Source organism: Lithobates pipiens, unplaced genomic scaffold (genome assembly GCF_037356315.1).
Source record: "Lithobates pipiens isolate NorthernLeopardFrog02 unplaced genomic scaffold, aLitPip1_a1.2 Scaffold_28, whole genome shotgun sequence".
Taxonomy (NCBI): domain Eukaryota; kingdom Metazoa; phylum Chordata; class Amphibia; order Anura; family Ranidae; genus Lithobates; species Lithobates pipiens.
This window is the reverse complement of record NW_027507789.1, coordinates 713,235-784,736: the sequence shown is the minus strand read 5'-3', so window position 1 is coordinate 784,736 and position 71,502 is coordinate 713,235. Positions and strand designations below refer to the sequence as shown.

At 48.7% G+C, this 71,502-nt stretch overlaps 1 protein-coding gene across 2 annotated transcripts; it reads left to right on the top strand.

The window, feature by feature from the left end:
• The first annotated feature begins 28,494 nt into the window (after positions 1–28,494).
• On the top strand, positions 28,495–63,682 carry LOC143934985 (leucine-rich repeat and fibronectin type III domain-containing protein 1-like protein). Of its 2 annotated transcripts, none has more exons than XM_077458534.1 (2): positions 28,495–28,701; positions 60,545–63,682. In XM_077458534.1, the coding sequence occupies exons 1-2, from the start codon at positions 28,659–28,661 to the stop codon at positions 62,002–62,004; spliced, it is 1,503 nt and encodes a 500-aa protein (XP_077314660.1). In that variant the 5' UTR covers positions 28,495–28,658; the 3' UTR covers positions 62,005–63,682. The 2 variants fall into 2 exon arrangements, with proteins under 2 accessions (XP_077314660.1, XP_077314661.1); XM_077458535.1 differs by having other exon boundaries at positions 28,502–28,798.
• Positions 63,683–71,502: the final 7,820 nt, after the last annotated feature.

The following is a 71,502-nucleotide window of genomic DNA, read 5'->3' as shown; positions in this document are numbered from 1 at the left end:
TGTTCCACCTGCAGTGGGACCAGGCTCGAGGTACAAGAGAGGCCAACCTCATCATTTCAGTCTCTGATCAGAGTGTAACCCGTCTCCTGGCTTCAGGGATTCTAGCTGAATAGCCCCCCAGCTCTGCCACAGCTGGGCCCTCAATGGGAGCAAGTAGAATTTTCAGCAAGGCCATCCAAGAGGGCAGCAGCCCTTCAGACTGGGAACTTCTCCTCCTGGACAAGAACAGGGCAGCTCCAGGCCAAAAACTATTTATGCTTACTCCCAGCCACCATCTGGGCACAACAAAGATCTTAATCTGCTGGTTTGCTTCATTTAGACCACTACATTCTAGAATCCCTCACAGGGCAGGGGGAGCAATCAATACAAGACAAGACCAGACCAGTTCTGCACAAGGACAGAGAGCATAGCTGTGGGAGGGGCCCGGCAGGCTCCACCCACTACAGAAAACTACAGGAGGGGCGGAAACAAGACAACTCACCCGGCACAAGGAGAGAGAGCAGAGCTGTCTGAGGAGCCCAGCAGGCTCCACCCGCTACAGAAAACGACAGGAGGGGCAGAGACAAAACCAGTCGCCCAGCACAAGGAGAGAGAGCAGAGCTGTGGGAGGGGCCCAGAAGGCTCCACCCACTACAGAAAACTACAGGAGGGAGTGGAGACAAGGCCGGTCCCCAAGGAGAGAGAGCAGAGTGTTTCCTATTTGCTGACCCCCAGGAGGGTGGGTGGGGTTGGGGGCAGTCAGGTGGGGGAGGGGTCTCAGTTCTGATGTAAGCAGTGGGCTGGCTGTTGGGTGGAGTTAAGTGAAAAAAACCTTCATTGGAGGGTGTCAGTCTGGTGGAGTGGGCGTTCCAAGCATGCACACCAGCTTAGGTAACGTCCACATGGGACGCTGAGATGCCATGATTAAAAGAACTGAAATCCAGCAAATGAAAGGGACGGACCAAGGACAGTTGGGCGGGGAGGTAACAGCCAGGAAATGAGGGCGGGGCTCTTTCTGACTTGCTGCAGTTTCTAATGCACATTGTGAGAAGCTCGCAGTGTGCGGGGAAATCAGAGGAAGGCATTTCAGTCCAGGAGAGTTCCAAGACTGGAGTTCAGCTTTGAAGTCCAGACGAAGCGCGACGTCACTTCTAAAACCCGCCAAACATTCCCTGAATGAGCCGTCCAGGTTCCATTTTATTGTAGCCGAAAGTATTCACACCGCGGGAGGCGACCATCGAACACCTCTAACAAGAAGCTCCGCGAAAATTCCTGCCCAGATTTTTAATTGCGTTGAAGGATGTTGGTTGAGTCTCCCGTCTTCACATATGTTTTTTTTTTGTTGGCAATTAGATCCGATTGATTGAACCCGACTTCTCGGTGGGGGTCTATCTTATTATTTTCCCAATTATCTCCCATTTTCTACTCTTCACGGTAAATGCAGACGAGGTGCGCTCCACGAATGCGCGGGATTTATCCTTCCGAAATCTGCAATTAGTCCCGCATGATTAATCTTTAATTACTTTATTTACACAGAAAGTTGGGGAAAACTTTTTCTCTCTTCTGATTGGTGCCGCCGGCTTGTGAGAACATCACCGAAAGTTGGGCAAAGTCTGTGCAGCCGTTACCCAGAAGTCTCTTCTCCTTCCAGACGGAGATTGTTGGAGGCCCCTGAGACCCGTTTTCTCACAATCCCTCCTCTGCTATCAGCCGATATCCTCAGTCCACCCAAAACGCATCGGTGACAGCCGCGTCTCGTGTCTGTGCCATCGCGGGGTGTCTGTGATATGACTTTCAGAAGCTCCGAACCCTCATAGGGGCTTTGGGGGCCCCGTGACTGGACTGTTCTCTAGTAATGCTCCTGTAACCTAATGGGGTCTTCCGTCCCCTTGATCTGTGGATCTCCCCCACCGGGCCACGGCCTCAGCGCCTCCCCTCTACCAGCTGCTGGCCCATTACCCTTCCACAGTGCCGACCAACCCCACCCCACCCCCAACCTCCCAGAGAGACACCCCACCCCCAACCTCCCACAGAGACACCCCACCCCCAACCTCCCACAGAGACACCCCACCCCCAACCTCCCACAGAGACAACCCACCCCACCCCCAACCTCCCACATAGACACCCCACCCCACCCCCAACCTCCCACAGAGACACCCCACCCCACCCCCAACCTCCCACAGAGACACCCCACCCCCAACTTCCCACAGAGACACCCCACCCCACCCCCAACCTCCAACAGAGACACCCCACCCCCAACCTCCCACAGAGACACCCCACCCCACCCCCAACCTCCAACAGAGACACCCCACCCCACCCCCAACCTCCCAGAGAGACACCCCACCCCACCCCCAACCTCCCACAGAGACACCCCACCCCCAACCTCCCACAGAGACACCCCACCCCACCCCCAACCTCCCACATAGACACCCCACCCCACCCCCAACCTCCCACAGAGACACCCCACCCCACCCCCAACCTCCAACAGGGACACCCCACCACCAACCTCCCACAGAGACACCCCACCCCCAACTTCCCACAGAGACACCCCACCCCACCCCCAACCTCCAACAGAGACACCCCACCCCCAACCTCCCACATAGACACCCCACCCCACCCCCAACCTCCCACAGAGACACCCCACCCCCAACCTCCCACAGAGACACCCCACCCCACCCCCAACCTCCAACAGAGACATCCCACCCCACCCCCAACCTCCAACAGGGACACCCCACCCCACCCCCAACCTCCAACAGAGACATCCCACCCCCAACCTCCAACAGGGACACCCCACCCCACCCCCAACCTCCAACAGAGACACCCCACCCCACCCCCAACCTCCCACAGAGACACCCCACCCCCAACCTCCCACAGAGACACCCCACCCCACCCCCAACCTCCAACAGAGACACCCCACCCCACCCCCAACCTCCCAGAGAGACACCCCACCCCACCCCCAACCTCCCACAGAGACACCCCACCCCCAACCTCCCACAGAGACACCCCACCCCACCCCCAACCTCCCACATAGACACCCCACCCCACCCCCAACCTCCCACAGAGACACCCCACCCCACCCCCAACCTCCAACAGGGACACCCCACCACCAACCTCCCACAGAGACACCCCACCCCCAACTTCCCACAGAGACACCCCACCCCACCCCCAACCTCCAACAGAGACACCCCACCCCCAACCTCCCACATAGACACCCCACCCCACCCCCAACCTCCCACAGAGACACCCCACCCCCAACCTCCCACAGAGACACCCCACCCCACCCCCAACCTCCAACAGAGACATCCCACCCCACCCCCAACCTCCAACAGGGACACCCCACCCCACCCCCAACCTCCAACAGAGACATCCCACCCCCAACCTCCAACAGGGACACCCCACCCCACCCCCAACCTCCAACAGAGACACCCCACCCCACCCCCAACCTCCCACAGAGACACCCCACCCCCAACCTCCCACAGAGACACCCTACCCCCAACCTCCAACAGAGACACCCCACCCCACCCCCAACCTCCAACAGAGACATCCCACCCCACCCCCAACCTCCAACAGGGACACCCCACCCCACCCCCAACCTCCAACAGAGACATCCCACCCCACCCCCAACCTCCCACAGAGACACCCCACCCCCAACCTCCCACAGAGACACCCTACCCCACCTCCAACCTCCAACAGAGACACCCCACCCCCAACCTCCAACAGAGACACCCCACCCCACCCCCAACCTCCCACAGAGACACCCCACCCCCAACCTCCCACAGAGACACCCTACCCCCAACCTCCAACAGAGACACCCCACCCCCAACCTCCAACAGAGACATCCCACCCCACCCCCAACCTCCAACAGAGACATCCCACCCTACCCCCAACCTCCAACAGGGACACCCCACCCCACCCCCAACCTCCAACAGAGACATCCCACCCCACCCCCAACCTCCCACAGAGACACCCCACCCCACCTCCAACCTCCCACAGAGACACCCCACCCCCAACCTCCCACAGAGACACCCCACCCCCAACCTCCCACAGAGACACCCCACCCCACCCCCAACCTCCAACAGAGACACCCCACCCCACCCCCAACCTCCAACAGAGACATCCCACCCCACCCCCAACCTCCCACAGAGACACCCCACCCCACCCCCAACCTCCAACAGAGACACCCCACCCCACCCCCAACCTCCAACAGAGACATCCCACCCCACCCCCAACCTCCAACAGAGACACCCCACCCCACCCCACCCCCAACCTCCAACAGAGACATCCCACCCCACCCCCAACCTCCAACAGAGACACCCCACCCCACCCCCAACCTCCAACAGAGACATCCCACCCCACCCCCAACCTCCAACAGAGACACCCCACCCCACCCCCAACCTCCAACAGGGACACCCCACCCCACCCCCAACCTCCAACATAGACACCCCACCCCACCCCCAACCTCCAACAGGGACACCCCACCCCACCTCCAACCTCCAACAGAGACATCCCACCCCACCCCCAACCTCCAACAGAGACACCCCACCCCACCCCCAACCTCCAACAGAGACACCCCACCCCACCCCAAACCTCCAACAGAGACATCCCACCCCACCCCCGACCTCCAACAGAGACATCCCACCCCACCCGCAACCTCCAACAGAGACACCCCACCCCACCCCCAACCTCCAACAGGGACACCCCACCCCACCCCCAACCTCCAACAGGGACACCCCACCCCACCTCCAACCTCCAACAGAGACACCCCACCCCACCTCCAACCTCCAACAGAGACATCGCACCCCACCCCCAACCTCCAACAGGGACATCCCACCCCACCCGCAACCTCCAACAGAGACACCCCACCCCACCCCCAACCTCCAACAGGGACACCCCACCCCACCCCCAACCTCCAACAGGGACACCCCACCCCACCTCCAACCTCCAACAGAGACACCCCACCCCACCTCCAACCTCCAACAGAGACATCGCACCCCACCCCCAACCTCCAACAGAGACACCCCACCCCACCCCCAACCTCCAACAGGGACACCCCACCCCACCTCCAACCTCCAACAGAGACATCCCACCCCACCCGCAACCTCCAACAGAGACACCCCACCCCACCCCCAACCTCCAACAGGGACACCCCACCCCACCCCCAACCTCCAACAGGGACACCCCACCCCACCTCCAACCTCCAACAGAGACACCCCACCCCACCCCCAACCTCCCACAGGGACACCCCACCCCACCTCCAACCTCCAACAGAGACACCCCACCCCACCTCCAACCTCCAACAGAGACATCGCACCCCACCCCCAACCTCCAACAGGGACACCCCACCCCACCCCCAACCTCCAACAGGGACACCCCACCCCACCTCCAACCTCCAACAGAGACATCCCACCCCACCCCCAACCTCCAACAGAGACACCCCACCCCACCCCCAACCTCCAACAGCAAAGGAGGAGAGGAGAGGAAAGAGAGGGGAGAGAAGAGGAATACGAGGGTGGGAGGGAGGGGGAGAAGAAGAGAGGAAAGGAAGAAGACAGAAGAGGAGAGGAAGAAAGACGGAGAGAGGGAAGGAGAGGAGAGAGAAGGAAGAAGAAGTGGAGAGCAGAAGAGAGGAGAGGAGAGAGAAGGAAGAAGAGCATAGGGAAGGAGAGGAGAGGAGAGGTGAGAGAAGGAAGAAGAGGAGGAGAGCAGAGGAGTGGAGAGGAGAGAGAAGGAAGAAGAAGAGGAGAGCAGAAGAGAGGAGAGGAGAGAGAAGGAAGAAAAAGAGGAGAGAGAAGGAGAGGAGAGGCGAGAGAAGGAAGAAGAAGAGGATAGGGAAGGAGATGAGAGAAGGAAGAAGAGGAGGGCAGAAGAGAGGAGAGAGAAGGAAGAAGAGGATAGGGAAGGACAGGAGAGAGAAGGAAGAAGAAGAGGAGATCAACAGAAAGGAGAGGAGATAGAAGGAAGAAAAAGAGGAGAGCAGAAGAGAGGAGAGAAAAGGAATAAGAAGAGGAGAGTAGAGGAGAGGAGAGAGAGGAAGAAGAAGAGGAGAGAGAAGGAGAGGAGAGGCGAGAGAAGGAAGAAGGAGGGGATAGGGAAGGAGATGAGAGTAGAGAGAAGGAAGAAGAAGAGGAGAGCAGAGGAGAGGAGAGAGAAGGAAGAAGGAGAGGAGAGAGAAGGAAGAAGAAGAGGAGAGGAGAGGAGAGGAGAGGAGAGAGAAGGAAGAAGAGCATAGGGAAGGAGAGGAGAGGAGAGGTGAGAGAAGGAAGAAGAGGAGGAGAGCAGAGGAGTGGAGAGGAGAGAGAAGGAAGAAGAAGAGGAGAGCAGAAGAGAGGAGAGGAGAGAGAAGGAAGAAAAAGAGGAGAGAGAAGGAGAGGAGAGGCGAGAGAAGGAAGAAGAAGAGGATAGGGAAGGAGATGAGAGAAGGAAGAAGAGGAGGGCAGAAGAGAGGAGAGAGAAGGAAGAAGAGGATAGGGAAGGACAGGAGAGAGAAGGAAGAAGAAGAGGAGATCAACAGAAAGGAGAGGAGAGAGAAGGAAGAAAAAGAGGAGAGCAGAAGAGAGGAGAGAGAAGGAATAAGAAGAGGAGAGTAGAGGAGAGGAGAGAGAGGAAGAAGAAGAGGAGAGAGAAGGAGAGGAGATGCGAGAGAAGGAAGAAGGAGGGGATAGGGAAGGAGATGAGAGTAGAGAGAAGGAAGAAGAAGAGGAGAGCAGAGGAGAGGAGAGGAGAGGAGAAAGAAGGAAGAAGAAGAGGAGAGGAGAGAGAAGGAAGAAGAGGCGAGGGGTGGAGAGGAGAGAGAAGGAAGAAGAAGAGGAGAGCAGAGGAGAGGAGAGGAGAGGAGAGAGAAGGAAGAAGAAGAGGAGAGGAGAGAGAAGGAAGAAGAGGCGAGGGGTGGAGAGGAGAGAGAAGGAAGAAGAAGAGGAGAGCAGAGGAGAGGAGAGGAGAGAGAAGGAAGAAGAAGAGGGGAGGAGAGAGAAGGAAGAAGAGGCGAGGGGTGGAGAGGAGAGAGAAGGAAGAAGAAGAGGAGAGGAGCGGGAAGGAGAGGAGAAGTAGCAGGCACTCTGTCCTGTGATAGGAGAACACTAGGACTTTTGTTAGACATCCAATAAGACAGGAAGTCGTTCTCTGGAGGTCATTTTGGCAGTTGAGGGTTTTGCTGGCAGGATGTAGATCAGAGACACTTAGAAGGTGGACTGATTTTTAGGGTAGATATGAAGGAGATGCCATCGCTGAGCTCCAGAGTTCTCATTCACCTCTCATCAATTGTTTTAGTTTTTGTTTCATTATAGGTGTCTGTGCAGTTCTTGGCTGTGTTCACAAATGTCTGACACAGATCAGACTCTGCTGCAGCCTCTCACCATGTGACTTGTTACAAAGTTACAATGTTGCAGTCTGATCCTGGGGGAGGGGAGACTAGGGAAGTGTTTCTTTCTGCCTGCAGCAGACTGATGACATCATCTCAGCCTAGGCAAAGTCACTGTTTGGAGCTAAGGGGTGGCTTTTTAATGATAAAAGGGGGCGTTTTCCCCAAAATGAGGGAAATGATTGCCGTATATTGTCAGATCCAGAAAGGAATCATTGGGAGGCATTGATTGGACTTATTTAAATGTTCAGATGGAAGGAGGTTTTCAAATACACTTGCTGGCTCTGGTAAGGCAACTCTTTATAGACAGGCCTCTCTGTACCCAGAAGCTACTCAAATATCATATATAATATTATATATATACAGAAATAGGCACCAAAACAGTCCGAGATGCTTTACATTGTTCATAATTGAATAATTTAATCACATAAAAGCAGCCAATGTCTATTAGCCAGGCTGTAATATCAACGCACAGTCACAATATACTGCGGGTTTTATGGTTCTTTTTATGCATTTTTATCTGCAATTTTTTATTTTTATTTTTTTATAAGACCATAACACACATGCAGCTTTCCACAGCAGTTTTATTGGTAGTATTAGGATTTTTTCCAAAGCATTTTCAGCTGCAATGTGTTCTTTTATATTTTTATTATGATTCTTTTATTGCAAGTTTATCTGCAATTTATTATTTATTATATGTATTATGATTCTTTTAATACGTTTTATCCGAATTTTTTTTTTTTTTATATACGTAATATGATCATTTTAATGCATTTTATCTGCATTTTATTATTTTATACACTTATTATGACTTTTAAATGCATGTGTATGTGCAATTCATTCTTTTATATACAGTATATATTATGATACATTTTAACATATTTTATACGTAATTTATTATTTTACATATGTATTTTGTTTTTTACGTACGTGTATGTACAGTTGTTTCTTTTATATAAGCATTATGATTATTTGAATGTATTTTTATTTGCAATTTATTATTTTATGTATGTGTTATGATTCTTTGATTGCATTTTTACATGCAATTTATTATTTATTACATTATCTCATTCCAAGTGCCAATCTATTCAATGTTATAGTATAACATATTATAATATCATATGCGTTGATCATATTACATATTTTTATTTTTTGTAACTTATTCTTAAATGTATGAATTTTGTATGCATTTTTATCTGCAATTTATTATTTTATATATTTAATATGATTCTCTAATTGCTTGTTTATGTACAATTTATTATTTTATATACAGTATGTATTATAATACTTTTAACATATTATTGTTTGGATTCAATTTTTATATACTTTTTTTATGCTTTTTTTTCTGTAATTTATTCTTTTATATGTGTATTATGACACTTTTAATGTATTTTGCAATTTCTTTCTTTCTATATGCTCTATGATTCTGTTATTGCATTATCTGCAATGTATTCTTTTGTATACCTTATTTCATTCCACGTGCTAATTTATTCATGTTATAATATAATATGGGTTCACTATATGTATTACACTCATACTGTACGTGCATGGACACAAGTTTATTTTATCCTCTATTATTATGATTATATATGTCTGCGTTGTAGCTCCGATCAAGGGGGAAGTTTTGTTGCTGCCGAAACGCGTTGAATTTCTTTTTAATGAGATGAAATTAGAAACAGTTAAAAGCATCTTTGAGTCCTTCACCTTTTGGTTTGATGCCTGTTTGTGCATATATATATATATATATATATATATATATATATATATATATATATATATATATATATATATATATATATATATTTAAATTATAAATTAAATAATAATGAAATATATATACTGTGTAGTTTGGGAATTATTCAGATATATCGTCCCGGATTTATTAATGCAGATTTGTAAAGTTGCTGACAGATCCACTTTAAATGATTTAGTCTTGAATTTACAAGTTTACATGTAGCCCTGATGAAGGAGTTTTGTTGCTGCTGAAACGCGTTTTGATTTCGATGAGATGAAATTGCAAACAGTTATCTTGGATTCTTTCATCTATTGATTTTTGTTTATATATATATATATATATATATATATATATATTTAAATATATTATTTATATTAGAGTAATAAAACTATATATACAGTGCCTTGTGAAAGTATTCGGCCCCCTTGAACTTTTCAACCTTTTGCCACATTTCAGGCTTCAAACATAAAGATATAAAATTTAAATTTTTTGTGAAGAATCACCAACAAGTGGGACACAATTGTGAAGTGGAACGAAATCTATTGGATATTTTAAACTTTTTATGTTCAAAAATTTTTTATTAACAAAGAAAGCATAAAGTACATAGACATCAGCATTTCGACTTGTACATAAAACAGGAAGACAGAAACAAAATGTACTCCAAAATAAGGCAGATTACAATAAGATTGTCAAGATAGCAATATAAATACAATTGGTCGGAACCTATGAAACACAAGCCTAGAGGTCAAAACTTATAGACAAATACACGCAACATGTAAACAGTCTAGGACAGTATAACGCAGGGAAGTGCGAAAAACTTTAGTTCTATGCATACCAAAAGCTTCAGAACATTTGCTATATAACTAGTGATATCCAGAATCACCTTCAAGGTGAACGAATTTCACAATCGAATGCCTTAAGAAGGTGGATAATGAGGTACAAGACTAAGAAGCAGAAGAGAGGAAGAAGTAAAAGAAAGAAAAGATGGGGAGACTAGAGAAAGGGGTAGTAAGAAAAAACAGGAAGGAGAGAGAAGAAAGTAAAGAGGGGAAGGGAGAAGAGAAGAACAGATAAACGAAGATTTCGGTCGGTCGACTCTCACTGGGTAACTTAAAAACATCTTTTAATCATTAAGACAGAGAAAAATTTTGTCACGGATCTAATAAATGGTGGTCGAAATGTGGAGGTAGGTAGTGTTCAGCCCAAGGTCGCCAAATTTTAGAGTGTCGAGGGACAGTATCCTGAATGGTCGCCTCAATTTTGCTATGTATCATTGCCTGCGTAACTCTGTTTTTAGTTTCGGTCAGTCGTAGGGTGGGAGTTTTCCAGGCTTTAGCTATTGTTTGTTTGGCTGCTGTAGTGACCTGCAGAGCAAGACGTATCTTTGCCTTGGTATATGAGCTTGGATAAAAATTAAGGAGGGCCAAAGCTGGGTCAGGATCTATTGTGATATCAAACAGGGTGGATAAGATCAGAAAGACTTCAGACCAGAAGCGTTTCACCACAGGGCATGTCCACCAGATGTGTAGATGTGTACCCCTCTCGGCACAGCCGCGAAAGCAGTTTGGGGAGTAGGAGGGTAGAAATTTTGCTATTCTATCTGGCACAAGATACCAACGCATGAGAACTTTATAACTCGCTTCCAGGGCCACAATATTTTGCGAGGAGATCTTAGTATGTAGCCAGATATCAGGCCAGTCGTGCTCCTCCAAGTGCAGGTCGAGGTCCCTGGACCAACACTGTGCATATGTTGGGAGCGCCGAGGGTTGGGATGTAAGATGTGCGTACAGTTGTGATATGATGCCTAGGGCATGCGGGTCGGAGTTACATATATTTTCAAAAATTGTGTACGTACCCCTTCCTCCTGCCAGGCCAATAGTCTGTTTTACAAAATGTGAAATTTGAAGGTATCGAAAATATTCACTGTTTGGTAATTGTTTTTGGGCCTGCAGGGAGGGGAACGATTTGATTGAGCCACCCGCCACCAGGTCGCATATGCGAGTTAGATCTGACTGTATCCACACTCGGAATGAGAAAGAAGAAGCGCAAGCAGGATGAAATTTAGGGTGACCAATATAAGATAGTAAGGGGGAGTGTGGGGAGATCAGCCGAAATGTCTTGCATAACCTATCCCACAACTTGATAGAGTGAAAGGTGAGGGGATTGGAGACGGGGCCTCGAACTGCGGGGGGGAGCCAGAGAAGATTAGTTAGGGATATAGGGTGAAGATCTACCGCCTCTAGGCTCACCCAGATGGGAACTTCAACCGTGGCATGGTAAAGTGCCAACTGGGCGAGCTGGGCCGCGTGATAATAATGTTGGAAATGAGGTATGCCTAAACCTCCGGCCCTATAGTGGCGGAGCAAAGTGGACCTTGAGATCCTAGGTTTTATGGGGCCCCATATATAAGTAAAAACCCGGCTTTGGATTATACGATGAAAGTAAGAAGGTATTGGAATGGGGAGAACTCTATATAAATAGAGCAGCTTGGGGAGCAAGGACATCTTGACAGCTGTAATACGTCCCATCCACGAAATGCAGAGAGGACGCCAGTCCTGGAGCAAAGACGAGAGGTGCTTCAACATTGGGAGGTAATTAGCGCGAAATAAGTCTGCGGGGTCACTAGTAAGTTTTATGCCTAAGTAGGGAATAGAAAGGCTGGACCATTGGAATGGAAAATTAGTCTTAAGAAGTGCCATGGTGTCGCGCGGTAGTGTTACGTTAAGGGCCCTGGACTTTGCTTGGTTAACTTCGAGGCCGGATACTTTAGAAAATGTATCAAGGAGATCAAGCAAGTTGGGGAGAGTAATATGTGGGGAAGTAACAAACAGTAGAGCATCATCTGCGAAAAGGCACAATTTCTGGGTGGTAGAGGCTATTTCTAAGCCCTTAATATCCGGGTGAGCTCTAATAAGCGCGGCCAGGGGTTCAATAGCTAAGGCAAAGAGTTGCGGTGACAAGGGGCAGCCCTGGCGCGTCCCTCTACGTATTGGAAAGTTTTGGGAGCTAAATCCCGAGTACCTCACTGAAGCCTGGGGATCAGCGTATAGGGACATAATCCATTGAAGGAAATGGGGGCCAAAACCCCAGCGTTTCAAAATGAAGTGCAGATAAGGCCAGGAGACCGTATCAAATGCCTTTCTGATATCTAGGGATAAGAGGTGCATAGGAATCGAACGTGTTTTCGCAAGGTGTTGCAATAGGATGACTCTGCGTATGTTGTCACTAGCTTGTCTACGGGGGATAAACCCTACCTGATCTTTATGAATCAATTTGCCTATAATCAGATTGAGGCGCAGGGCAAGGACTTTGGCTAGGATTTTGATGTCTACATTGAGTAGGGATATGGGGCGAAAATTAGACCATAGAGTGTTGTCAGAGTTGGGCTTGGGGATCATAGCTATCGTGGCCATCAGGGAGTCTCTACCTAGGACCTGCTGCTTTAATAGTGCATTAAATGAGTTTGTAAGTAGGGGGGCTAATACGTCAGAGAATTTTTTATAGTAGTTACCGGGTAAACCGTCAGGGCTAGGACGTTTATGGGGTTTGAGCGACTTTATAGCCAATAGGACTTCCTCCGATGTAATCGGAGCATCAATGGAGTCCCTATCTGAAAGGGATAGTTCAGGTATAGACAGATTTTGAAATAGGGATTCAGCTTGGTGTTGGGAGAACTGGGTTTTATTTGAGTATAAGTCAGCCAGTTTTTCACGAAATTCAGCTAGTATCTTAACAGGGTTGCTAGTATAAGAATTTTTGGTGACTTTGAGTCTAATCGGTTTATGAATCTTGTCAGGTTGACGAAGACGTAGGGCCAGGAAGGTATCAGGTTTATTCGCCTTGGTGTATAACGTGTGGTTAGCCCTACGAAGGACTTTGTCTGCCGACTCGGCTAGTAGAAGGTCTAGTTCTAGTTTGGTTTTTTCTAGGGTAAGTCTATGGGGTTCCGTGGGTGAGTCTTGGAACTGAAGGAAGTGTTGGTGGTATTCCTCTTCCAACTGTTGCTGCCTACGTTGGCGGTCTCTTTTTATGTGTGTGGCTAGAGAAATGCAACTGCCCCGAATTACCGGCTTATGTGCTTCCCAGAGGAGAACCGGGGATATGCCTATAGTAGCGTTGTGGCGTAGGTAATCAGTCATAGCAACACGGATATCAAGACAGAAAGTTTGATTAGTAAGATGTGCCTCATTCATACACCAAGACCCATTCTGGATTCTGGGAACCAATGAGGTAATAGTAGTGATAACGGCGCAGTGGTCAGTCCAGGGGATCGGGCGTATACTGGATTGGAGCACGACTGGGAAGGAGGCCACTGGAGTTAGAATGTGGTCAATCCTAGAAAAAGATTTGTGAGGGTGCGAATAGAATGTATAATTCCTCTTCAAGGGATTGCATTCCCTCCAAGTGTCTAGGAGGGTTGCCGCATGGAACTGCTTCCTAAGCTGAGCCGAGAGGGAGTGACTTTCTGGTGTGTATGGTGATTTGTCTAGGTGGGGATGTAGGGTTAGGTTGGAATCGCCACAGACAAAAAGCGTGCCTTTGCAGTGAGTTTGAATAACCTGTAGGAGATGTGAAAAAAAAGGGTTAGGGTTGCCATTTGGGGCATAGTAAGAGACTAACGTGACTTCAGTGTCCTGGAGTAGACCAACTAAAATGATGTAACGGCCTTCAGGGTCCTTAATTTCCGTGATGGGTGTGAAAGGCGAAGAGCGGTGGAACGCTATCAGTACACCCCTATGTTTGGTAGATGCCGAAGCTGTAAAGACTTGAGGGTAGTAGGGGCTAAAATATTTGGGGGTTTGGGATAATGCAAAATGCGTTTCTTGGAGGGCTACTATCCCAGCGTTCAGGGAGTGGAAATTTCGGAAAGCCTTAACCCGTTTGTTAGGGATGTTAAGACCCTTAACGTTTAATGATAATATGTTCAGGGGGGCCATTTGCAGATAGGGTGTGAGATATCATAGGATAGTGTATAGGGTGTAGGAGTCGACCGACTGAAAGGAAATAAAAGAAAGGAGATAGAAGAGATAGAAGGGGGAAAAAAGGAGAAGAAAGAAAAAAACTTGTCTGCAGGGCAAACCTTAAAAAGGCAAAAGCCGTCGAATACCAAGGCGGTTTGCTCGGCAAGGTAATGCCCAAACCCCGGGGCCCCAAACATGTTGCCCGGGAGAGAGTGCATTAAATAGGGGGGGAGCAGTGACCGCTCTCCGCCGCCGCAAGGGTGACAAAAATGCGTGAACAAAACAATTAGCTAAACCAAGCAGATATTGAAATAAGAACAAACTAATACAAAGGAAACAATGATAAAACATAAGGACCTAGCCCAGATAACGGTATCACAGGGAGCGCTAGGGATATATTCAGGTTAAAGAATTATACCTTTACAAGACCATATCACAAAGGTTTTCAAGCAATAGGGAGGATAAGGGTGGGGTAGGTAAGGATAGGGAGGAGGGTAAATCAGGGTAGAAGTGGGGGAGAGGAGGTAAAATCTAAGGAAAGGAACAAGGGAAAAGGGGAGGAGATGGGGGATAGGGAGGGACAGGGTTGCATATGGGAGGTCAGTAAGAAAACTGTCATCATTCCGTACTAATTGAAGGTAAATCATGTAGACTTAAAAAAAAAAAAGAAAAAAACACACAGAAACATTTACCAAGTTATAACAGGCGACCATGAAGCAAGTTCAAAGTTTCAGCGCCTCATTACAAATCAGGGGCCACCTGCATCAAAAAAATCTGGGAAAAAAAGATACTGAGAAAAATCAATGGAAGAAAAAAGAAATTACATACGGAACAGCCCACAAGTAGGATTCGGTGGAAGATGGCCTCCGGTACAGAGGTCAGTTGTCATCTTCCGCACAGTTGTCCAAATCCTAAAAGATCTCACAAGGGGAAATGGAAAAAAAAAAAAACTTTTAGAAAAGTAGCATGAGAAAGATCAGGGGCACCTGATTAGCCAGTTCAGCGTGGAGGGCGAGATTTAGGAGTGGAGGCTATACCATCCGACAGCCTGGCAGGGGTTCCTTTACGAACTGATACAGGACCTGGTAAGTTGCGATGCGGTGTGGTCGAATAAGGGTGAGCCGCCGAACGAGCCGGTGTACGAGGCAGATTCGTCTCAGTGGGCGGGTCCGGGTGAGAAAGATGGAGGCCTTCCAGGAGACGCTGTAAGGACTCCGGGGATGAACAGGTGTGCTGCTGACCTTGATAGGAGAACTGAATAGCGAACGGGAATCTCCAGGTGTATTTCAGTTGATGGTGGAGCAGAATCTGTATTTGAGGTTTCATGGCTCGGCGTTTGGCAATAGTGAGGGGAGCCAAGTCTGAAAACAATTGATACATGTGCCCTTGGAATTGTAGGGAATCTTTGTTGCGGGCAGCATTGAGAAGCTGTTCTTTTGTGCGAAAAAAATGTAGCCGAACAATAATGTCCCTAGGTGGACCGTCTGCCTGCCGTCGAGTGAGGGCTCTATGAACCCTATCAAATTCTAAGCGTTCAATGGGTATGCCCGGGGCTAGTTCTTGGAACATGGCCGTCACAAAGGACTGGACATCATCTACTGTTTCAGGTATGCCCCTTACCCTCAAATTGGCTCTGCGGGAGCGATTCTCAGCATCCTCCCAGCGTGAGAGGAGGGTGACATTTTCTTCTCGGAGAGCTATTTGTTCCTGGGCTTGTTCCTGCAAGGCAAATTCGATGTCGTCTACCCTGGATTCTAAGGCCGCAGTGCGTTGGCCTATGTCGCGTATCTCTCTGGAGAGCCGGTCTGTAATTTGCTCCGATGTGGCGTTCAGGGCCTTCTGCAGCATGGTCTCCATGTGTTGAAGGAAATCACTGGGTATCATTCCGGACGGTAGCGGGGGTGCTTCTGAGGGGTTGTGTGTGCTCACCTCCCGGTCTTCATCACTGTCCGAAGTTTCTCGGCTGGGAGCGGAGGACACCTGCTGAGCAGCGAGGGCCTTCGCCGCCATTTTAGACGAGGCGCGGGCGAGGGCTTCCTTGATGGGTTTGGGTTTATTCTTCCCTCTATGGCCCGTCAGCACCATTCCACAGGATGCCAGGGCTGGCGGGGGTGAGGCACGATGCAGTGGGTTGAGGATTGCGAGCCTGGTTCAGCGGTAAGGTCCCGAAGCGGCGGCGGAGAGTGCGGAGCCTTAGCAAGACACGTCCGCCATGCTAGCTATTTTAAACTTTTTTAGCAAATAAAAAACTGAAAAGTGGTGCGTGCAAAATTATTCGGCCCCTTTACTTTCAGTGCAGCAAACTGACTCCAGAAGTTCAGCGAGGATCTCTGAATGATCCAATGTTGTCCTAAATGACTGATGGTGATAAATAGAATCCACCTGTGTGTAATCAAGTCTCTGTATAAATGCACCTGCTCTGTGATAGTCTCAGGGTTCTGTTGAAAGTGCAGAGAGCATCATGAAGACCAAGGAACACACCAGGCAGGTCCGTAATACTGTTGTGGAGAAGTTTAAAGCCGGATTTGGATACAAAAAGATTTCCCAAGCTTTAAACCTCCCAAGGAGCACTGTGCAAGCGATCATTTTGAAATGGAAGGAGTATCAGACCACTGCAAATCTACCAAGACCTGGCCGTCCCTCTAAACTTTCAGCTCAGACAAGGAGAAGACAGATCAGAGATGCAGCCAAGAGGCCCATGATCACTCTGGATGAACTGCAGAGAACTACAGCTGAGGTGGGAGAGTCTGTCCATAGGACAACAATCAGTCGTACACTGCACAAATCTGGCCTTTATGGAAGAGTGGCAAGAAGAAAGCCATTTCTCAAAGATATCCATAAAAAGTCTCGTCTAAAGTTTGTCACAAGCCACCTGGGAGACACACCAAACATGTGGAAGAAGGTGCTCTGGTCACATGAAACCAAAATCCAACTTTTTGCCCACAATGCAAAACGATATGTTTGGTGTAAAAGCAACACAGCTCATCACCATCAACACACCATCCCCACTGTCACACATGGTGGTGGCAGCATCATGGTTTGGGCCTGCTTTTCTTCAGCAGGGACAGGGAAGATGGTTAAAATTGAGGGGAAGATGGATGCAGCCAAATACAGGACCATTTTGGAGGAAAACCTGTTGGAGTCTGCAAAAGACCTGAAACTGGGACGGAGATTTATCTTCCAACAAGACAATGATCCCAAACATACAGCAAAATCTACAAAGGAATGGTTCACAAATAAACGTATCCAGGTGTTAGAATGGCCAAGTCAAAGTCCAGACCTGAATCCAATCGAGAATCTGTGGAAAGAGCTGAAAACTGCTGTTCACAAACGCTCTCCATCCAACCTCACTGAGCTCCAGCTGTTTTGCAAGGAAGAATGGGCAAGAATTTCAGTCTCTCGATGTGCAAAACTGATAGAGACATACCCCAAGCGACTTGCAGCTGTAATCGCAGCAAAAGGTGGCTCTACAAAGTATTAACGCAAGGGGGCCGAATACTTTTGCACGCCCCACTTTTCATTTTTTTATTAGTTAAAAAAGTTTAAAATATCCAATAGATTTCGTTCCACTTCACAATTGTGTCCCACTTGTTGGTGATTCTTCACAAAAAATAAACATTTTATATCTTTATGTTTGAAGCCTGAAATGTGGCAAAAGGTTGAAAAGTTCAAGGGGGTGAATACTTTCGCAAGGCACTGTATACCATGTATATTGTGAATTTTTCAGGCATAGTGTCCTAAATCTATTCATATTTATAAATGTGTGTGTATATAGTATATATATATATATATATATATATATATATATATATATATATATATATATATTATAAATAATCAATGAATAAATAAAATATTATTGAATATATATGTTGTGTATATTGTGAATTTTTCAGCCATATTGTCTCTGATTTATTAATGCAGATTTGTAAAGTTGCTGACAGATCCACTTTAAATGATTTAGTCTTAAATTTACACATTTATTTTATCATCTAATATTTAGATTTTTTGTCTGTGTTGTAGTCCTCAGTATTGTTGCTGCCGAAACGCGTTAAATGTATTTTTATTGAGATGAAATTACAAACAGTTAAAAGCATGTTTGAGTCTTTCACCTTTTGGTTTGGTGCCGTTTGTATATATATATATATAGATAGAGATAGGGGTGCATATTAAAATGTCTTATATATAATAGAGTAATAAAAAAAATGTTAAATATTTATACCAAGTGTATTGTGAATTTTTCAGGTATAGTGTCTCTTCGTATCTGTAAATATTTGTATATATATATATATTATAAATAATTGATGAATAATAAATTAATTATTGAATATGTTGTGTATATTGTGAATTTTTCAGGCATATTGTCCCGGATTTATTCATGCAGATTTGTGAAGTTGCTGACAGATCCACGTTAAATGAACTAGTCTTGAATTTACACATTTATTTTATCATCTAATATTTTGTTTTTTGTCTGTTTTGTAGCCCTGATGAAGGGGGGAAGTTTTGTTGCTGCCGAAACGCGTTGAATTTCTTTTTAATGAGATGAAATTACAAACAGTTAAAAGCATCTTTGAGTCCTTCACCTTTTGCTTCGGTGCCTGTTTGTACATATATGTGGATTTTTCTGGCATATTGTCCCGCATTTTTTCCTGCAGATTTGTGACCGCTCCACTTTGAACGGTTTCGTTTGGAATTTCCGGTGGAGAAGGGGCGGGCCCCGTGCGGTTTTCGGGAACGGACGCGGGAAGGGTTAAGCGCGGCGGAGAGTCCTCGGCGCACTTCGCTGTCCCAGGAATCTGTTTGCAGCCAAATTCCGGCTCATTAAGAACTTTAATAATATGCATTTTTTTTTTAATAGGCACAATGTTTGCAACCGCGCTGAAAACCCATCGGGATTAAGAAGCTTTCATTAGCGAGAGATTGGATGCAACAAGCAAACGGCGCAGCTTTCTGTCGCCATAGAAACCGCCTGAGTTTTGGGGGGGGGGGGGGAGACAGTTTGGGAGGCAGAATTAGGAAGGATTGTGAAAACGTCTAATTGAAAAGCAGAACTTGTAGTACGGTGCAGAAAGGAAAAGCCGGATTTGGGGACGGGGATCACCTGGAGATGTGATAATATCGGACTTCCCCTTTAATTGGAGCCGCACCTGCACTGCCTGTTCCTGCAGCTGGCGGCTCAGTTCCTGTAGGAAGCAGATGAAGGGTGATGTGTTGGAGTTGCATTGTGTGTCATGGCTAGACAAAGCTAATTCTTTTCTAGTTACCCCTCCCCCCCAAACCTTTTCAATCCATGTTTTAAATAAAATTGTGTTGCTGATCTCCTGCAACCTATTAGCATCAATTCCCTGTTTGCATTGCATCAATTCTTTGCTCCCCCCCCCCCCCCCCCACACACACACAGAGTTGCAGAATGTCGGCCACCCGCACAACAATTCATTGTGACACAAAAAGTAAAGGTGTAAACCAAGCGGGGAATCCACCATAGAAATCATCAAATAAACGCAAACACATGAAAAGTCCAAATGTGACGATCCCAACGATCCCAACGCCAGAGAAATAAATGGATTCTTCTGATTGGAGAATCCTTCAAAGACTTCCCCGCGAGTGAAGATCGATGGAAACTCACCGGAGGTGACCACTTATTACTGATCCGAAATGCGATTTGTTACATAAGCCAGCGAGATCCTGAATGAGACAACAAAAATGGGTGTGGTGCCCCTCCCCCATCCCCTCCCCCCATAATCAATAACGGACCCTGATCCTCCGAGCGTGCAGCCTGGCAGGTCAGGAAAGGGAGGTGATGAGCGAGCGCCCCCCCACCCCCTCCCCCGCTGTGCTGTCATTGATGAGGATAAGGGCCTTTCCCCACAACCCCGGCCAGTGGTTTTAGGGGTCTGCGGGTGGGGGGGCTTATCGGAATCTGGGGGGGGGGCCATATCCCGCTTCCCCCATGTGAATGAGTATATATAATACCTCTACCCATTCACCAAAAAAAGTTTAAAAAGTGAATAAAGACACTACACCGGGTTTTTTACAAGTTTTTTACATTAAAAAAAAAAAATGGCGCCCCGCGATCCCTCGACACTCCGCCGGACCTGAAAAAAGAAGAAGAAAAGCCGAACTTTAATGCCGGTGTCTTTGGTGCCCGAGTCCCCGTAGGATGTTCGGTGTCTTTAGTGCCCGAGTCCCCGTAGGATGTTCGGTGTCTTTGGTTCCCGAGTCCCCGTAGGATGTTCGGTGTCTTTGATGCCCGAGTCCCCGTAGGATGTTCGGTGTCTTTGGTTCCCGAGTCCCCGTAGGATGTTCGGTGTCTTTGGTTCCCGAGTCCCCGTAGGATGTTCGGTGTCTTTGGTGCCCGAGTCCCCGTAGGATGTTCGGTGTCTTTGGTTCCCGAGTCCCCGTAGGATGTTCGGTGTCTTTGGTGCCCGAGTCCCCATAGGATGTTCGTGTCTTTGGTTCCCGAGTCCCCGTAGGATGTTCATGTCTTTGGTTCCCGAGTCCCCGTAGGATGTTCGGTGTCTTTGGTTCCCGAGTCCCCGTAGGATGTTCGGTGTCTTTGGTTCCCGAGTCCCCGTAGGATGTTCGGTGTCTTTGATGCCCGAGTCCCTGTAGGATGTTCGGTGTCTTTGGTTCCCGAGTCCCCGTAGGATGTTCGGTGTCTTTGATGCCCGAGTCCCCGTAGGATGTTCGGTGTCTTTGGTTCCCGAGTCCCCGTAGGATGTTCGGTGTCTTTGGTTCCCGAGTCCCCGTAGGATGTTCGGTGTCTTTGGTGCCCGAGTCCCCGTAGGATGTTCGGTGTCTTTGGTTCCCGAGTCCCCGTAGGATGTTCGGTGTCTTTGGTGCCCGAGTCCCCATAGGATGTTCGTGTCTTTGGTTCCCGAGTCCCCGTAGGATGTTCATGTCTTTGGTTCCCGAGTCCCCGTAGGATGTTCGGTGTCTTTGGTTCCCGAGTCCCCGTAGGATGTTCGGTGTCTTTGGTGCCCGAGTCCCCGTAGGATGTTCGGTGTCTTTGGTTCCCGAGTCCGGATGTTCGGTGTCTTTGGTTCCCGAGTCCCCCTAAGATGTTCGGTGTCTTTGGTGCCCGAGTCCCCGTAGGATGTTCGGTGTCTTTGGTGCCCGAGTCCCCGTAGGATGTTCGGTGTCTTTGGTTCCCGAGTCCCCGTAGGATGTTCGGTGTCTTTGGTGCCCGAGTCCCCGTAGGATGTTCGGTGTCTTTGGTTCCCGAGTCCCCGTAGGATGTTCGGTGTCTTTGGTGCCCGAGTCCCCGTAGGATGTTCGGTGTCTTTGGTTCCCGAGTCCCCGTAGGATGTTCGGTGTCTTTGGTGCCCGAGTCCCCGTAGGATGTTCGGTGTCTTTGGTTCCCGAGTCCAGATGCTTGGTGTCTTTGGTTCCCGAGTCCCCGTAGGAAGTTCAGTGTCTTTGGTTCCCGAGTCCTCGTAGGATGTTCGTGTCTTTGGTGCCCGAGTCCCCGTAGGATGTTTGGTGTCTTTGGTTCCCAAGTCCCCGTAGGATGTTCGTGTCTTTGGTTCCCGAGTCCCCGTAGGATGTTCGGTGTCTTTGGTTCCCGAGTCCCCGTAGGATGTTCGGTGTCTTTGGTGCCCAAGTCCCCATAGGATGTTCGGTGTCTTTGGCGCCCGAGTCCCCGTAGGATGTTCGGTGTCTTTGGTGCCCGCTTCCCCGTAGGATGTTCGGTGTTTTTGGTTCCCAAGTCCCTGTAGGATGTTCGGTGTCTTTGGTTCCCGAGTCCCCGTAGGATGTTCGGTGTCTTTGGTTCCCGAGTCCCCGTAGGATGTTCGGTGTCTTTGGTGCCCGAGTCCCCGTAGGATGTTCGGTGTCTTTGGTTCCCGAGTCCCTGTAGGATGTTCGGTGTCTTTGGTGCCCGAGTCCCCGTAGGATGTTCGGTGTCTTTGGTGCCCGAGTCCCCGTAGGATGTTCGGTGTCTTTGCTTCCCGAGTCCGGATGTTTGGTGTCTTTGGTTCCCGAGTCCCCGTAAGATGTTCGGTGTCTTTGGTGCCCGAGTCCCCGTAAGATGTTCGGTGTCTTTGGTGCCCGAGTCCCCGTAGGATGTTCAGTGTCTTTGGTTCCCGAGTCCCCGTAGGATGTTTGTGTTGTGTCTTTGGTTCCCGAGTCCCCGTAGGATGTTCGGTGTCTTTGGTTCCCGAGTCCCCGTAGGATGTTCGGTGTCTTTGGTTCCCGAGTCCCCGTAAGATGTTCGGTGTCTTTGGTGCTCGAGTCCCCGTAGGATGTTCGGTGTCTTTGGTGCCCAAGTCCCCGTAGGATGTTCGGTGTCTTTGGTTCCCGAGTCCGGATGTTCGGTGTCTTTGGTTCCCGAGTCCCCCTAAGATGTTCGGTGTCTTTGGTGCCCGAGTCCCCGTAGGATGTTCGGTGTCTTTGGTGCCCGAGTCCCCGTAGGATGTTCGGTGTCTTTGGTTCCCGAGTCCCCGTAGGATGTTCGGTGTCTTTGGTGCCCGAGTCCCCGTAGGATGTTCGGTGTCTTTGGTTCCCGAGTCCCCGTAGGATGTTCGGTGTCTTTGGTGCCCGAGTCCCCGTAGGATGTTCGGTGTCTTTGGTTCCCGAGTCCCCGTAGGATGTTCGGTGTCTTTGGTGCCCGAGTCCCCGTAGGATGTTCGGTGTCTTTGGTTCCCGAGTCCAGATGCTTGGTGTCTTTGGTTCCCGAGTCCCCGTAGGAAGTTCAGTGTCTTTGGTTCCCGAGTCCGGATGTTTGGTGTCTTTGGTTCCCGAGTCCCCGTAAGATGTTCGGTGTCTTTGGTGCCCGAGTCCCCGTAAGATGTTCGGTGTCTTTGGTGCCCGAGTCCCCGTAGGATGTTCAGTGTCTTTGGTTCCCGAGTCCCCGTAGGATGTTTGTGTCTTTGGTTCCCGAGTCCCCGTAGGATGTTCGTGTCTTTGGTTCCCGAGTCCCCGTAGGATGTTTGTGTCTTTGGTTCCCGAGTCCCCGTAGGATGTTCGGTGTCTTTGGTTCCCGAGTCCCCGTAGGATGTTCGGTGTCTTTGGTTCCCGAGTCCCCGTAGGATGTTCGGTGTCTTTGGTTCCCGAGTCCCCGTAGGATGTTTGTGTCTTTGGTTCCCGAGTCCCCGTAGGATGTTTGTGTCTTTGGTTCCCGAGTCCCCGTAGGATGTTTGTGTCTTTGGTTCCCGAGTCCCCGTAGGATGTTCGTGTCTTTGGTTCCCGAGTCCCCGTAGGATGTTCGGTGTCTTTGGTTCCCGAGTCCCTGTAGGATGTTCGGTGTCTTTGGTTCCCGAGTCCCCGTAGGATGTTCGGTGTCTTTGGTTCCCGAGTCCCCGTAGGATGTTCGGTGTCTTTGATTCCCGAGTCCCCGTAGGATGTTTGTGTCTTTGGTTCCCGAGTCCCCGTAGGATGTTCGGTGTCTTTGGTTCCCGAGTCCCCGTAGGATGTTCGTGTCTTTGGTTCCCGAGTCCCCGTAGGATGTTCATGTCTTTGGTTCCCGAGTCCCCGTAGGATGTTCGGTGTCTTTGGTTCCCGAGTCCCGTAGGATGTTCGGTGTCTTTGGTGCCCAAATCCCTGTAAGATGTTCGGTGTCTTTGGTGCCCGAGTCCCCGTAGGATGTTCGGTGTCTTTGGTGCCCGAGTCCCCGTAGGATGTTCGGTGTCTTTGGTTCCCGAGTCCCCGTAGGATGTTCGGTGTCTTTGATGCCCGAGTCCCCGTAGGATGTTCGGTGTCTTTGGTTCCCGAGTCCCCGTAGGATGTTCGGTGTCTTTGGTTCCCGAGTCCCCGTAGGATGTTCGGTGTCTTTGGTGCCCGAGTCCCCGTAGGATGTTCGGTGTCTTTGGTTCCCGAGTCCCCGTAGGATGTTCGGTGTCTTTGGTGCCCGAGTCCCCATAGGATGTTCGTGTCTTTGGTTCCCGAGTCCCCGTAGGATGTTCATGTCTTTGGTTCCCGAGTCCCCGTAGGATGTTCGGTGTCTTTGGTTCCCGAGTCCCCGTAGGATGTTCGGTGTCTTTGGTTCCCGAGTCCCCGTAGGATGTTCGGTGTCTTTGGTTCCCGAGTCCCCGTAGGATGTTCGGTGTCTTTGGTGCTCGAGTCCCCGTAGGATGTTCGGTGTCGTTGGTTCCCGAGTCCCCGTAGGATGTTCGGTGTCTTTGGTTCCCGAGTCCCCGTAGGATGTTCGGTGTCTTTGGTTCCCGAGTCCCCGTAAGATATTCGGTGTCTTTGGTGCTCGAGTCCCCGTAGGATGTTCGGTGTCTTTGGTTCCCGAGTCCCCGTAGGATGTTCGGTGTCTTTGGTTCCCAAGTCCCCGTAGGATGTTCGGTGTCTTTGTTTCCCGAGTCCCCGTAAGATGTTCGGTGTCTTTGGTGCTCGAGTCCCCGTAGGATGTTCGGTGTCTTTGGTGCCCGAGTCCCCGTAGGATGTTCGGTGTCTTTGGTTCCCGAGTCCGGATGTTCGGTGTCTTTGGTTCCCGAGTCCCCCTAAGATGTTCGGTGTCTTTGGTGCCCGAGTCCCCGTAGGATGTTCGGTGTCTTTGGTGCCCGAGTCCCCGTAGGATGTTCGGTGTCTTTGGTTCCCGAGTCCCCGTAGGATGTTCGGTGTCTTTGGTGCCCGAGTCCCCGTAGGATGTTCGGTGTCTTTGGTTCCCGAGTCCCCGTAGGATGTTCGGTGTCTTTGGTGCCCGAGTCCCCGTAGGATGTTCGGTGTCTTTGGTTCCCGAGTCCCCGTAGGATGTTCGGTGTCTTTGGTGCCCGAGTCCCCGTAGGATGTTCGGTGTCTTTGGTTCCCGAGTCCAGATGCTTGGTGTCTTTGGTTCCCGAGTCCCCGTAGGAAGTTCAGTGTCTTTGGTTCCCGAGTCCTCGTAGGATGTTCGTGTCTTTGGTGCCCGAGTCCCCGTAGGATGTTTGGTGTCTTTGGTTCCCAAGTCCCCGTAGGATGTTCGTGTCTTTGGTTCCCGAGTCCCCGTAGGATGTTCGGTGTCTTTGGTTCCCGAGTCCCCGTAGGATGTTCGGTGTCTTTGGTGCCCAAGTCCCCATAGGATGTTCGGTGTCTTTGGCGCCCGAGTCCCCGTAGGATGTTCGGTGTCTTTGGTGCCCGCTTCCCCGTAGGATGTTCGGTGTTTTTGGTTCCCAAGTCCCTGTAGGATGTTCGGAGTCTTTGGTTCCCGAGTCCCCGTAGGATGTTCGGTGTCTTTGGTTCCCGAGTCCCCGTAGGATGTTCGGTGTCTTTGGTGCCCGAGTCCCCGTAGGATGTTCGGTGTCTTTGGTTCCCGAGTCCCTGTAGGATGTTCGGTGTCTTTGGTGCCCGAGTCCCCGTAGGATGTTCGGTGTCTTTGGTGCCCGAGTCCCCGTAGGATGTTCGGTGTCTTTGCTTCCCGAGTCCGGATGTTTGGTGTCTTTGGTTCCCGAGTCCCCGTAAGATGTTCGGTGTCTTTGGTGCCCGAGTCCCCGTAAGATGTTCGGTGTCTTTGGTGCCCGAGTCCCCGTAGGATGTTCAGTGTCTTTGGTTCCCGAGTCCCCGTAGGATGTTTGTGTCTTTGGTTCCCGAGTCCCCGTAGGATGTTCGGTGTCTTTGGTTCCCGAGTCCCCGTAGGATGTTCGGTGTCTTTGGTTCCCGAGTCCCCGTAAGATGTTCGGTGTCTTTGGTGCTCGAGTCCCCGTAGGATGTTCGGTGTCTTTGGTGCCCGAGTCCCCGTAGGATGTTCGGTGTCTTTGGTTCCCGAGTCCGGATGTTCGGTGTCTTTGGTTCCCGAGTCCCCCTAAGATGTTCGGTGTCTTTGGTGCCCGAGTCCCCGTAGGATGTTCGGTGTCTTTGGTGCCCGAGTCCCCGTAGGATGTTCGGTGTCTTTGGTTCCCGAGTCCCCGTAGGATGTTCGGTGTCTTTGGTGCCCGAGTCCCCGTAGGATGTTCGGTGTCTTTGGTTCCCGAGTCCCCGTAGGATGTTCGGTGTCTTTGGTGCCCGAGTCCCCGTAGGATGTTCGGTGTCTTTGGTTCCCGAGTCCCCGTAGGATGTTCGGTGTCTTTGGTGCCCGAGTCCCCGTAGGATGTTCGGTGTCTTTGGTTCCCGAGTCCAGATGCTTGGTGTCTTTGGTTCCCGAGTCCCCGTAGGAAGTTCAGTGTCTTTGGTTCCCGAGTCCGGATGTTTGGTGTCTTTGGTTCCCGAGTCCCCGTAAGATGTTCGGTGTCTTTGGTGCCCGAGTCCCCGTAAGATGTTCGGTGTCTTTGGTGCCCGAGTCCCCGTAGGATGTTCAGTGTCTTTGGTTCCCGAGTCCCCGTAGGATGTTTGTGTCTTTGGTTCCCGAGTCCCCGTAGGATGTTCGTGTCTTTGGTTCCCGAGTCCCCGTAGGATGTTTGTGTCTTTGGTTCCCGAGTCCCCGTAGGATGTTCGTGTCTTTGGTTCCCGAGTCCCCGTAGGATGTTCGGTGTCTTTGGTTCCCGAGTCCCCGTAGGATGTTCGGTGTCTTTGGTTCCCGAGTCCCCGTAGGATGTTCGGTGTCTTTGGTTCCCGAGTCCCCGTAGGATGTTCGGTGTCTTTGGTTCCCGAGTCCCCGTAGGATGTTTGTGTCTTTGGTTCCCGAGTCCCCGTAGGATGTTTGTGTCTTTGGTTCCCGAGTCCCCGTAGGATGTTCGTGTCTTTGGTTCCCGAGTCCCCGTAGGATGTTCGGTGTCTTTGGTTCCCGAGTCCCCGTAGGATGTTCGGTGTCTTTGGTGCCCGAGTCCCCGTAGGATGTTCGGTGTCTTTGGTTCCCGAGTCCCCGTAGGATGTTCGGTGTCTTTGGTTCCCGAGTCCCCGTAGGATGTTCGGTGTCTTTGGTGCCCGAGTCCCCGTAGGATGTTCGGTGTCTTTGGTTCCCGAGTCCCCGTAGGATGTTCGGTGTCTTTGGTTCCCGAGTCCTCGTAGGATGTTCGGTGTCTTTGGTGCACGAGTCCCCGTAGGATGTTCGGTGTCTTTGGTGCCCGAGTCCCCGTAGGATGTTCGGTGTCTTTGGTGCCCGAGTCCCCGTAGGATGTTCGGTGTCTTTGGTTCCCGAGTCCCCGTAGGATGTTCGGTGTCTTTGGTTCCCGAGTTCTCGTAGGATGTTCGGTGTCTTTGGTTCCCGAGTCCCCGTAGGATGTTCGGTGTCTTTGGTTCCCGAGTTCTCGTAGGATGTTCGGTGTCTTTGGTGCCCGAGTCCCCGTAGGATGTTCGGTGTCTTTGGTTCCCGAGTCCCCATAGGATGTTCGGTGTCTTTGGTTCCCGAGTCCCCATAGGATGTTCGTGTCTTTGGTTCCCGAGTCCCCGTAGGATGTTCGGTGTCTTTGGTTCCCGAGTCCCCGTAGGATGTTCGTGTCTTTGGTTCCCGAGTCCCCGTAGGATGTTCATGTCTTTGGTTCCCGAGTCCCCGTAGGATGTTCGGTGTCTTTGGTTCCCGAGTCCCCGTAGGATGTTCGGTGTCTTTGGTTCCCGAGTCCCCGTAGGATGTTCGGTGTCTTTGGTGCCCGAGTCCCCGTAGGATGTTCGGTGTCTTTGGTTCCCGAGTCCCCGTAGGATGTTCGGTGTCTTTGGTTCCCGAGTCCCCGTAGGATGTTCGGTGTCTTTGGTGCACGAGTCCCCGTAGGATGTTCGGTGTCTTTGGTGCCCGAGTCCCCGTAGGATGTTCGGTGTCTTTGGTGCCCGAGTCCCCGTAGGATGTTCGGTGTCTTTGGTTCCCGAGTCCCCGTAGGATGTTCGTGTCTTTGGTGCCCGAGTCCCCGTAGGATGTTCGGTGTCTTTGGTTCCCGAGTCCCCGTAGGATGTTCGGTGTCTTTGGTTCCCGAGTTCTCGTAGGATGTTCGGTGTCTTTGGTTCCCGAGTCCCCGTAGGATGTTCGGTGTCTTTGGTTCCCGAGTCCCCGTAGGATGTTCGGTGTCTTTGGTGCCCGAGTCCCCGTAGGATGTTCGGTGTCTTTGGTTCCCGAGTCCCCGTAGGATGTTTGTGTCTTTGGTTCCCGAGTCCCCGTAGGATGTTCGGTGTCTTTGGTTCCCGAGTCCCCGTAGGATGTTCGGTGTCTTTGGTTCCCGAGTCCCCGTAGGATGTTCGTGTCTTTGGTTCCCGAGTCCCCGTAGGATGTTCGGTGTCTTTGGTTCCCGAGTCCCCGTAGGATTTTCGTGTCTTTGGTTCCCGAGTCCCCGTAGGATGTTCGTGTCTTTGGTTCCCGAGTCCCCGTAGGATGTTCGGTGTCTTTGGTTCCCGAGTCCCCGTAGGATGTTCGGTGTTTTTGGTGCCGATAACGATATTTAACACTTCTGGATTGTCAAATCTTTCGTTTGTCTCTCTCTGGACCTCATTAGTAAAGTCTTCGCCCCTTTACTGGGCAAATGTGGCCAACTTCCAGAAAAGCCTCTCCACTTATAGGAGGCAGAGCACCAGGAGAGGCTCGATGTGCCGCCTCATCATTTCCCATCTCAGACACGTCTGAATCTCATCAGTGAAGAGGTTAAGAACAGCAGAACGTCTTCTATAAACAGGAGGTCTCAGGGGTGCTCATTATCACACCTGAACCTGATTAACCTGTACAGGTGTTCTGGAATCATCTATTACTGGAAGATGGGGGGGAGGGGGAATTGCACCAGAAATAGAGATTATTTGGGATCTTATAGAGGTCCAACTTACATCAGTCCATCTAACGGTCCTATAAGAAGATATGCAGTGCAGGTCAATGAGGATGCTCGGGTTGTATGACTGCGGTAGGTCTCTCGTAGTTGGTAGAGTCCTTGTATTGCTGTTCTGTGTGATCACCGGCGAGGAAGGCAGATTAGTGATCACCGGATCTCCAGGAGGACAGTAAGTACCGCTCTTTGTGTGATTGGGGGAGGGAGAGCTTGGCTCGCCTTCTCTAGGTGATATTTACAGCAGATTTCAGCACCATGGACAGTGAGAAGGCCGGGAAGGAGACTCTCCGAGGTGCTGAAATCTGTTATTGGAGGAAGACGGCGGAGCCCATCACCCGCCATCAGAAATGGTGAGAGGAATACCCCACTTTATGTACACAATGGGGGTGTATTTACTAAAGCTGGGAAGTGCAAAATCCGCTCACTACTAACCAATCAGCTTCTAACCTCAGCTTGTTCTATTAATCTTTGGTAATAAAACCTGGAAGCTGATTGGTTTCTATGCAGAAGTGAGCGGATTTTCCACTTTCCAGCTTTAGTAAATAAACCCCCATTGTGTGATTAAAAGTGAGGTATGTCCGTACTTACCTGATTGTTACTCTAAATGTGGATTTAATGACCCAGAACACAGAAATTATATTAATATTCTGTATGTCCACTGGCCAACCACAATATACATATATATATATATACAGTATACACTACATTGTCAACACACACATGAACTTTAATGACCCCCCCAGTCTTAGTCCGGAGGGTTCAGTATTGAGTTGGCCCTTTGCAGCTATAACAGCTTCACCTCTTCTGGGAAGTCCGTCCACAAGGTTTAGGAGGGTGTCTATGGGAATGTTTGACCATTCTTCCAGAAGAGCATTTGTGAGGTCAGGCACTGATGTTGGAGGAGAAGGCCTGGCTCACAGTCTCTGCTCTAATTCAGCACAAAGGTGTTCTATGGGGGTTGAGGTCAGGACTCTGTGCAGCCCAGTCAAGTTCCTGCACCCCAAACTCGCTCATCCATGCCTTTATGGACCTTGCTTTGTGCACTGGTCCCAATCATTTGGTGATGGGGGGATTAAGGTGTGGGGGGGTGAAGGGGAGGGGATTATGGTGTGGGGTGGTGAAGGGAGGATTATGGTGTGGGGGGGGTGAAGGGGGGATTATGGTGTGGAGGGGGGGTGAAGGGGGGATTAAGGTGTGGGGGGGGTGAAGGGGGGATTAAGGTGTGGGGGGGGGTGAAGGGGGGATTAAGGTGTGTGGGGGGTGAAGGGGGGATTATGGTGTGCAGGGGGGGTGAAGGGGGGATTAAGGTGTGGGGGGGGGGTGAAGGGGGGATTATGGTGTGGAGGGGGGGTGAAGGGGGGATTAAGGTGTGGGGGGGGTGAAGGGGGGATTATGGTGTGCAGGGGGGGTGAAGGGGGGATTATGGTGTGCAGGGGGGGTGAAGGGGGGATTATGGTGTAGGGTTGTTTTTCTGTGATTCTTTCTATGCAAAGAATTCTCTCTGCTCTTCTGAAGCCCTTAAAAGAAAGGAAGAGAAAATCCGGGCGTCTACCAAGAATCACAACATTCTTTATCAGTTGAACTTCAGTATAAACTTTTTAACAATTTGTCACTGGAATAGACTTTGTGTGTAAGTGAGGAAAGACATTTGTTGGTTTCATATTAAAATCATTTTTTTTGCTAGAAAATTACTTGGAACCCCCAAACATTATATATATATATTTATATTTTTAGTAAACACCCTAGAGAATAAAATGGTGGTTGTTGTAATATTTTATGTCACACTGTATTTGTGCCGCGATCTTTCAAATGCATTTTTTTTTTTAATTACCCCATTTTTTGTTGTATAATGTGAAAGATTTTACGTTGTGAGAATCGTGATCCTTTTATTCGAAGCAAAAAAATTGTGATTTTCATTTTGGCCAGAATCATGGTCTGTACTTTCCCCTACATCAGTAAAAAGGAAAGTTGCACATTTTAAAGAGACCCTGTCACCACCCGGGACTCGGGAAAGTAAAAGACAGGCAGAGAATCTGTATAAGAGCTCTTAAGCTGCGTACACACGATCAAACAATCCGCCTGTGTGTGGGCTCCGGCGGACTTTTTTTTACCCAAAAGTCCGGCGGACTAAGAAAGTAGCGTTGCACCTAAATATGTCCGCCGGACTCGCATTTCGGCGGACAATCCGGCCGTGTGTGTGCCAGTCCGCCGTACTTTTGAAATGAACGGACTTTTCCCGCCCGTAGAAAAGTCCGCTCATTTTGAGCGCGGCTCCAGGTAGCCGGGACCAGCGAAGGAAGCGTCACCGGCCCCATCACCTGGTATGAAGTTAAAGGGGAAGCCGTATGCCGAAAAAATGGCGTGGGGGGTCCCCCTCTAGGTCCATATCAGACCCTTATCTGCAGTGCCGGCTGGGGGGGGGGAGGGGGGCTTTGCAGCGTGGCACAAATGATACAACAGGTTATATTTGGCAACCATTAGCACTGCTAAAGGGAACCCAATGGCTCGTGGTTGTGTGGGGGAAGAGGCAGGCAGCCGATACTCTTTCACCTTCTGAAAAGCGATCCAATATGGGTTGTTTTCAGAAGGGTGGTAGAGAATTCTGTTTGTGTAAATGAGCCCTTACAGAAAATCTGACTACACTGATTAATCAACCCCTCTGGGTGTGTTCTATGCAGAGCCTTCTGGGCTCCATGCCCCCCCCCCCCGCCACCACCAAACTCCCCTTGTTGCCCCCCCCACCAAACTCTCCGTGTTGCCCCCCCACCACCCATGTGAATTTATTGTTATTTAAAAAAAATATATTTTACCAGCTGTCTTAGGGAGAGTCGAGTTAGGTGCAGGGCCTCCTCTCTGGGCTGGGTGGTCCTCACTAATGACCATGAAGAGCATGGTGATGACGTTCTCTCTACGGTGCCCCTGTGACACTCTGAACTCACAGTATGTCCTCAGTCTGGGTTGGGTTATTCAACTTGGAATACTGAGGACATCTTGTGGTGGAGAAGAGGTACTGCGGCAGACAGCTGCAGATAAGAGTTAGCCCAGTGATGGCAAACCTTTAGGACCTGCTGGACTCGGCACCCGCAACTTACCCCCCCCCCCCCCCCCCGGGCAATGATGGGGAACCTCGGCACCCCAGATGTTTTGGAACTACATTCCCCATGATGCTCTTGTACTCTGCAGTGTAGTTGATCATCATGGGAAATGTAGTTCCAGACATCTGGGGTGCCGAGGTTCTCCATCACTGGGCCAGGGGGTCATGCAGGAGTGTGCGTAGGTTACTTGCCACCCGAGGAGGCAATGAACGTAGTCATGACAATACAGGTGATCCTGCTATACTGTGTCTCATGGACACCCCAGATTCTGCCCTATTTTTTGCCAGACCTCCTTTGGTTACTAGGATGCTAGAATAGCGACTAATGATGCTGTGGCCCAGCCGCCAGGGTCCTAGCAACCAATGGGGCTGCTTAGCTGTCCATTATTAGTTATTGGGATGGTAGCAGCTCGGCTGCACGGCCTCATTGGCTGCTGGGACACAGGCAGCTGGGCTGTATAGCGTCATTACAGCTGACTGCACCATAGCAACCAATGCACAGCCGCCAGCATCCTAGCAGATACAGTTTGTAAGGGCGCTCTGAACTTCAGGACCAAGCAAAAAACAGACGTCTTTATGAACCAGAAAATCTATAATAGGGTATCTTCCACACTTAGGGCTGCACTTATGGCGAGAAGCAATCTCTGAATAGGAAACAGAAAAACAAAGAAAAGGCGCCTCTAAGTGTAGAATTAAAAGCTGTTTAAATGCCAGCATCCTAGCAACCAACTCAGTAACACTGCCCTGTATATACCGGGCACCATTACTGACCTACAGTGAGGGCAAAGAGTCCAGGTATGGAGGTTCCGTCACAGTGCTGCCCCCCGCAGAGTGAAGCTTGCTGGCAGTTTGCCCCTGGGATCAGGTAAAAAGAATTCAGCCTGGAGTTGGGCGCCAACCTCCATATTGGGGCAGAATTCCTTATCATAAGAGCTGTGAAAATGTACAATAGCCCTCCCCCCTCCCCCACAGCGAGTGCCACTGACTCAGTAGACTGGATGCTTTTCTAAATGTACAAAATATAACTGGCAATTAATATCTATAGGAAATAACAGTACAGAGTGCTGATCCCGGGAATATCCCATAATCTCTGGGGATCAGGAAAGATTTCTTTTTTTCTCTGTTGGAGGGAATTGGATCACATTTTAGTATCTTTTTTTTTTTTTTATTGAAGTTTTACAGAAAAAGAATCGGCACATTCGGAGTATCAGATATAGATATATAGATATTATTAAATATTCCGTGATTTGTGTGCTGGGCCAGCATCGCACAGGAATGGAGTCACCAATGTTTAATAAAGTACAAAAGCAGAAAAGAGAAAAAGTAACGATTCCTATCAGTGGGGATTCGTCTCCTTCTTATATCATTAATTCTAAAATATTATATAAATCATTTACCTGCATCAGGGAAAGTTTGGATAAGTATTAGGAAATGAATGAGAGATGATATAAGGGGCATTCTGATGGGGCAGATGATATAAGGGGCATTCTGATGGGGCAGATGATATAAGGGGGCATTCTGATGGGGCAGATGATATAAGGGGGCATTCTGATGGGGCAGATGATATAAGGGGGCATTCTGATGGGGCAGATGATATAAGGGGGCATTCTGATGGGGACAGATGATATAAGGGGGCATTCTGATGGGGCAGATGATATAAGGGGGCATTCTGATGGGGACAGATGATATAAGGGGGCATTCTGATGGGGCAGATGATATAAGGGGCATTCTGATGGAACAGATGATATAAGGGGGCATTCTGATGGGATCAGATGATATAAGGGGGCATTCTGATGGGGCAGATGATATAAGGGGGCATTCTGATGGGGCAGATGATATAAGGGGGCATTCTGATGGGATCAGATGATATAAGGGGGCATTCTGATGGGGCAGATGATATAAGGGGGCATTCTGATGGGATCAGATGATATAAGGCGGCATTCTGATGGGGCAGATGATATAAGGGGGCATTCTGATGGGATCAGATGATATAAGGGGGCATTCTGATGGGATCAGATGATATAAGGGGGCATTCTGATGGGGCAGATGATATAAGGGGGCATTCTGATGGGATCAGATGATATAAGGGGGCATTCTGATGGGGCAGATGATATAAGGGGGCATTCTGATGGGATCAGATGATATAAGGGGGCATTCTGATGGGATCAGATGATATAAGGGGGCATTCTGATGGGGCAGATGATATAAGGGGGCATTCTGATGGGATCAGATGATATAAGGGGGCATTCTGATGGGGCAGATGATATAAGGGGGCATTCTGATGGGATCAGATGATATAAGGGGGCATTCTGATGGGACAGATGATATAAGGGGCATTCTGATGGGAACAGATGATATAAGGGGGCATTCTGATGGGGCAGATGATATAAGGGGGCATTCTGATGGGGCAGATGATATAAGGGGGCATTCTGATGGGACAGGTGATATAAGGGGGCATTCTGATGGGGCAGATGATATAAGGGGCATTCTGATGGGGCAGATGATATAAGGGGGCATTCTGATGGGGCAGATGATATAAGGGGGCATTCTGATGGGATCAGATGATATAAGGGGGCATTCTGATGGGGACAGATGATATAAGGGGGCATTCTGATGGGGACAGATGATATAAGGGGGCATTCTGATGGGACAGATGATATAAGGGGCATTCTGATGGGATCAGATGATATAAGGGGGCATTCTGATGGGGCAGATGATATAAGGGGGCATTCTGATGGGATCAGATGATATAAGGGGGCATTCTGATGGGGACAGATGATATAAGGGGGCATTCTGATGGGACAGGTGATATAAGGGGGCATTCTGATGGGACAGATGATATAAGGGGCATTCTGATGGGGCAGATGATATAAGGGGGCATTCTGATGGGACAGGTGATATAAGGGGGCATTCTGATGGGGCAGATGATATAAGGGGCATTCTGATGGGGCAGATGATATAAGGGGGCATTCTGATGGGGCAGATGATATAAGGGGGCATTCTGATGGGATCAGATGATATAAGGGGGCATTCTGATGGGGACAGATGATATAAGGGGGCATTCTGATGGGGACAGATGATATAAGGGGGCATTCTGATGGGGACAGATGATATAAGGGGGCATTCTGATGGGACAGATGATATAAGGGGCATTCTGATGGGACAGATGATATAAGGGGCATTCTGATGGGACAGATGATATAAGGGGCATTCTGATGGGACAGATGATATAAGGGGGGCATTCTGATGGGACAGATGATATAAGGGGCATTCTGATGGGACAGATGATATAAGGGGCATTCTGATGGGATCAGATGATATAAGGGGCATTCTGATGGGGCAGATGATATAAGGGGCATTCTGATGGGACAGATGATATAAGGGGCATTCTGATGGGAACAGATGATATAAGGGGCATTCTGATGGGAACAGATGATATAAGGGGCATTCTGATGGGAACAGATGATATAAGGGGGCATTCTGATGGGGACAGATGATATAAGGGGGCATTCTGATGGGGGCAGATGATATAAGGGGCATTCTGATGGGGCAGATGATATAAGGGGCATTCTGATGGGGCAGATGATATAAGGGGCATTCTGATGGGACAGATGATATAAGGGGGCATTCTGATGGGGACAGATGATATAAGGGGGCATTCTGATGGGAACAGATGATATAAGGGGCATTCTGATGGGAACAGATGATATAAGGGGGCATTCTGATGGGGCAGATGATATAAGGGGCATTCTGATGGGGACAGATGATATAAGGGGGCATTCTGATGGGGGCAGATGATATAAGGGGCATTCTGATGGGAACAGATGATATAAGGGGGCATTCTGATGGGGACAGATGATATAAGGGGGCATTCTGATGGGGGCAGATGATATAAGGGGCATTCTGATGGGGCAGATGATATAAGGGGGCATTCTGATGGGACAGATGATATAAGGGAGCATTCTGATGGGAACAGATGATATAAGGGGGCATTCTGATGGGGACAGATGATATAAGGGGGCATTCTGATGGGACAGGTGATATAAGGGGGCATTCTGATGGGACAGATGATATAAGGGGCATTCTGATGGGATCAGATGATATAAGGGGCATTCTGATGGGGCAGATGATATAAGGGGGCATTCTGATGGGGACAGATGATATAAGGGGGCATTCTGATGGGACAGGTGATATAAGGGGGCATTCTGATGGGACAGATGATATAAGGGGCATTCTGATGGGATCAGATGATATAAGGGGGCATTCTGATGGGGCAGATGATATAAGGGGGCATTCTGATGGGGCAGATGATATAAGGGGGCATTCTGATGGGGCAGATGATATAAGGGGGCATTCTGATGGGATCAGATGATATAAGGGGGCATTCTGATGGGGACAGATGATATAAGGGGGCATTCTGATGGGAACAGATGATATAAGGGGGCATTCTGATGGGGACAGATGATATAAGGGGGCATTCTGATGGGACAGATGATATAAGGGGGCATTCTGATGGGAACAGATGATATAAGGGGGCATTCTGATGGGGACAGATGATATAAGGGGGCATTCTGATGGGACAGATGATATAAGGGGGCATTCTGATGGGACAGATGATATAAGGGGCATTCTGATGGGATCAGATGATATAAGGGGCATTCTGATGGGATCAGATGATATAAGGGGGCATTCTGATGGGAACAGATGATATAAGGGGCATTCTGATGGGGCAGATGATATAAGGGGCATTCTGATGGGGCAGATGATATAAGGGGGCATTCTGATGGGGACAGATGATATAAGGGGGCATTCTGATGGGGGCAGATGATATAAGGGGCATTCTGATGGGGCAGATGATATAAGGGGCATTCTGATGGGGCAGATGATATAAGGGGGCATTCTGATGGGGACAGATGATATAAGGGGGCATTCTGATGGGGGCAGATGATATAAGGGGCATTCTGATGGGAACAGATGATATAAGGGGGCATTCTGATGGGGACAGATGATATAAGGGGGCATTCTGATGGGGGCAGATGATATAAGGGGCATTCTGATGGGGCAGATGATATAAGGGGCATTCTGATGGGGCAGATGATATAAGGGGCATTCTGATGGGACAGATGATATAAGGGGGCATTCTGATGGGGACAGATGATATAAGGGGGCATTCTGATGGGAACAGATGATATAAGGGGCATTCTGATGGGAACAGATGATATAAGGGGGCATTCTGATGGGATCAGATGATATAAGGGGCATTCTGATGGGACAGATGATATAAGGGGGCATTCTGATGGGAACAGATGATATAAGGGGGCATTCTGATGGGAACAGATGATATAAGGGGGCATTCTGATGGGACAGGTGATATAAGGGGGCATTCTGATGGGACAGATGATATAAGGGGCATTCTGATGGGATCAGATGATATAAGGGGCATTCTGATGGGGCAGATGATATAAGGGGGCATTCTGATGGGGACAGATGATATAAGGGGGCATTCTGATGGGACAGGTGATATAAGGGGGCATTCTGATGGGACAGATGATATAAGGGGCATTCTGATGGGATCAGATGATATAAGGGGGCATTCTGATGGGGCAGATGATATAAGGGGGCATTCTGATGGGGCAGATGATATAAGGGGGCATTCTGATGGGGCAGATGATATAAGGGGGCATTCTGATGGGATCAGATGATATAAGGGGGCATTCTGATGGGGACAGATGATATAAGGGGGCATTCTGATGGGAACAGATGATATAAGGGGGCATTCTGATGGGGACAGATGATATAAGGGGGCATTCTGATGGGACAGATGATATAAGGGGGCATTCTGATGGGAACAGATGATATAAGGGGGCATTCTGATGGGGACAGATGATATAAGGGGGCATTCTGATGGGACAGATGATATAAGGGGGCATTCTGATGGGACAGATGATATAAGGGGCATTCTGATGGGATCAGATGATATAAGGGGCATTCTGATGGGACAGATGATATAAGGGGCATTCTGATGGGATCAGATGATATAAGGGGCATTCTGATGGGATCAGATGATATAAGGGGGCATTCTGATGGGAACAGATGATATAAGGGGCATTCTGATGGGGCAGATGATATAAGGGGCATTCTGATGGGGCAGATGATATAAGGGGGCATTCTGATGGGGCAGATGATATAAGGGGGCGTTCTGATGGGGACAGATGATATAAGGGGAATTCTGATGGAACAGATGATATAAGGGGCATTCTGATGGGGCAGATGATATAAGGGGCATTCTGATGGGGCAGATGATATAAGGGGGCATTCTGATGGGGCAGATGATATAAGGGGGCATTCTGATGGGGACAGTTGATATAAGGATGAATTGATTTAAAGGGGGGTGCCACTCTAATGGGGACATTGAGGAAGGGGGGCACTCAGAAATGAAGGGGCAATTGATATAAGTGGCACTCTGATGAGGGCATTTTATACAAGGGGAATGCTGAGGAAGATAGTTGATTTCATTGGGGGGCACTCTGATAGGAACACCTGATGTTAGGGGGGGACTCTGATGAGGCCTTCTGAAGTAAGGAGGGCTCTGATAGGGACACCTGGTATAAGGGGGTACAGGTTCTGGTTATTCACCCTCATCTAATGACAGCATAAGAAGTGTCTTTGTTCACTCCTCGTTACTTCTGTGTTGTGATTGGTAGAGAAGCATGAACAGGGAATTCTGGATCCGTCACACTATTGACATTATGCCCCCCTGACTTTTATACTGAGCAATATCATCCGAACAGCCAATCACAGTGGGAGGACACCGGGTCTGCTGTATAAGGGAGTATGTATAATAAAGATAATGGGGGTGGGGGGAGGAGTTAAGCTCATTGCACCTTAAAAACAACCAAAAGTCACCTTAATTCCACCGTTCCTATTGACTATTGACAACGCATCTCCCAATTCCGCTCCCCCCAGTAAAGACCATTTGCCAACTTTGTAAAAACTGGAATTTGACTTTAAAAATAAAATCTTCAAAGAATGTGTTGAAAGCTACAAAGCCGGGCAATCTGCACCACCCGTCCTGCACAATCCGAGGTACAACGAGCGACAGAGAACTTCCATCCACACACTGTCGCTGCCTTGAATACCGAATGCAAAGCCGTTCTGTTACTTTGTTATATTTTGACACCGTGTTCTATGTATAAAAGCCTTAAATTGTATGAATTATTCACAAGCCCATTTTCCGCTTCACTTTGATCCCTCCTCACCAGACGTTCGGCTATAGAGACGAAGGTAGAAGCCGTGCCATAGCCGTTCTTTCTTTGTTTCTTTTGTTTGGCTCCATTGTGAATGGAGAGGAAAAGTGCAGGTGCTTCAGAGTGCTCCAAACTATTAAAAAAGTTACCTTGTGGATGGAAAAGACAAGGAGTGTATGGAGAAACAGAACAAAATGGCCGTCGTTTGTTCGGCTGCTGAAAAGCCCAAAACATAAACTTAGCAAAATAGTTATTTTGTTTCATTGTTGGCCAATGGTTCGTTGTAATGTCGGCGTCACATTGGCAATTTTGTAGAAGATGCAGAATCACTCTTAGCAGTGTATGTAGAAAAAAAATGTGCATAACTGTTCATTCACTAAAACTGTATTTAAATGTATTCTATTCCAATGGGGCAAAATCAAATATTCTCGAGTCATAGTCTGTGCAACTTCAATGAGAAAATACTGCACTATGGCCACTAGATGGCAACATGGAGTATTCTTATTTCCTATGATAGTATTATCTAGTGGCCATAATGCCCTGATTTCTGTCACACCCCTGAGGACAACACTGGAAGGCACCTGGCAGAACACTGTTAGGCTGGTAGTCGGAGACTAGCAGTGGTCTGCAGTCAAGAAGACTTACATCAGACATGTTAGAAGGTAGGGGGTGGTCAAAGGGCAGGCTGAGGTCACACCAGAAAGTCAGCAAAGACAAGCAGAGGTCAGGAATTAGCTGAGGTTACACCAGGAATCAAAAAAGAAAATCTGTGGTCAGGAACTAGCCAAGATTATACAAGGATTTATCTGAAGTAAGCGGTGCCCGGAAACTGGCCAAGGTCACAACAGGAAACAGTAGAGAAAATCCATGGCCAGGAACTGGCTAAGGATACACCAGGATTCAGCACAGATAAGCCATGGCCAGGAAGTTGCCAATGTCACCCCAGGAATGAGCAGAGACTAGCTGTGGTCAGGAATCAGCCAAGGTCACACCATGAATCATCAGAGACAAGCCATGGTCAGGAACTAGCCATGCTAACACCAGGAATCATCAGAGACAAGCCATGGCAAGGATTTATCAGAGGTCACATCAGTAATTAGCAGTGAGAAGCTGTGGTCAGGAACTAACAAGGTCACATCAGGAATCAGCAGAGACCAGATGTGGTCAGGAACTAGAGGAGGCCACAGCAGGATTCAGAAGAGAAAAGCCATGATCAGGAACTAGATAAGGCCTCACCAGGAATTAACAGAGATAAGCCATGGCCAGGAATTAGCAGAAGTCACACCAATAATCATCAGATTTAAACTATTGTCAGGAACTAGCAAAGGACACACAATGAATCAGCAAAATAAGCCATGGTCAGAAACTAGCCAAGGTCACACCAGCTATCAGCAAAGACCAGATGTGGTTAGGAACTAGAAGAGGTCACACCTAGATTCAGAAGAGAGAAGCTATGATCAGGAACTAGCCAAGGTCATACCAGGAATCATCAGAGACAAGCCGTGCTCAGGAAGGTCACACCAGTAATCATCACATATAAACTATGGTCAGGAACTTGCAAAGGTCACACAAGGAATCAACAGAGATAAGCCATGGTCAACAACTAGCCAGGGTCACACCAGGAATCAGTAAAGACCAGATGTGGTCAAGAAGTACCCAAGGTCAAACCGGGAATCAGCAGAGATAAGCCATAGCCAGGAATTAGCAGAGGTCCCACAAGGAATCATCGTATATAAACCATGGTCAGAAACTATCCAAGGTCACACCAGGAATCAGCAGAGACCAGATTTGGTCCGGAACTAAAGGAGGCCACACCAGGATTCAGAAGGGAAAAGCCATGATCAGGAACTAGCCAAGGTCACACCAGTAATCCTCATAGACAAGCCATGGTCAGGAACTACCCAAGGTCACATCAGGAATCATCAGAGAGAAGCCATGGCCAGGAACTAGTCAAGATAAATCACAGGAAAATAGAGAGAAGGGACAAGTCCAAGGGCAGGCAAGGTCATAAACAGGTAAACAGATCTCAGGAACAGGTTCAGATACCAGACACATGGTAACAGCTGAAGACCAACCAGAAACTGCCTACTTCAGCTCTGTTCATTAAATAGGCCATCTGGCACCAAGGCCAGGATCACAACCTCTGCAATACCTTAATACAAAGCATGTTATTACGTGTATTGTGTTAGGACAGCCCATTCAGTTTGAATGAACCCTAAAAATCTCACCTGACCTTTTTGTAACACGGCTCATGGCAACGCACAGTTACTGTGGGTTACAATGCACTCTAATGCAGGTATGTAGTTTTCGTGGATTGAGGTGCCATTCATTTTTAACACATGCTTAGTGCTGTACGAAGTGTTATTGCAGTGCAGGAGTGTAATCCTAGCCTTAGAGTGTATGTCCTACCTACCTAATTCCCATCCATCAGGGAGTTTTGAGGACCATTGTGTGTTCTGGCTTCCCCTATTACCATCTCCATAGTATTAAATCACTAAAAAATCCAACAGATCCATTGTCCACCAGTTATTGAAATATTACATTTGGTAAACTGACCCTTCGAATTGTGAAGGAATGAATGAGTAACTTGTATAGTGCTACATATGCAAACTAAATTGCCTCAGGGCGCTTTTGCCGCCAGTGTCCATCTGAGTCTTCAGAAGAAATGGGTCTTGAAGGACAGAGGGTTTTCTTCCGAGCGGATGTCCGTGGGTAGAGCGTTCCATAGCTGAGGTCCTTGAACTGCGAACCTTCGTTCACCTTTTCATTTATAACGGGTCTTGGGGATGTGGAGGAGGTTCTGGTTAGTTGACCGGCGGGAGCGACCTGGGGGTGTAGGGCTTTATTCTGTCACAAAGGTATTGCGGGGCTTTTCCTTGTGTACATTTATGAGTGAGGCAGAGGGTCTTGAATGTATGGATTCTCAGTTTTTTTTTACAATTACCAGTCTGGCTGCTGGGTTCGGGACGACTTGTAGAAATGAAATTTGATATTTAGGAGGTCCTAGGTAGAGGGAATTTGCGTAGTCAGGAAGTAATAATTGTTCCATCTACTGCTGCTATATCTCCTTCCGGGATGAAGGGGACGAGTCTACGCAATAGATGAAGAAGGTAGTGGGATCCGCTGACTACTGATCCTATTTGTACATCCATCGTCATGTCTGAGTCAAAGATGACTCCGGGGATTTTGGATTTAATGCCGGGGGTGATGGGTTGTCCAAGGATGGTGAGTGGTGTGGGCATCCTGCCAGGGTTTTTGTTTCAGTTTGCCTGGAAGAAAAGGAGTTCTGTTTTGGATGAGTTTGAGAGATCTCTCAGTCATCCAATCATCGATCAATAAGAGACTGTTTTCCAGTGCCTGGTATTGGTCTTTTTTGTTGGTGTTGCGTAGGTAGAGTTGGAAGTCATCTGCGTAGGAGTGATAAAGCAGGTTCTGGTTGCTGATGATTTGGGGGAGTGGATGGAGATAGATGTTAAAGAGCACAGGCGACAGGGGTGATCCTTGAGTGACTCCGAATGTAATTTTTCATGCTTCCGAAGTGAACGCTCCTAGTTTCACTTTCTGAGATGAGTTCTCTAGGAAGGATGTGAACCAGGGTAAGTCTGAGTCTACAACTCCGGCTACTTCTGTGAGACGAGTGAGCGGGTTTTGTGGTCTATTGTGTCGAAAGCTGCACTGAGGTCCAGCAGCACCAGGAGACACGATTCTCCTTCATCTGTTGCTACGAGGGTGTCATCCCAGATTTTAAGGAGTGCAGTTTCTGTCCCATTGCCAGGGCGAAAACCAGATTGTAGTGGGTCCAAGAGTTTATGGGTGTCCAGATGGAGTTGAAGCTGTTGTATCTCTGCTCTCTCAATAATTTTGGAGATGGTATTGAGGTTTTTGACAGGTCTGTGGTCGTTTGGGTCTTTGGGGTCGAGGTTGGACTTCTTTAGCAGGGGTTTGATTATGCCTTGCTTGAGGGGGGTCGGGATGATTCCTTCTTTAAATGACTGGTTTATGAGGTATGTTACTATGAGTGCCAAGACGTCGGTACATTCTTTCAGAAGTTTTATGGGAATGATATAATTTGACGATGTCTCAGAGGTTTCTGATGATGGTTTTGGTGGTGTCAATGGTGATTGGGACCAGAGTAAATCTCGGTTGTTGTAGAATTTTTGTGTGGTTTTTGTCTTCTTTTTCTGCTGAATTATTTCCCGAATGATTGCGATTTTGTCAATGAAAAAATCACATAACTGGTTGCAGAATTCTTGTGTTTTGTTTACTGGAGGCTCTAAACAGGTGGGGTTCAAAGTCTGGGCAACTAGTTGGAAAAGAGCACAAGGACGGTTTATGGCTTTTGAAATGGTTTTGGAGAAATGTTCTTTTTTTGCTATGAAGATGGCTTTGTGATATTTTGTGGTGAGTGATTTGTAATTTGTGTAATTTTCCATTGTTGGGTTCCTTCTCCAGGCTCCTTCGGCTCTTCTGCGTTCTTGTTTCAGTGACGTCAAAGAGTCATTGAACCAACCGGAATAGTTTTTGCAGGTGGGTGCTCTGGGTATTGGTGCGACTATGTCTGCTCTCTGTAATAATGCCATGTTAATTGAGTTGAGTGTATCTTCAGTTGAGTAATTCTGGGTTATCCCCGCTATTTTGTTGGATAGTGTAGTTTTGAAGAGTTGTGAGTGTGATGTCTTCTGTGATCTTGTGCAGTGTATTGTTGTTGATTGTGTTGGTTTTTGGTAAGTGATGTTTATTTTGAATTTGATAGCATGGTGGTCAGTCCATGGCAGTGGCATGTAATTGAGTATGTTAATATCAATGTTTTGTTTAAAGATGAGGTCGAGGGTATGGCCCAAAACATGCGTGGGAGCATTTATCAGTTGCTGTGGGTCTAGTGCTTCCAGTTGGTTGATACAGGCGGTAGCGATGGAGTCCTGGGAGGCGTTTGCCCAGAGGTTAAAGTCCCCAAGTAGCAGAAGATTTTTGTTTTTTAAGGTGTATGTAGAGATGAATTTGATAAAGGGTATGAGGAAGGGTGTCCCGGTGGTCTGTAGCACAGTAGTATGTGAAGGGTGTCTTTGGTCCCGGTGGTCTGTAGCACAGTAGTATGTGAAGGGTGTCTTTGGTCCCGGTGGTCTGTAGCACAGTAGTATGTGAAGGGTGTCTTTGGTCCCCGGTGGTCTGTAGCACAGTAGTATGTGAAGGATGTCTTTGGTCCCGGTGGTCTGTAGCACAGTAGTATGTGAAGGGTGTCTTTGGTCCCGGTGGTCTGTAGCACAGTAGTATGTGAAGGGTGTCTTTGGCCCCGGTGGTCTGTAGCACAGTAGTATGTGAAGGGTGTCTTTGGTCCTGGTGGTCTATAGCACAGTAGTATGTGAAGGGTCTCTTTGGGCCCGGTGGTCTGTAGCACAGTATTATGTGAAGGGTGTCTTTGGTCCCGGTGGTCTGTAGCACAGTAGTATGTGAAGGGTGTCTTTGGCCCCGGTGGTCTGTAGCACAGTAGTATGTGAAGGGTGTCTTTGGTCCTGGTGGTCTATAGCACAGTAGTATGTGAAGGGTGTCTTTGGTCCCGGTGGTCTGTAGCACGGTAGTATGTGAAGGGTGTCTTTGGTCCCGGTGGTCTGTAGCACAGTAGTATGTGAAGGGTGTCTTTGGTCCCGGTGGTCTGTAGCACGGTAGTATGTGAAGGGTGTCCTTGGTCCCGGTGGTCTGTAGCACGGTAGTATGTGAAGGGTGTCTTTGGTCCCGGTGGTCTGTAGCACGGTAGTATGTGAAGGGTGTCTTTGGTCCCGGTGGTCTGTAGCACGGTAGTATGTGAAGGGTGTCTTTGGTCCTGGTGGTCTGTAGCACAGTAGTATGTGAAGGGTCTCGTTGGTCCCGGTGGTCTGTAGCACAGTAGTATGTGAAGGGTGTCTTTGGTCCTGGTGGTCTGTAGCACAGTAGTTTGTGAAGGGTGTCTTTGGTCCTGGTGGTCTGTAGCACAGTAGTATGTGAAGGGTGTCTTTGGTCCCGGTGGTCTGTAGCACAGTAGTATGTGAAGGGTGTCTTTGGTCCCGGTGGTCTGTAGCACAGTAGTATGTGAAGGGTGTCTTTGGTTCCGGTGGTCTGTAGCACAGTAGTATGTGAAGGGTGTCTTTGGTCCCGGTGGTCTGTAGCACAGTAGTATGTGAAGGGTCTCTTTGGTCCCGGTGGTCTGTAGCACAGTAGTATGTGAAGGGTCTCGTTGGTCCCGGTGGTCTGTAGCACAGTAGTATGTGAAGGGTGTCTTTGGTCCCGGTGGTCTGTAGCACAGTAGTATGTGAAGGGTGTCTTTGGTCCTGGTGGTCTGTAGCACAGTAGTATGTGAAGGGTGTCTTTGGTCCCGGTGGTCTGTAGCACAGTAGTATGTGAAGGGTGTCTTTGGTCCCGGTGGTCTGTAGCACAGTAGTATGTGAAGGGTGTCTTTGGTCCTGGTGGTCTGTAGCACAGTAGTTTGTGAAGGGTGTCTTTGGTCCTGGTGGTCTGTAGCACAGTAGTATGTGAAGGGTGTCTTTGGTTCCGGTGGTCTGTAGCACAGTAGTATGTGAAGGGTGTCTTTGGTCCCGGTGGTCTGTAGCACAGTAGTATGTGAAGGGTGTCTTTGGTTCCGGTGGTCTGTAGCACAGTAGTATGTGAAGGGTGTCTTTGGTCCCGGTGGTCTGTAGCACAGTAGTATGTGAAGGGTGTCTTTGGTCCCGGTGGTCTGTAGCACAGTAGTATGTGAAGGGTCTCTTTGGTCCCGGTGGTCTGTAGCACAGTAGTATGTGAAGGGTCTCGTTGGTCCCGGTGGTCTGTAGCACAGTAGTATGTGAAGGGTGTCTTTGGTCCCGGTGGTCTGTAGCACAGTAGTATGTGAAGGGTGTCTTTGGTTCCGGTGGTCTGTAGCACAGTAGTATGTGAAGGGTGTCTTTGGTCCCGGTGGTCTGTAGCACAGTAGTATGTGAAGGGTGTCTTTGGTCCCGGTGGTCTGTAGCACAGTAGTATGTGAAGGGTCTCTTTGGTCCCGGTGGTCTGTAGCACAGTAGTATGTGAAGGGTCTCGTTGGTCCCGGTGGTCTGTAGCACAGTAGTATGTGAAGGGTGTCTTTGGTCCCGGTGGTCTGTAGCACAGTAGTATGTGAAGGGTGTCTTTGGTCCTGGTGGTCTGTAGCACAGTAGTATGTGAAGGGTCTCTTTGGTCCCGGTGGTCTGTAGCACAGTAGTATGTGAAGGGTGTCTTTGGTTCCGGTGGTCTGTAGCACAGTAGTATGTGAAGGGTGTCTTTGATCCCGGTGGTCTGTAGCACAGTAGTATGTGAAGGGTGTCTTTGGTCCCGGTGGTCTGTAGCACAGTAGTATGTGAAGGGTGTCTTTGGTCCCGGTGGTCTGTAGCACAGTAGTATGTGAAGGGTGTCTTTGATCCCGGTGGTCTGTAGCACAGTAGTATGTGAAGGGTGTCTTTGGTCCCGGTGGTCTGTAGCACAGTAGTATGTGAAGGGTGTCTTTGGTCCCGGTGGTCTGTAGCACAGTAGTATGTGAAGGGTGTCCTTGGTCCCGGTGGTCTGTAGCACAGTAGTATGTGAAGGGTGTCTTTGGTCCCGGTGGTCTGTTGCACAGTAGTATGTGAAGGGTGTCCTTGGTCCCGGTGGTCTGTAGCACAGTAGTATGTGAAGGGTGTCTTTGGTCCCGGTGGTCTGTAGCACAGTAGTATGTGAAGGGTGTCCTTGGTCCCGGTGGTCTGTAGCACAGTAGTATGTGAAGGGTGTCCTTGGTCCCGGTGGTCTGTAGCACAGTAGTATGTGAAGGGTGTCTTTGGTCCTGGTGGTCTGTAGCACAGTAGTATGTGAAGGGTGTCCTTGGTCCTGGTGGTCTGTAGCACAGTAGTATGTGAAGGGTGTCCTTGGTCCCGGTGGTCTGTAGCACAGTAGTATGTGAAGGGTGTCTTTGGTCCCGGTGGTCTGTAGCACAGTAGTATGTGAAGGGTGTCTTTGGTCCCGGTGGTCTGTAGCACAGTAGTATGTGAAGGGTGTCTTTGGTCCCGGTGGTCTGTAGCACAGTAGTATGTGAAGGGTGTCTTTGGTTCCGGTGGTCTGTAGCACAGTAGTATGTGAAGGGTGTCTTTGGTCCCAGTGGTCTGTAGCACAGTAGTATGTGAAGGGTGTCTTTGGTCCCGGTGGTCTGTAGCACAGTAGTATGTGAAGGGTGTCTTTGGTCCTGGTGGTCTGTAGCACAGTAGTTTGTGAAGGGTGTCTTTGGTCCTGGTGGTCTGTAGCACAGTAGTATGTGAAGGGTGTCTTTGGTCCCGGTGGTCTGTAGCACAGTAGTATGTGAAGGGTGTCTTTGGTCCCGGTGGTCTGTAGCACAGTAGTATGTGAAGGGTGTCTTTGGTTCCGGTGGTCTGTAGCACAGTAGTATGTGAAGGGTGTCTTTGGTCCCGGTGGTCTGTAGCACAGTAGTATGTGAAGGGTCTCTTTGGTCCCGGTGGTCTGTAGCACAGTAGTATGTGAAGGGTCTCGTTGGTCCCGGTGGTCTGTAGCACAGTAGTATGTGAAGGGTGTCTTTGGTCCCGGTGGTCTGTAGCACAGTAGTATGTGAAGGGTGTCTTTGGTCCTGGTGGTCTGTAGCACAGTAGTATGTGAAGGGTGTCTTTGGTCCCGGTGGTCTGTAGCACAGTAGTATGTGAAGGGTGTCTTTGGTCCCGGTGGTCTGTAGCACAGTAGTATGTGAAGGGTGTCTTTGGTCCTGGTGGTCTGTAGCACAGTAGTTTGTGAAGGGTGTCTTTGGTCCTGGTGGTCTGTAGCACAGTAGTATGTGAAGGGTGTCTTTGGTTCCGGTGGTCTGTAGCACAGTAGTATGTGAAGGGTGTCTTTGGTCCCGGTGGTCTGTAGCACAGTAGTATGTGAAGGGTGTCTTTGGTTCCGGTGGTCTGTAGCACAGTAGTATGTGAAGGGTGTCTTTGGTCCCGGTGGTCTGTAGCACAGTAGTTTGTGAAGGGTGTCTTTGGTCCCGGTGGTCTGTAGCACAGTAGTATGTGAAGGGTCTCTTTGGTCCCGGTGGTCTGTAGCACAGTAGTATGTGAAGGGTCTCGTTGGTCCCGGTGGTCTGTAGCACAGTAGTATGTGAAGGGTGTCTTTGGTCCCGGTGGTCTGTAGCACAGTAGTATGTGAAGGGTGTCTTTGGTTCCGGTGGTCTGTAGCACAGTAGTATGTGAAGGGTGTCTTTGGTCCCGGTGGTCTGTAGCACAGTAGTATGTGAAGGGTGTCTTTGGTCCCGGTGGTCTGTAGCACAGTAGTATGTGAAGGGTCTCTTTGGTCCCGGTGGTCTGTAGCACAGTAGTATGTGAAGGGTCTCGTTGGTCCCGGTGGTCTGTAGCACAGTAGTATGTGAAGGGTGTCTTTGGTCCCGGTGGTCTGTAGCACAGTAGTATGTGAAGGGTGTCTTTGGTCCTGGTGGTCTGTAGCACAGTAGTATGTGAAGGGTCTCTTTGGTCCCGGTGGTCTGTAGCACAGTAGTATGTGAAGGGTGTCTTTGATCCCGGTGGTCTGTAGCACAGTAGTATGTGAAGGGTGTCTTTGGTCCCGGTGGTCTGTAGCACAGTAGTATGTGAAGGGTGTCTTTGGTCCCGGTGGTCTGTAGCACAGTAGTATGTGAAGGGTGTCCTTGGTCCCGGTGGTCTGTAGCACAGTAGTATGTGAAGGGTGTCTTTGGTCCCGGTGGTCTGTTGCACAGTAGTATGTGAAGGGTGTCCTTGGTCCCGGTGGTCTGTAGCACAGTAGTATGTGAAGGGTGTCTTTGGTCCCGGTGGTCTGTAGCACAGTAGTATGTGAAGGGTGTCCTTGGTCCCGGTGGTCTGTAGCACAGTAGTATGTGAAGGGTGTCCTTGGTCCCGGTGGTCTGTAGCACAGTAGTATGTGAAGGGTGTCTTTGGTCCTGGTGGTCTGTAGCACAGTAGTATGTGAAGGGTGTCCTTGGTCCTGGTGGTCTGTAGCACAGTAGTATGTGAAGGGTGTCCTTGGTCCCGGTGGTCTGTAGCACAGTAGTATGTGAAGGGTGTCTTTGGTCCCGGTGGTCTGTAGCACAGTAGTATGTGAAGGGTGTCTTTGGTCCCGGTGGTCTGTAGCACAGTAGTATGTGAAGGGTGTCTTTGGTCCCGGTGGTCTGTAGCACAGTAGTATGTGAAGGGTGTCTTTGGTTCCGGTGGTCTGTAGCACAGTAGTATGTGAAGGGTGTCTTTGGTCCCAGTGGTCTGTAGCACAGTAGTATGTGAAGGGTGTCTTTGGTCCCGGTGGTCTGTAGCACAGTAGTATGTGAAGGGTGTCTTTGGTCCCGGTGGTCTGTAGCACAGTAGTATGTGAAGGGTGTCTTTGGTCCTGGTGGTCTGTAGCACAGTAGTATGTGAAGGGTGTCTTTGGTCCCGGTGGTCTGTAGCACAGTAGTATGTGAAGGGTGTCTTTGGTCCCGGTGGTCTGTAGCACAGTAGTATGTGAAGGGTGTCTTTGGTCCCGGTGGTCTGTAGCACGGTAGTATGTGAAGGGTGTCTTTGGTCCCGGTGGTCTGTAGCACAGTAGTATGTGAAGGGTGTCTTTGGTCCCGGTGGTCTGTAGCACAGTAGAATGTGAAGGGTGTCTTTGGTCCCAGTGGTCTGTAGCACAGTAGTATGTGAAGGGTGTCTTTGGTCCCGGTGGTCTGTAGCACAGTAGTATGTGAAGGGTGTCTTTGGTCCCGGTGGTCTGTAGCACAGTAGTATGTGAAGGGTGTCTTTGGTTCCGGTGGTCTGTAGCACAGTAGTATGTGAAGGGTGTCTTTGGTCCCGGTGGTCTGTAGCACAGTAGTAAGTGAAGGGTGTCTTTGGTCCCGGTGGTCTGTAGCACAGTAGAATGTGAAGGGTGTCTTTGGTCCCAGTGGTCTGTAGCACAGTAGTATGTGAAGGGTGTCTTTGGTCCCGGTGGTCTGTAGCACAGTAGTATGTGAAGGGTGTCTTTGGTCCCGGTGGTCTGTAGCACAGTAGTATGTGAAGGGTGTCTTTGGTCCCGGTGGTCTGTAGCACAGTAGTATGTGAAGGGTGTCTTTGGTCCCGGTGGTCTGTAGCACAGTAGTATGTGAAGGGTGTCTTTGGTCCCGGTGGTCTGTAGCACAGTAGTATGTGAAGGGTGTCTTTGGTCCCGGTGGTCTGTAGCACAGTAGTATGTGAAGGGTGTCTTTGGTCCTGGTGGTCTGTAGCACAGTAGAATGTGAAGGGTGTCTTTGGTCCCGGTGGTCTGTAGCACAGTAGTATGTGAAGGGTGTCTTTGGTCCCGGTGGTCTGTAGCACAGTAGTATGTGAAGGGTGTCTTTGGTTCCGGTGGTCTGTAGCACAGTAGTATGTGAAGGGTGTCTTTGGTCCCGGTGGTCTGTAGCACAGTAGTATGTGAAGGGTGTCTTTGGTCCTGGTGGTCTGTAGCACAGTAGTATGTGAAGGGTGTCTTTGATCCCGGTGGTCTGTAGCACAGTAGTATGTGAAGGGTGTCTTTGGTCCCGGTGGTCTGTAGCACAGTAGTATGTGAAGGGTGTCTTTGGTCCCGGTGGTCTGTAGCACAGTAGTATGTGAAGGGTGTCCTTGGTCCCGGTGGTCTGTAGCACAGTAGTATGTGAAGGGTGTCTTTGGTCCCGGTGGTCTGTTGCACAGTAGTATGTGAAGGGTGTCCTTGGTCCCGGTGGTCTGTAGCACAGTAGTATGTGAAGGGTGTCTTTGGTCCCGGTGGTCTGTAGCACAGTAGTATGTGAAGGGTGTCCTTGGTCCCGGTGGTCTGTAGCACAGTAGTATGTGAAGGGTGTCCTTGGTCCCGGTGGTCTGTAGCACAGTAGTATGTGAAGGGTGTCTTTGGTCCTGGTGGTCTGTAGCACAGTAGTATGTGAAGGGTGTCCTTGGTCCTGGTGGTCTGTAGCACAGTAGTATGTGAAGGGTGTCCTTGGTCCCGGTGGTCTGTAGCACAGTAGTATGTGAAGGGTGTCTTTGGTCCCGGTGGTCTGTAGCACAGTAGTATGTGAAGGGTGTCTTTGGTCCCGGTGGTCTGTAGCACAGTAGTATGTGAAGGGTGTCTTTGGTCCCGGTGGTCTGTAGCACAGTAGTATGTGAAGGGTGTCTTTGGTTCCGGTGGTCTGTAGCACAGTAGTATGTGAAGGGTGTCTTTGGTCCCAGTGGTCTGTAGCACAGTAGTATGTGAAGGGTGTCTTTGGTCCCGGTGGTCTGTAGCACAGTAGTATGTGAAGGGTGTCTTTGGTCCCGGTGGTCTGTAGCACAGTAGTATGTGAAGGGTGTCTTTGGTCCCGGTGGTCTGTAGCACAGTAGTATGTGAAGGGTGTCTTTGGTCCCGGTGGTCTGTAGCACGGTAGTATGTGAAGGGTGTCTTTGGTCCCGGTGGTCTGTAGCACAGTAGTATGTGAAGGGTGTCTTTGGTCCCGGTGGTCTGTAGCACAGTAGAATGTGAAGGGTGTCTTTGGTCCCAGTGGTCTGTAGCACATTAGTATGTGAAGGGTGTCTTTGGTCCCGGTGGTCTGTAGCACAGTAGTATGTGAAGGGTGTCTTTGGTCCCGGTGGTCTGTAGCACAGTAGTATGTGAAGGGTGTCTTTGGTTCCGGTGGTCTGTAGCACAGTAGTATGTGAAGGGTGTCTTTGGTCCCGGTGGTCTGTAGCACAGTAGTAAGTGAAGGGTGTCTTTGGTCCTGGTGGTCTGTAGCACAGTAGTATGTGAAGGGTGTCCTTGGACCCGGTGGTCTGTAGCACAGTAGTATGTGAAGGGTGTCTTTGGTCCCGGTGGTCTGTAGCACAGTAGTATGTGAAGGGTGTCTTTGGTCCCGGTGGTCTGTAGCACAGTAGTATGTGAAGGGTGTCTTTGGTCCCGGTGGTCTGTAGCACAGTAGTATGTGAAGGGTGTCTTTGGTCCCGGTGGTCTGTAGCACAGTAGTATGTGAAGGGTGTCTTTGGTCCCGGTGGTCTGTAGCACAGTAGTATGTGAAGGGTGTCTTTGGTCCCGGTGGTCTGTAGCACAGTAGAATGTGAAGGGTGTCTTTGGTCCCGGTGGTCTGTAGCACAGTAGTATGTGAAGGGTGTCTTTGGTCCCGGTGGTCTGTAGCACAGTAGTATGTGAAGGGTGTCTTTGGTCCCGGTGGTCTGTAGCACAGTAGTATGTGAAGGGTGTCTTTGGTCCCGGTGGTCTGTAGCACAGTAGTATGTGAAGGGTGTCTTTGGTCCCGGTGGTCTGTAGCACAGTAGTATGTGAAGGGTGTCTTTGGTCCTGGTGGTCTGTAGCACAGTAGTATGTGAAGGGTGTCTTTGGTCCCGGTGGTCTGTAGCACAGTAGTATGTGAAGGGTGTCTTTGGTCCCGGTGGTCTGTAGCACAGTAGTATGTGAAGGGTGTCTTTGGTCCCGGTGGTCTGTAGCACAGTAGTATGTGAAGGGTGTCCTTGGTTCCGGTGGTCTGTAGCACAGTAGTATGTGAAGGGTGTCTTTGGTCCCGGTGGTCTGTAGCACAGTAGTATGTGAAGGGTGTCTTTGGTCCCGGTGGTCTGTAGCACAGTAGTATGTGAAGGGTGTCTTTGGTCCCGGTGGTCTGTAGCACAGTAGTATGTGAAGGGTGTCCTTGGTCCCGGTGGTCTGTAGCACAGTAGAATGTGAAGGGTGTCCTTGGTCCCGGTGGTCTGTAGCACAGTAGTATGTGAAGGGTGTCTTTGGTCCCGGTGGTCTGTAGCACAGTCGTATGTGAAGGGTGTCTTTGGTCCCGGTGGTCTGTAGCACAGTAGTATGTGAAGGGTGTCTTTGGTCCCGGTGGTCTGTAGCACAGTAGTATGTGAAGGGTGTCTTTGGTCCCGGTGGTCTGTAGCACGGTAGTATGTGAAGGGTGTCTTTGGTCCCGGTGGTCTGTAGCACAGTAGTATGTGAAGGGTGTCTTTGGTCCCGGTGGTCTGTAGCACAGTAGAATGTGAAGGGTGTCTTTGGTCCCAGTGGTCTGTAGCACAGTAGTATGTGAAGGGTGTCTTTGGTCCCGGTGGTCTGTAGCACAGTAGTATGTGAAGGGTGTCTTTGGTCCCGGTGGTCTGTAGCACAGTAGTATGTGAAGGGTGTCTTTGGTTCCGGTGGTCTGTAGCACAGTAGTATGTGAAGGGTGTCTTTGGTCCCGGTGGTCTGTAGCACAGTAGTAAGTGAAGGGTGTCTTTGGTCCTGGTGGTCTGTAGCACAGTAGTATGTGAAGGGTGTCCTTGGACCCGGTGGTCTGTAGCACAGTAGTATGTGAAGGGTGTCTTTGGTCCCGGTGGTCTGTAGCACAGTAGTATGTGAAGGGTGTCTTTGGTCCCGGTGGTCTGTAGCACAGTAGTATGTGAAGGGTGTCTTTGGTCCCGGTGGTCTGTAGCACAGTAGTATGTGAAGGGTGTCTTTGGTCCCGGTGGTCTGTAGCACAGTAGTATGTGAAGGGTGTCTTTGGTCCCGGTGGTCTGTAGCACAGTAGTATGTGAAGGGTGTCTTTGGTCCCGGTGGTCTGTAGCACAGTAGAATGTGAAGGGTGTCTTTGGTCCCGGTGGTCTGTAGCACAGTAGTATGTGAAGGGTGTCTTTGGTCCCGGTGGTCTGTAGCACAGTAGTATGTGAAGGGTGTCTTTGGTTCCGGTGGTCTGTAGCACAGTAGTATGTGAAGGGTGTCTTTGGTCCCGGTGGTCTGTAGCACAGTAGTATGTGAAGGGTGTCTTTGGTCCCGGTGGTCTGTAGCACAGTAGTATGTGAAGGGTGTCTTTGGTCCCGGTGGTCTGTAGCACAGTAGTATGTGAAGGGTGTCTTTGGTCCCGGTGGTCTGTAGCACAGTAGTATGTGAAGGGTGTCTTTGGTCCCGGTGGTCTGTAGCACAGTAGTATGTGAAGGGTGTCCTTGGTTCCGGTGGTCTGTAGCACAGTAGTATGTGAAGGGTGTCTTTGGTCCCGGTGGTCTGTAGCACAGTAGTATGTGAAGGGTGTCTTTGGTCCCGGTGGTCTGTAGCACAGTAGTATGTGAAGGGTGTCTTTGGTCCCGGTGGTCTGTAGCACAGTAGTATGTGAAGGGTGTCCTTGGTCCCGGTGGTCTGTAGCACAGTAGAATGTGAAGGGTGTCCTTGGTCCCGGTGGTCTGTAGCACAGTAGTATGTGAAGGGTGTCTTTGGTCCCGGTGGTCTGTAGCACAGTAGTATGTGAAGGGTGTCTTTGGTCCCGGTGGTCTGTAGCACAGTAGTATGTGAAGGGTGTCTTTGGTCCCGGTGGTCTGTAGCACAGTAGTATGTGAAGGGTGTCTTTGGTCCCGGTGGTCTGTAGCACAGTAGTATGTGAAGGGTGTCTTTGGTCCCGGTGGTCTGTAGCACAGTAGTATGTGAAGGGTGTCCTGGGGTGTTTGACATTGAAGTGTCAGCGTTTCCATGAAGGGAAGGGAGCTCCGTAAAGTTGGTTTTGTGAATGTGAAGTGAGATTTGTAGATCACGGATAGGCCGCCTCCTCTCTGACTGCCTCTTTGCTCAGTTAGGACGCGGTAGTTCTCAGGCATGAAATCTGCTAGAGAGGTATTACAGTCGGGGGTTGGGCAGCTTTCCATGATAAAGAGACAGTCTGTGTTGCGTTGAGTAATAAAATCATGAATTTCATGTTTGTACTTGACTGCTGATCTAGTGCTGATCGGAGCGCATGATAGGTGTTGTCCTGGAAGTGGTGTAGTCCTGTTTTGGGTGGTTGGTTGCAAATTAGTTCTTAGAAGTTGTTCTTTTCGTAGTATTGTTTGGGTGGTGGTCGGTAATGTTGTAGCGGTATTCCTTAGGCTGCAGAGGGTGTCAGCTGAATAACTGATGGCGCACCTGATGGGAGAGTGCTCTGGGGTGCATGTTATGGAGCGAGTCCTGCGCCATAAACTGAGCGTTCTGCTACTCCACCATTTAATCGCCTGCTCGGTGGTGGTGGTGCTCGGTGGTGGAGTGTTTACCATCCTTAGTGGACACGGCTGGGGTGGCCGCTGTTAGTAACTCGGCAGGTGGACGGCCTCTATGATTTGGTTCGGTGGCTCTCTGCTGTAGTGTCCGTGTCCAGCTTGGCCCCGTTGGGCTCGGCTCGGGTTACTCCAGAGCAGTTCTCGAGGTGCCATGGAGCCGCTCGGGCTCTGCCCCGGAACGGAGTCAGCGGTGGCCGGTTGTATGGTGGTGGAGGGCGTAGCGGCGGCGGGTGCTGCAGGCTGGGGCAACCCGGGTAACATCGGGGAGGAGAATGTCCGTTAAGAAGTTAAAAAGTTTTAAAAGTTAAAAAAAGTGAAAAAGTTAAAAAAAAGTTTAAGAAGTTAAAAAGACTTGATCAGACTGGGATGTCACTCCGGCTCGTGTCTCGTCTGATGAGCTGTGTGGATTTCTGAAGGGCAACATGTATAGAATCAAACACAATGCTTTCTTTTAGTTATGAGACAGTTGGATAGATTTTGTATTCTGAAAATCGGCCATCCCAAGACAAATGACTATTTTATACCAACGAATCTGTTTACTCCGATCAATTCCTCGCTTTTTGTATCCCCGGCGTCCGCTAACATTCCTCCAGAAGAACGATCAAGACCATCAAGCAGGAAAAGAATTTGCCTAAAGGCAGACTTTCTGAGCGCCTCGAAACATTTCCACGTTTTGATACAATTAAAGGCGAAATCTCATAGTAAAATATTTATTTTTATGTATCAAAATGAAATGTAATAAAAAAAAACAGAAAGAAGTTTTAGTTTCCAGGAAAAGAGTTGTAAATGTTTAATCAAGGGAATGTTTTTGTGTTTTGGAGACAGAAAATAAACGACATCTCATGAGATTGTATAATGTCTTGAGAGACAATTTTTTTTTCTTCCGGTGGTTACCGAGAGAGATGATTGGGAGCGCAGCCTGTCAGAACAGCGAACCAAAGACAACATTGTTACACCAAATCCAGGAAGAAATTTGTGTGTATTGACATATCTTCCTTATGGATTCTGCAAATGTATTTATTTGTTTTCAACTGTAACAATTCTCTGTCTGGTATTTTTCCACCATTTGCTTTTTATGATAACATTAAATAAATCCTTTGTGGGATTTTTTTTTTTTTTTTTTAAGATGCACATTTTTCACCTAAAAATGTACTTAAAGTGAAGTTCCACCCACATTTTTCACTCTTCAGCATGCAGCACTAATGTTCATCCTTAAAATGAATGGGCAATTTTTTTTTTCTGTTCACTTACCTGATTTATGCCTGTATGTAATTTCACTTCCTCCTCTAGGGGGGCCGCGGCGCCATTTTTCGGTTTTGCATTGGCTCCTGGGAGATCTTGGTCAGCTTGGCATGGCACGGCTCCCGTAACATTTAACATTGGCATCTATGGAAATTCTTGGTCAGCTTGGCATGGCACGGCTCCCGTAACATTTAACACTGGCGTCAATGGAAAATCTTGGTCAGCTTGGCATGGCTGTGCCATGTCAAGCTGACCAAGATTTCACCGCACTGCACATGCACGAGATCGGCAGGTGCATGCTGGGAAGCCAGCAGGCATGGAATCCAGGAAGAAGGACACGGTGGCTTCAGATGCCCACACTGGAGATGGCCGCTCTGTGCAGGAACTTCACAAAGTAAGAAAATAACTCTGGACAAATATCTGGGAAAAGTTTACAGCTTACCTTTGTTACATTGCACGAGGCATGAGTATTAAGGGGGTATTTTTATCTAAAATGTCATATTTCGGCCTGAACCCGGCTTTAAAGCAGAGTTCCAGGCAAAAATACAACTTGGTCTTGTTCCATAGACTGCCCCACCCCCCCTTTTTTGGATATATTTTAGTTTTTTTCTGTTTGTTTAGTTCCTTTTCCTTTGGTTTTCTTGTCACTTCCATGCTACCTCGCTGCGGCGAAATACGTAATTTCCTGTGGCTGCATCAGCACCGAGGATTGCTGTGTCATCAATCCCAGGAGTCATTCCCTCTGGAGGACTCCCGAGCAACATCTGGAGGAACCCCGAGCAATATCTGGAGGAATCCCAAGCAACCTCTGGAGGAACCCCCGAGCAACTTCTGGAGAAACCTTAGGGGTTCAGGGAACCCTGGTTGAGAAACCTTGGTCTAGATGGCCACACTGTTCCAAAGGAGAACACATTGAGTAATCAATGCTGCACAAGTAAGGAAAGGGGACACTGTTAATGATTGCCAATGATAAGAATGCCAATAAAAGAACGAGCGGTAACAATCACGGGGGAGGGGGATTCTATTTACCACTTGCCACAAAGGTAAATATAGGTTATTACTTTATTACTTTGACGTGAAATACCTGTGTTATGGCAGCAGCTAGGTTTTTTTTTACTCTGGGCGATTCAGGGTGTGATAAAAGTGGCCCCGCGGGGGGGGGGGGGGTTTCACCCCACGATCACTTATAGAGGCAGCAGGAGATGTGTCCCCCCCTCCCCCCTCCACGCTGCTTCCCGATCAGTTCTGAGCTTCCCGGAGCCGTTGGTAAATCTGGAAGCAATCTGATGCAGCTGTTTGCTGGGCAGGAAGTCGTCTCTATGGCCTTGGAGGACCAGAGCGACGTCTGACGCCACTTCCGGTGCTCTGGCATAAACAATTTTCTATTTCTTAAGTCAAAATTTAAAAAAAATGTATTTTAGTGAACACAAACAATAAAATGTCCAATTTTTTGGTAAGTAAAATAAAGAATCAAGTAAATAAATACCAAATATGTTAATACTTAAAGTGGTTTCTAAAGGCTCAAGATAAAAAAAATTTTCCAGGTGCAGCTCCCCCCCCCTTTAGCCCCCCTTACCTGAGCCCCATCTGGATCCAGCGATGTGCATGAGATCAGCGGCTCTCCTGGGTCTCTCTCTCCTCACCGGCTGAAACAGCAGCGGGAGCCATTGGCACAATCACAGTCAGTGAGCCAATGAGGAGAGAGCGGGGGCAGGGCGGAGCTGTGCTCTGTGTGTGAATAGACACACCGAGCATGGCTCAGGAGCGAGCCTGCTTGAGTGCCCCAAAGCAAGAGCCTTGCTATTGGGGGTACTCGGTAGTGGGAGATGAGCCAGGACCGCCTGCGGGGGACCCAAGAAGAAGAGGATTGAGGTTGCTCTGTGCAAAACCATTGTACAATCCAGGTAAGTATGACATTGTTTATTTTTTTCTATTATTTCCTTCACTTTAAAATTGCAACAAAGGTCTCACCCCACCCACCGGGGCTTAGTCATGGAGGCAGGGCTGCTGATAGGGGGGACCACTTCCTGTAAGGGGCCCGGGTACATAGGGGGGCCGGGACATCAGGAGGATTGGTGGAGCAGATAACGAAGGATGACATCACCTTTCACCCAGCAACTCAAAGCCGGATTCTCCCCCTCCCCCTTTTTAGGCTGGGTGAGAGACACAGAGGGCCGGATTCAGGGGGTGCTGGGGTGGGTTGTGCTCACCCAGATTTCAGTTCTGCCCCCCCATGGCTGTCCACAGATATGTGCTAGGTGGGTGATATTTTGGGGTGAGAGAGATTTGTGGTAGAAGGGGGGATTTTCGTCTTGAAATTTTTGCAGAGGGGGGCCCGTTCGGTATACTGTACGGGGCCCCGTGATTTCTAACAGCATGGAGGTCTCAATGACTAAGCCCTGGTGGGCAGTGTGAAATGCATCAGAGGTGTGGAGAGGCCGTTCCTTATCCTCATCTTACATGGCCACAGGGGCGGATCCAGAGTCTAATCTCGGGAGCGGCGCTTGCAGAAAATATGTTTTTTTGGGGTAAATTTATCAGGGAAATGGCCGGTGTTGGCGCTTCAGTCATCACGACGCCATGATTGTTATGGTGTCAGGATGATTGAAGCACATTACTATTATTACATTGTTATAAAAAATTAAATGGTTCAACTCACCATAATGCAGAATCAGTGGGAGCCCCGAGCGTGCCACCTGACACGAGATGCAGATTGTCACTTGCCACGTCCCATGCCATATGATGCAGATTGTCACTTGCTATACTTGCTATATAATTGTCCCAGGCAGCAGAGAGATGAAGTAATCTCACTGCTGCTGTGGCTGCCTGCACACTACACTGTGAGGTCAGAACTTCAGGGATGCAGGACAGGCGCCGGGCAGTGAGAGATGATGTCATCTCTCTGCTCCCCCGCCCACTGGCTCCCTGATAGGCCAGCAGCCAATGACACACTGACACTGAGCCGGGCCGTCCAAGGAGCCCCCCACTGTCTCTCACCGACGGAGCCGCCCGTGCTCTCTGCCGTGGGGCTGCCCGCCGGCTCTCTCACCCGCGGTGACACCTGCCACTCGTATTCTCGGAGGGGGCAATTGCCCCATTGCCCCCCTGGATCCGCCCCTGCATGGCCAGGAGTGTGATTTTGGGTTTAGATACAATTTACCACTTCGCTATTCACTCCAATGGAAGCTCTGTTATGTTGATTATGGGCATCCAAGGTGTAATGTATTGGTCTCCAAACATTCTGAATAAAGGGCCAGTTTACTGTCCTTGAGGCTTTTAGGGGGTCGGACTTTGGCCGGTGGGAGTAGAAAATGGCCCCGGTGTCAATGGATGTAACCAATGCCCCATCATTAGTATTAATGGGAGGAATAGTGCCCCATATCAGTGGGAGGAATAGTGCCCCATCATTAGTATTAAAGAGAAAGTAAACCCTGATGAGTTTACTTCCTCTTTCATTCCCTGCAAAGGTAAAGCATAATGGACTACTATGCATCGCATCGCATCGCATCGCATCGCATAGTAGTCCATTATGTGTCACTTACCTGACACAGGAGCCAGCGAAGTCACCGCTGTCCCCTGTAGTCCGCCGCATCCATCTTCTTGGTGGGGTCTCACTGCTCTGCCGCTGTCATTCGGCGAAGCCGCGATGACGTCACTCCCGCGCATGCACACGGGAGCCAACACACGCGGCAGCTCCGTCGTTGGAAATGCCGCGCTCAGTGCGCCTGTGCGCCGCTGTCCACGGCGCATGCGCCGTAGACAGCGGTGCCTGTCTTCGGGCAAATATCTCCTAAACCGTATAGGTTTAGGAGATATTTCTTGGACCTACAGGTAAGCCTTAATCTAGGCTTATCTGTAGGTCAAAGTGTGTTTTAAGGGTTTACAACCACTTTAATGGGAGGAATAGTGCCCCATAATTAGTATCAATGGGAGGAATGGTGCCCCATCATTAGTATTAATGGGAGGAATAGTGTCCCATCATTGGTATTAATGGGAGGAATAGTGCCCCATCATTGGTATCAGTGGGAGGAATAGTGCCCCATCATTAGTATTAATGGGAGAAATAGTGCCCCATCATTGGTATTAATGGGAGGAATAGTGCCCCTTCATTGGTATCAGTGGGAGGAATAGTGCCCCATGATTAGTATTAATGGGAGGAATAGTGTCCCATCATTAGTATTAATGGGAGGAATAGTGCCCCATCATTAGTGTTAATGGGAGGAATAGTGCCCCATCATTAGTATTATAGTGCCACTAGGGCCGGACAGTTTGGAGACGGTTGGTATAAAGCAGTTGATTTGTGGATTTCATAGCCTGAGGAATAAGGTATTATATTACTTCTACACTGACATTGTGTTGATGTTTCTCTTCTCTCCGTGTAGATTTGATGGGTCCTCTTCTGGTGACATTGGAGTCCCTCCTGGTTCTGGTTGTCTATGGGAAAGCCGCTCAGGCGGATTGTCCTATCGGCTGCACTTGTTCTCCATCCTTCATTAACTGCTGCGAATCGGAGAGATTTCTGGAAAGTCCAATCAAAGGCTCCGATGATGTGACGGGATTACGTCTGAGCGGCTGTCCGCCATTACTTCTCGCCAGGCAGAACATCTGGACTCTGAGGTCTCTGGAAGACGTAACGATCACGAGGACGCCGGTCTCCTACCTCCACGCCTTCGCATTCCGCGACCTCCCCAAGCTGAAGAATTTAGTTTTAAATGAGCTGAACCTGAGCGTGAGAAACACTCACCCGTCCGCCTTCACCGACCTTCCCATCCAGCATCTGGACCTCAAGAACAACAACTTCAAGATAATTCACAGTCAGATGTTCAGCAGTCTGAGAAACCTGCGGAGCCTCGATCTTTCCAGAAACCAAATCATCGTTATCCATAATCAGGCGTTCCGGAGCCTGGCTGCCTTGTCCACATTGAATCTCGATCATAACCATTTCTCCGCGGTCACCCCGCTCTGGTTCCGGCCCTCCAGTAATTACTCCTCATTGCGTATTAGTATTCTGGGGAACAATCTGACCAACGAGTGCCGATTCAGAGGGTTTGACCTTCCGGAGAACGACTGGTTCAAAAGGTCTTTATGGCCCAATGACTCCATTTCCACTGTGACAGCGAACTTACCTGAGTGCTCTTTGCCTTTTTTTACTAACAATTACCATGAGATTTATGTGAAAGAATCATCCCCGGTGACAGTGGCATGTTCCGCCCAGGGTACCCCAAAGCCCACGCTGACCTGGATGCTCCCATCAGGATCGGAAGTCCTTACCACCACTTTACCAATTAACCTAAAATTACATTTATCAAGGGCAGAGCTAAGTGACGCTGGCATTTATGCTTGTGTTGCTAGCAACAGTGAAGGGTCTTCAGTGGCTTTGACGAAACTCTCTGTGATCCCCAACACCACCACCACCAACACCAACACCACCACCACCACCAACACCAACACCACCACCACCACCAACACCACTACCACCAACACCACCACCACCAACACCAACACCACCAACACCACCAACACCAACACCACCAACACCACCACCCCCACTACCACCAACACCACCAACACCACCACCATCACCACCACCAACACTACCACCACAATGATCCAGGATCTCATGGTGACTGATGTGCCCAAGAAAAAGGCTTCCTTCACGTTGCTTGTTGTGTTCATCGTACTACTTTCTTTGGTCTTGGCCTTTGTGATAGGTTACATTGTAAGACTTATCTACAGATTGGCCAAAAAACCCAGCGAAGATGACTTTGAGTTCAGTCGATTTGTGGATACGCCCAACATCCTTCCCGTCCCGGAAAACCCCCAACCAATGCCACATGTCTAAGCCCCCGTACACACGGTCGGAGATTCCGACAACCAAATCCGTCTGAGTAATTGCGACGGATTAATTCCGGAAGAGGTCCAGAAGTGATGTTGCATACACACGGTCGGACAAAGTTGTTGGAAAATCCGATTGTACATAACGTGATGACGTTACTTCGTTACGACGGGACTACGTTCAGGCTAGTAGCCAATAGCTTTGGTCTAGGAATTTGATCTGAGCATGCGTGGCACTTTGTCCGTCGGAGTAGGCTACACATGATCGGAGTATGTCCGATCGGAGCATTTTGTCGCAAAATTTTACCGGCAAGTTGGTCCGTCGGACATTCCGACGGACCAACTTTTCCAACTTGCCGGTAAAATTTTAAAACAGTCCGATGGAGACCACACACAGTCGGAATATCCAACAAAACGGTCCGATAGGATACAATCTGACGGAATCTCCGACCGCGTGTACAAGGGCTAAGAACTGCACCTAGTGCCTCTGTGCCCAGCGATCCAATATAGATTAACAATTGTCTGCAGTAGTTGTGAAGATGGGTGATAAACACTGGATCCCAAAATACGTCAAGGTAGCAAGCACCCTGTGGTTTAGGTATGCTGACTCTGGGGGGGCTTACGCATGCAGGGGTTTGAAAAAAGGTTTGTAGAGAAAATATAAGCAGCACACCATCGTCCCAAAGTCCAAAAAAAAGCCATTCCAGCCAAAGTATTTCAGCAGCTTAAAAGTGACTCCTCCCTCGCTACCTGGATCACTGTAATTCCCAGAGCAGAAGGTTGTAGCTCCCGTATCCACCAGCAGGTGTCTCCCAGCATCCAGCAGATTCCAGTAATCTGTCTCCACCTGATGTTGGCTGCTGAGAGGTTGTTTAGTTCCTCCTTTACATTTCTCTTGTGCTTCAGTGTTATGCCAGGGATACCGAGCGCAGGCATCCAGCCGCAGGGATGGCTAGATCTGTGTAGCTGCACTCAGGAAACTGAAACCCGACTGTATAAATATTTATGGTTGAAGCCCGTCGACCGAGACAAATATGGAACACGTGACAAGACTTACAACATAACGTAGACCTGAGGTGTGCCTTGGTCGGCTGGTCAGTATTCCAAGAAAAGGGGGCATACCAAAGATAAGTAATGGAAGAATGTGGAGAGAGAAGGGCCCTGAAAAAAGGGGAATGGGAGGGAGGGCATCGTGCACTGGAACCGACAAAGAGCACAGGCGAGGAGAGTGGACTGCTTAAAGACTCCTCCCATAAATTCAGGCCACCATACTGTCCTTCTTATATATATATAATTTAAGCAAGTTTTTTTAAGAGTGAAATAAAACCCATCCAAAGACCAGCAAACAAAATACACAGCAAATGTGCAAATACTATACAAGCAGCCCATACCCAACTGACATAAATACCTAACAAGCGACCTAAGTAAGTAACAGAAAGCCTAACTAGCAAACTAACTATATATACACAATGGGGAACACAGAAAAACTGGGTAATACTGGAGATGCAAGGAAGAGGGAACCAGGACTGGGATCAGGAAAAAGGGGAGAAGATATGATGCAGCAGAGTAAAGGATTGCAGGGCAAGAGAAAGATCAGGAGCCGAGTCAGGATGAATAGCAAGCAGATTATGGCTAGCAGGACAAAACACTGAAGCACAAGAGAATTGTAGAGGAGGAACTAAATACCCTCCCAGCAGCCAGTATCAGATGGAGATTACTGGGATCTGCTGGGAGGCACCCGCTTGTGAACACCGGAACTACAGCCCTCCGCTCTGGAAAGCACAGTGCCACCAGCAGGTGATCCGAGTCCTGTTAGTCTAGGACAGCAATCTCCAAACTGTGCCCTTTCATTGCTTTTATCCGGCCCTTGGGGCACTATTTCCTCCACTGATGCAAACAATGAGGCACAATTCCCCCCACTGACACCAATGAAGGGGCATAATTCCCCCACTGATGCCAAATAAGGGGCACAATTCCTCCCAATGATGAAAACAATGAGACACAATGATCCCAACAATGGGCCACAATGTAACCCATGGGACACAATGACACCAACAACGTAGGCACATTGACGGCAACAACTGGGCACAACTCCTTCCACTGACACCAAAGATGAGGCATTGTTTTTTTCCCTTTGACGTCAGGACCTTTTCGACTTACCAAGGCCATAGTCCGGCCCCCCTAAAGTTTGAAGGACAGTAAACTGGCCCTTTATTTGAAAAGTTTATAGACCCCCTGGTCTAGGAGACTGATGACTGATAACAGTGATGGCAAAGGCCGTGAGCTAAAACCAGCTATTGAGAAACTTGACTTTGCAATAATAGCCACTGGTAAACCTTTCATTTTAGTAATTCTCCCTGAAGTCCACCTTCCACCTCCAATAGATAACCAGCCCTGACGAGGGGGGCACTTTGAAACACCTTGGTTATAACAACCCCCATTTGTACAACATCTATGTAATAACATTTCTGGACTCTGAAATAGCTGTGTGGCACGTATGTTCTCTCTGCAAATATCAACAGGGTAGTTCATGAAGGATCTAGTGACCACTCTGATGAAGGATCTAGTGACCACTCTGATGAAGGATCTAGTGACCACTCTGATGAAGGATCTAGTGATGACTCTGATGAAGGATCTACTGATCACTCTGATGAAGGATCTATTGACCACTCTGATGAAGGATCTAGTGACCACTCTGGTGAAGGATCTACTGATCACTCTGGTGAAGGATCTAGTGATCACTCTGATGAAGGATCTAGTGATGACTCTGATGAAGGATCTAGTGATCACTCTGATGAAGGATCTAGTGATCACTCTGATGAAGGATCCACTGACCACTCTGATGAAGGATCTACTGACCACTCTGATGAAGGATCTAGTGACCATTCTGATGAAGGATCTACTGACCACTCTGATGAAGGATCTAGTGACAACTCTGGTGAAGGATCTACTGATCACTCTGATGAAGGATCTAGTGACCACTCTGATGAAGGATCTAGTGATCACTCTGATGAAGGATCTAGTGACCACTCTGATGAAGGATCTAGTGACCACTCTGATGAAGGATCTAGTGATCACTCTGATGAAGGATCTACTGACCACTCTGATGAAGGATCTACTGATCACTCTGATGAAGGATCTAGTGACCACTCTGATGAAGGATCTAGTGATGACTCTGATGAAGGATCTATTGACCACTCTGATGAAGGATCTAGTGACCACTCTGGTGAAGGATCTACTGATCACTCTGGTGAAGGATCTACTGATCACTCTGATGAAGGATCTACTGACCACTCTGATGAAGGATCTACTGACCACTCTGATGAAGGATCTAGTGACCATTCTGATGAAGGATCTACTGACCACTCTGATGAAGGATCTAGTGACAACTCTGGTGAAGGATCTACTGATCACTCTGATGAAGGATCTAGTGACCACTCTGATGAAGGATCTAGTGATCACTCTGATGAAGGATCTAGTGACCACTCTGATGAAGGATCTAGTGACCACTCTGATGAAGGATCTAGTGACCACTCTGATGAAGGATCTACTGATCACTCTGGTGAAGGATCTAGTGATCACTCTGATGAAGGATCTAGTGATCACTCTGATGACGGATCTACTGACCACTCTGATGAAGGATCTACTGATCACTCTGATGAAGGATCTAGTGATCACTCTGGTGAAGGATCTACTGATCACTCTGATGAAGGATCTACTGACCACTCTGATGAAGGATCTAGTGACCACTCTGGTGAAGGATCTAGTGACCACTCTGATGAAGGATCTACTGGCCAGTCTGCCTCAACTGACAGATGAACACACCAGTTTGAAACTGTTGTGGCCAACACTTGTTCAACTTGGTATTGATGAAGGCCGATTGTTAGAATGTTCCCACACAGTCTGACTTCCATTTATGAGACACGGCTTACCAAGTGACAGTCCCCAGCCTGTACCGTAGATCTGGCCATAGGCCTAGCCAGTCATTTATTTTACTGCTCCGGGAGCTGCAAAATGTGAATAAATAATTAACGTGAAAGATAAAAACTAATGATTAGCGAATCTGAATAAAGTTATCTGGTCATAAAAGTATTTTATCTTCAGTTTAGGCCAGCTTGGTGCGTTCACTTAAGAAGGCGTTTTATTTTTCTACCAAAATCTGTTATTCTGTATAGAGAATAATATATCCCCTCCGCCATTCCCAGTGACCGATGTAATTATTAAAGGGCTGAATAAAACGTGTTTTGTTCTCTCGTTATTTATATATAACCAACATCATGAAACTCTGTACAACGCTACATTTTATGTCAGAGCTATATAAACGTATAATAATAATAGTGTGTGACTGTGGGGGGAGGGGACATTAGAGTGTAAGCTCCTCTGTACAGAGACTGATGTGACTGTGGGGGGGGGGGGACATTAGAGTGTAAGCTCCTCTGTACAGAGACTGATGTGACTGTGGGGGGAGGGGACATTAGAGTGTAAGCTCCTCTGTACAGAGACTGATGTGACTGTGGGGGGAGGGGACATTAGAGTGTAAGCTCCTCTGTAGAGAGACTGATGTGACTTGGGGGGAGGGGACATTAGAGTGTAAGCTCCTCTGTACAGAGACTGATGTGACTGTGGGGGGGGGACATTAGAGTGTAAGCTCCTCTGTACAGAGACTGATGTGACTGTGGGGGAGGGGACATTAGAGTGTAAGCTCCTCTGTACAGACTGATGTGATGTGGGGGGAGGGGACATTAGAGTGTAAGCTCCTCTGTACAGAGACTGATGTGACTGTGGGGGGAGGGGACATTAGAGTGTAAGCTCCTCTGTACAGAGACTGATGTGACTGTGGGGGGGGGACATTAGAGTGTAAGCTCCTCTGTAGAGAGACTGATGTGACTTGGGGGGAGGGGACATTAGAGTGTAAGCTCCTCTGTACAGAGACTGATGTGACTGTGGGGGAGGGGATATTAGATTGTAAGCTCCTCTGTACAGAGACTGATGTGACTGTGGGGGGAGGGGACATTAGAGTGTAAGCTCCTCTGTACAGAGACTGATGTGACTGTGGGGGGAGGGGACATTAGAGTTTAAGCTCCTCTGTACAGAGACTGATGTGACTGTGGGGGAGGGGACATTAGAGTTTAAGCTCCTCTGTACAGAGACTGATGTGACTGTGGGGGAGGGGACATTAGAGTGTAAGCTCCTCTGTACAGAGACTGATGTGACTGTGGGGGAGGGGACATTAGAGTGTAAGCTCCTCTGTACAGAGACGGATGTGACTGGCTCAGTGCTCTCTGTACAGCACCATGGAATATGTCAGAGCTATATAAATGTATAATAATAATAGTGTAGCTCCCAGAATGCAGTGCACACAGCCTGACATGATGGATATTTATTGGTAAGTTTGTATCCTTCCCTTGTAATAATGGAGAGGAGGATGCGAGTGATGTGGAGGGTAACGCAGAGTCTATTTAAACATATTATGTGTCTTATTATTTGCAAAGCTCATTAAAAGGGCGGCCATTTTTATCTGTGACTAAATGTATCATCCCCGACTCTCCCTGGCAGTTTAATACAGTTTATAATAAAGGCAATATTTCACCTCGCTTTGTTGAAATATTAAAATATTGTTTCCATTTGTTTTGTGTTTTTATTTTTTATTTCTCGCACGTCGTCGCCCCGAGGTGACGGATTCCTTGGTGGGGTTCAGCACCTCCTAATTGAGAATAATGCTGTTTATCTGTTCGCAATTCATAAAGCAGTGCGCCGCTGCGCACGTCCGAACGGTTGTTTGATTAACGTAATGCGGAGCGTTATATCCTGAAATCTGTGCAGGCAGACCGCGCAGGGAGGGGGTTTTAAATAGGGATAATTCTAAGTAATTTTTAAAAGGATAATTTTAGTGTATTAATAATAATTATAATTAATAATAATTAATTACATTATATATATATATTATTGTTGTATTAATAAATTAAAATTATGTGTGTGTGTATATATATATATATCTCAAATAATAATTAATAATATTATTTAAATAAGAATAATAAGGAGGAACTGAAGGCAGCTCCTAAAAAAAATAAAGGATGAAGGGACACCCTTGCAAACTAAAATAAATAAATAAAAATAATAATAAAACATTTTTAAATAAAGGATTTTTTTAATTTATTAAATAACAATTATAATTAATATTATATTATAATATATATAATATAATATTAAAAATGATGTGTGTGTATATATATATATATATATATATATATATATATATATATATACACATAATTTTTATTTATTAATACAGCAATAATAATAATAACATTTCATAACAATTTCTACATAAGAATAATAAGGAGGAACTCAATGCAGCTCTTAGGGGGATACCCTCAAAAAATAAAAATAAAAAAAGGATCATTTTCAATATATTAACAATAATTATAATTAATCAATTAAAAAATAAAATAAGATAAAATAGAATGAAATAAAAATAAACACCACAAAGCCCCTCTCTTCTGAATGCCCCCCTAAAACACGTTTTACCTTCTAAGAGACTTTTCTGACTTTGGGACTAAGCCCCACCCATCTGCCATGCCCTAGTCCAATAAGAGTACTTCAGTAGCCAAAATGTATTGATTAGTCTTTTTTTCAATTTTTAAATTCAATACTATAAGATCTATTTATTAAAAAAAAAAAAAAAAAAAAAAAATACACTTTGAATGTCTTAGCTGTCGCATATAATCCCCATAGTGTGTCTGATATGATCAGCTCCGCCTCCATCTGGTGGCCATAGTGTGGTATGTTCCCATTCACACATTCTTGATCTGCAGGGAATATGGCTGGAGAACATTTGATTTTGTCACATTCGCACGGAATGGATTTGCATTTCAATGGATGAATCTTTGCGCACATTGCATTATGGGATTAGTGGGATCGCTAGGCGACAACATGAGTGGTTAAAGTGTGATTCCTCTGCTCTGCAGCCTTCTGGCTGGTACTTAGGAGTGGAGAAAGGTGGCCTCCCGCTGCATCACGCTAAAAAGCATCCATGACCACGCCCATTTCTAGCAAGGCCCACCCCCTTGGCCTCCCTAAAAGGCGGTGAGTAAGGTAAGGTAGGTACTCCCAGAACTCCAGAATTGGGAGATACCAATGTGTTTGCAGGTGGCGGAGGAGTGGCACAGAGTCTTCAGTAGAGGGTCACAGCTGACAAGGAAAGGGTTCAATCCTGAAGACGATGGAGCGCAGCGCGAGGTTCACCGGATTTCAGAGTCTGGCAGGTGGCGGTGGAGCGATGGAGCGGCAGAGCGGTGGAGCGAGGGGACGGGGTCATGGTGAAGGGCAGGGAGGGGACATGGGTCATGGTGAAGGTCAAGGAGGGGATGGGGGTCATAGTGAAGGGGAGGGAGGGGACAGGGGTCATGGTGAAGGGCAGGGAACGGACAGGGGTCATGGTGAAGGGCATAGAGGGGACGGAGTCACGGTGAAGGGCAGAGAGGGGACGGAGTCATGGCTAAGGGCAGAGAGGAGACAGGGTCATAGTGAAGAACAGGGAGGGGACTGGGGTCATGGTGAAGGGCAGGGAGGGGACGGGGTCACGGTGAAGGGCAGGGAGGGGACAGGGTCATGGTGAAAGTCAGGGATGGGGTCACAGTGAAGAGCAGGGAGGGGACAAGGGACTGGGATCATGGTGAAGGGCAGGAAGGGGGTCATAGTAAAGGGCAGGGACTGGACAGGGGTCATAGTGAAGGGCAGGGAGGAGACAGGGGTCATAGTGAAGGGCAGGGAGGGGACGGGGTCACAGTGAAGAGCAGGGAGGGGACTGGGATCATGGTGAAGGGCAGGAAGGGGGTCATAGTGAAGGGCAGGGAGGGGACAGGGGTCATAGTGAAGGGCAGGGAGGGGACAGGGGTCATAGTGAAGGGGAGGGAGGGGACAGGGGTCATAGTGAAGGGCAGGGAGGGGACAGGGGTCATAGTGAAGGGCAGGGAGGGGACGGGGGTGATGGTGAAGGGCAGGGACGGGATCATAGTGAAGGGCAGGGAGGGGACGGGGGTCATGGTGAAGGGCAGTTTAAAAAATGTTAGAACTCACAGTACAAATCTGACAACATGCAAAATAATCTACATAGGTGTCCCGGTCCGCCGATGATAGAAAATCACAGCCGCTGGAGGCGTTCACTAGAGGAGATGTAGAGTCTTTCCGCCCTCAAAGTGACATCACTAACCCCCCCCCCCCCCAGATCCGGGAACTTCTCCTCCATACCCAGCGGCTGTGATTTTCTATCATCGGCGGACCGGGACACCTATGTAGATTATTTTGCATGTTGTCAGATTTGTACTGTGAGTTCTAACATTTTTAATCTGCTGACTAGATGGCGCTTTCCCCTTTCTATACACACGGGAGCGGTGGGGGAAATCGCATGCGATTCTTTGCAGAACGATTTGCACCAATTTTTTGTATTGACACCAATCGCACAGCTGAATATCGGTACTCGGTATCATTGAGTACTTGACCGAAAGTATCGGTACTCGCTGATAAAAAAGCGGTATCAGCGCACCCCTAGCGACAATGTTCCTCCCTGCCCCCCAAAAGTGCTCCTGTCTTGTCCCCTTGTTACATGCGATTCTGATGGAGACTCCAAGTGGTCATTACATGGACAGCGCTCTGAGAAATGCCATCTCTGGAGTGCATGGAGAAAGGAAGTGGTTGCAAAGAGGATGCAGGAGATCAGTAGTTAATGAGATGTAACAAAGAGTCCTTGTTCAGGTCTTTAGCAATGCCTGAAAAAGTCGCCCCAATGCTCGCTGAACTCGCCCGCTGTCACTTACTGCAAAGCGAAGCCATGTTCAGAATACAAACACAGCAGATCCCGATTTATTATACATATATGTGTGCAGACGAGAGGAGATTGCTGTGTCCATGTAAATGTACACGGAACCGATCCATCGATTGTTGTGTATCCCGGGGTGGAAATCCAATCTATTCTCCCAGAGCAGGAAGAAGAAGGATGGAGGAAGAGCTCCCCCTGCTGCACACAACCTTCTCCTACACATGGAGGAGACTTCTATCGGGAAACAATCAATCGATCACCTATCCTTTCTACCTCTTACTACAAGTAGATCTAAAACCTCCTCTATGCTTAATGTCATTTCATGTCTGCAGCTTTCAATAAAATACTCCCCGGTGATCCCGCCATGAATGTCCTCATTTCCTGTTATAGGGTGACAACACTCTGACTTTCCTCTGTGCTCCGGCAGTGCCAACATTTCACAAGTGTCTGTTTCATCCACAGGAAGCTGACTCTGAGAAATGTCAACCAGCCATGAAAATTGGAAGGGGATTTAAAGAAGTCGCAGAAGATCAGCAGAAGATCAGAAGATCAGCAGAAGATCAGCAGAAGATCATCAGAAGACCAGAAGATCAGCAGAACATCAGAAGATCAGCAGAAGACCTGAAGATCAGAAGATGAGAAGATCAGCAGAAGACCAGAAGATCAGAAGATGAGAAGATCAGCAGA

Excerpts from the sequence above, each read along its gene's own strand:
- LOC143934985 (XM_077458534.1), top strand. The coding sequence starts at position 28,659 with ATGCAGTGCAGGTCAATGAGGATGCTCGGGTTGTATGACTGCG. Across the intron at positions 28,702-60,544 it reads GCTCGGGTTGTATGACTGCG|ATTTGATGGGTCCTCTTCTG; the intron begins GTAGGTCTCTCG and ends CTCTCCGTGTAG.